Source organism: Dipodomys spectabilis, unplaced genomic scaffold, assembly GCF_019054845.1.
Source record: "Dipodomys spectabilis isolate Male_0828 unplaced genomic scaffold, ASM1905484v1 ptg000089l, whole genome shotgun sequence".
NCBI lineage: Eukaryota > Metazoa > Chordata > Mammalia > Rodentia > Heteromyidae > Dipodomys > Dipodomys spectabilis.
This window is the reverse complement of record NW_024870766.1, coordinates 15549888-15607299: the sequence shown is the minus strand read 5'-3', so window position 1 is coordinate 15607299 and position 57412 is coordinate 15549888. Positions and strand designations below refer to the sequence as shown.

General features: G+C 40.5%; 2 protein-coding genes across 3 annotated transcripts; one reads left to right on the top strand and one right to left on the bottom strand.

The window, feature by feature from the left end:
• The first annotated feature begins 23360 nt into the window (after positions 1–23360).
• Positions 23361–37221, top strand: Armc10 (armadillo repeat containing 10). 2 transcript variants are annotated; one of them, XM_042684619.1, is made up of 6 exons: positions 23361–23690; positions 25680–25828; positions 26724–26858; positions 29238–29414; positions 34756–34827; positions 36217–37221. In XM_042684619.1, exons 1-6 carry the CDS (start codon positions 23552–23554, stop codon positions 36469–36471), a joined length of 927 nt encoding a protein of 308 aa, XP_042540553.1. In that variant the 5' UTR covers positions 23361–23551; the 3' UTR covers positions 36472–37221. The 2 variants fall into 2 exon arrangements, with proteins under 2 accessions (XP_042540553.1, XP_042540555.1); XM_042684621.1 differs by lacking the exon at positions 29238–29414.
• Positions 37222–39607: 2386 nt separating this feature from the next.
• Positions 39608–55258, bottom strand: Napepld (N-acyl phosphatidylethanolamine phospholipase D). The gene is given in 5 exon segments (XM_042684622.1): positions 39608–41746; positions 45270–45384; positions 48019–48665; positions 54958–55188; positions 55190–55258. Coding segments are annotated over 5 exon segments (1188 nt in total). The 5' UTR covers positions 55253–55258; the 3' UTR covers positions 39608–41614.
• Between the last annotated feature and the right edge of the window lie 2154 nt (positions 55259–57412).

Here is a 57412-nt window from a genome sequence, read left to right as displayed (position 1 = left end):
ATTTTCCCTCATTTACATAGGTCCTCTAATTAAGGTAGACCTTAGGGAGTGTGGGAGTGGAGTCCTTGAGCATGACCACCTCACAGGTGCCCACAAGCCACTGGCTCTGGCTGTCCTTGCCTGTCCTTGTGAGTCTGTCCCTTAGGTGCACATTTTACCTGCCCAGCTGTGCACACCTCTGATCCTGGCAGGCTACTGCCTGTAGCAGTTGGGGTCTTTGTTTTGTTTTGTTTTGTTTGTAAACCTCCTGTTAGCATCCCTTTGTTATCTACCCCAACACGGTGCTTCTTACATTATTCTCATACTTGTTCTCATGCACCCTGAGCTTGCTCTCAAACTAGTCTCAAAGAGTCCCTGGAGGCCTTCTAGCCTGCCTGGATCCAAATCGCATACAAAACAGAATCCTCTCAGTTGTTTCTCCAGCCTCTATCTGTCGGCCACTGCTGCCTCCAGTTAAATCAGGGTTGGTACCCCTTTCCACAAGGGAGCCTTGGCTGAGACACTGAGCCCCTCCGCCCAACACCCCCACCCCTTGAAGCCCCAGTTTCCACTTCTCATTAACAAAGTGGCTAAGAGCCTTTCTGTCCTAAAATGGGCTCTGGTCTCCTGCCCACAAATCCTCTGTCCTGATAATGGCGTGCACACCTCGCAGATCTGCCTGAGTAGTAAAGGCATGCTGGCTTATGGAGGCGATGGGGACATGGATGAGGACCAGTTTGTTTGGACTGCCTGCTTCCCTGCCTGCGAGAATCTATTCCCTGCCCATGGTGGATGAGGTGCTATCAGCTTGGTATTTAGAGCCTAAAACAGACATTAATGGAGAGTCTCTCTGACAGCAAATATACATTTACAACTTTGCAGATGTAAGATTCACCCCTATCCAAAAACCATGATCCAACCAAGGAACTAGGACTACAGGGCATTATTAAGCAAGATTAAGTTTTCTCTTAAACATTGTCAGTCTTTCTCATTTTTCTATTTCTCTGACTCTTCTCATGAAAAGTGTTTCTGAGGTGTTCCCAGTACTGATGCTGCATTTGGGAGAAGTTTCTCGCTCAGTTTTGTTTCCATGGGTTGCTAAGAAAGCAGTAAAGTTCAAACTGGAACTCACTCTGCCTCCCACACATCCTAGCAGGCCACCCTTAGGAAAAGTTATGTTCTTTTTTTATTATTGTGAAAATTCCATAAAGAGGGGTTACAATTACATGGGCAAGATAGTGAGTACATTTCTTATCAAGCATTGTTGCCTCCTCCTTTGTTTCCCCTACCATCCCTACCCATCTCCCACTCCCCCAACCCCTCCACCCTACTCCCACCCCTCTCCCCCCCCAGCCAAAGTTGTAAAGTTCATTTTTCGACATAACATCTTGTACATATCATTGTTGCAATGGGTCCACCTGTATCCCTAAAATAAACGATTTGTTTTTTCCCTTCCCCTCCACAAATTATACCAACATCAAATACAGTGAAAGAAGGAATTATACCATAGGGGAGGGACATACGAAGCAACAAATGAAATCATCTTATAAATATGTTAGAAACAATCACATGAAAGAAAAAACATTTGAATACATATCTTGGGGTTCATTTCACCTAACATCAACTTATCTGGCCTTTTCTGCTTGTCTCAGATATATACTAGTTATTGCAAATAAGGGAAACCATGGGACCTATGTTTCTTTGGGCCTGGCTTACTTCACTTAATATAATTTTTTCCAAGTCTTTCCATTTCCTAACAAATGGGGCAATGTCATTCTTTCTGATGGAGGCATAGAATTCCATTGTGTATATATACCACATTTTTTTGATCCATTCATCTACTGAGGGGCATCTGGGTTGCTTCCATATCTTAGCTATGGTAAATAATGCTGCAATAAACATAGTTTTTTATGTTATGTGAGTGCCATATCCCTTGGAAACCAACAGGATAGTAGATGTATCTTAAAAGGGCAAAGGTTGCACTAGGAATGATTAGGCAGCATAAGGAACCATTTTGGACTAGACATCAGAGCCTCATGCCCATAATCATAGCTACTCAAAAGGCTGAGATCTGAGGACTGGGGTTCAAAGTCAGCCTGGGAATATAAACTAAGAAGCTCATGTCCAGTTAGACAGCAAATATCACAAGTAATGGTAAGACAACTCGAGTGTTAGAATTCTGGCCTTGAGTGAAAAAGTTCAAGGATAGTACCCAGGACCAAGGTTCAAACCCCAGTACCAAAATAGAAAAAAAGGTGGGGAGGGGAGGTGATAAAATAAAATTTGGCAAACCTGTGGTGCTGGATTAACTGTGCTGTCTCCTTGTTCAGCCAGGGGATGGTGCTGTGCACTCCCTTCTCCAGCTCTCAGCCCCGCTGCTCAAGATTGCACTGAACTGTCCTGGAGCTCTTATCTGGGGTCTTGTCCCCTGCCCCTTGTTCTACTCAGTGGATCTGGGGGTAAGTAAAATCCCTCCTGGACTAGATAAAATGGAAAAGTGGCCCAAAGGTCATGATGGATTTTACTGGGATGAAAGAAGTTCATTTCTCCAGATGCCTGACCCATACATTATTAATTGGAAGGTATGAATAAGAGGGGAGGCCAGAAGCAGCGCTCCTTAGTCTGGCCTTTCAACTTGGATCAGGGCCAGCCTAACTGATCCTTTGAGATGCACCAGCTTTGACTTTTCCTGTCCTTGAGTGGCAACTTGGAAGTTGGCTGTCAAGTCTGGAATATCATTGATAAATGTTCATTCGACAGGGAAATCCATGGAGATCATGGTTGTCATCAAGCTCTGTTACTAACCAGGCATGTGATCTTGAGCAAGTCACAATCAAACTAAATTGTTTGACCCTTACTCTGTCTGTGAATCCTTGTAAGGTGAGGAATATGAATCCCATGGTTCTATAGCATAGAAATACTGAAACAATATATATCCACCAAACCAGCCCTACAAAAGATACTTAAAGATGTCCTATACATGGAAAACAAACAAGACGACAGTAAAGGCCAAGGAACCACACCCAAACTGAGAATCTAAGAACCGTAGAAATCTAAAAACCAATTGTCACAGCCGCAAGAAGGTGAATAACATGGCAGGAACTACCAAACACCTCTCAGTCCTAATTCTCAATATTAATGGACTTAAATCTCCAATTAAGCAACATAGACTGTCTAGTTAGATTAAAAAGCAAGATCCTTCTATCTGCTGCCTTCAAGAGTCATACCTTGCCCATAAAAACAAATATTCTGAAAGTGAAAGGCTGGAATAAAATCTACCAAGAAAACGGCCCCCATAAACAGACAGGAGTTGTAATTCTAATATCAGATAAAATAGACTACAAATTAAAATTAGTGAGAAGAGATAAAGAAGGTCACTACATACTAATTAAGGGATATCTCCTTCTGGAGGATATTACAATTCTAAATACCTATTCACCAAACAACAGAACACACAAATTTATCCAAGAAACACTACTTTCCTTAAATCTCACATAGATCCAAAGACATTAATTGTTGGGGATTTTAACACACCATTATCCCCACTAAATAGATCAACCGGGCAAAAACTCCACAGAGATACCACAACAACTAAACAACTGCATAGATCAACTAGATTTAACAGACATCTACTGAATATTTCACCCAGCAACATCACAATACACGTTCTTGTCAGCAGCACATGAAAGACTTTCCAAAATAGACCATATTTTAGGTCACAAAGCAAACTTGTCCAAATTCAAAAACATGGAAGTCATTCCATGCATTCTCTCAGATCACAAGGGAATAAAATTAGAACTCAACACCAAAGAAAGTCCTGTAACACATGGAGGCTGAACAACACACTGTTGAATCACCAGTGGGTCATGGAAGAGATTAGAAAGGAAATTCAAATGCTCATGAGGATGTGAGGGCGATCTGGCTGCGACATCTGTCACCCCATTGATCGCCAGGGTTGATTCGGCTGATCTGGCTGGCTAGGCGGGTGTCCCCTTCCTCCCTCACCGCTCCATGTGCGTCCCTCCCGAAGCTGCGCACTCGGTCGAAGAGGACGACCATCCCCGATAGAGGAGGACCAGTCTTCGGTCAAGGGTATATGAGTAGCTGCGCTCCCCTGCTAGAACCTCCAAACAAGCTCTCAAATGCTCATGATACACAACAAAAATGAACGCACAAATTACCAGCTCCTCTGGGACACAGCAAAGGGAGTACTCAGAGGCAAGTCTATAGCTCCAAGTTCTTACATCAACAAATTGGAGAGATCTGAAACCAACAATTTAATGAGATATTTGAACCTCCTTGTAAAAGAGCAGCAAGATAAACCCCAATCCAGTAGGTGGAAAGAAATAATTAAAATTAAATCAGAATTAAATGAATTAGAATTAAAAAAAAAACCATAGAACAAAACAAAAGGTTGGTTCTTTGAAAAAATTAACAAAATTGACAGACCCTTGGCAAATCTTATCAAAAAAAGAAGAGAACACACCCAAATAAACTCAGAGCTGAGAGCCGGGCACTGGTGGCTCACGCCTGTAATCCTAGCTACTCAGGAGGCTGAGATCTGAGGATCGCGGTTCAAAGCCAGCCCTGGCAGGAAAGACCGTGAGACTCCTATCTCCAATAAACCACCAGAAAACCAGAAGTGGCGCTGTAGCTCAAGTGGTAGAGCGCGCGCCTTGAGCTGAAGAGCTGAGGGACAGCGCCCAGGCCCAGAGTTCAAGCCCCACGACCGACCAAAAAAATAAATAAATAAACTCAGAGCTGAGAATGGAAACATCAGCACATAAACAACCAGATTAAGAACATTATAAGGGAATACTTCACAAACCTTTATGTTAATAAGCTTGAGAATCTGGGAGAAATGGACAATTTCCTAGCAAATATAGATATGCCAAAACTAAACCAGAATGAGTTAAAGCAACTTAACAGACCCATAACAAGCATCGAAATAGAAACAGCAATAAGAGACCTCCCATCTAAGAAAAACCGAGGATTGGATGGATTTACAGCGAAATTCTACAAGGCCTTCAAAGCAGAACTCACACCAACACTCCTCCAACTCTTCAATAAAATTGAAAGAGAAAGTTCACTACCAAACACTTTCTATGAAGCCATCATAACCCTCATCCCAAAACCAGGCAGGGACTCATCAAAGAAAGAGAACTATAGACCCATTTCTTTGATGAACATCAATACAAAACTTCTCGACAAAATTTTGGCCAATCAAATTCAACAATTCATCCAAAAAAATCATACACCATGATCAAACAGGATTCATTTCAGGGATGCAAAGTTGGTTCAACATATGCAAATCAATTAATATAATTCATCACATCAACAAGAGCAAGGATAAGAACCACATGATTATCTCAATAGATGCAGAAAAAGCATTTGACAAGATCTAACACCCCTTTACGATGAAGGCTCTGGAAAAACTAGGAATCCATGGAACATTCCTCAATAAAGGCAATGACAAACCTACAGCCAGCATTATATTTAATGGTGAAAAACTAAAGCCATTTCCTCTAAACTCGGGAAGGACATAAGGATGTCCACTCTCTCCACTTCTCTTCAATTTAGTATTAGAATGTCTAGCTACAGCAATAAGACAAGATGCAAACATAAAGGGGATCCAAATAGAGAAAGTTGAAGTAAAACTCTCCCTCTTTGCAGATGACATCTTTTTTTAAAGAATCCCACGGACTCCATTCCCAAATTACTCAAGCTGATTTGAAACTTTGGCAAAGTAGCAGGATATAAAATTAACCCTCAAAAATCAATGGCTTTTATGTATGCCAACAATGAGAAGAGCATGGCTGAAGTCAGGAAAGCAACTCCATTCATAATAGCCCCACAAAAAATAAAATACCTAGGAATTAACTAAAGAAGTGAAGGACCTCTATGATGAAAACTTTAAAAACCTGAAAAGGAAATCAAAGCAGAACTTAGGAAGTGGAAAAACCTCCTATGCTCCTGGATCAGAAGTGTCAACATCATGAAAATGACAGTATTTCCCAAGGCTATCTACAAATTCAATGAGATACCTATCAATATTCCAACCTCATTCTTCAAGGAAATACAAGAAGCAATCCAAAAATTGGAACAATAAAAGATCCTGAATAGCAAAAACGATCCTTAATAGAAAGAACAGTGCAGGAGGAATATCAATACCAAATTTCAAACTCTACTACAAAGCCATAGTAATCAAAACAGCTTGGTACTGGCACAAGAACAGACCTCAGGACCAATGGAATTGAAAACCCAGAAACGAACCCACAAACCTACAGCCACCTAATCTTCGATAAGGAAGCTGAAAAAATAGAATGGAAGAAAGACAGCCTCTTCAGTAAATGGTGCTGGAAAAATTGGTTAATCACTTGTAGAAAACTAAAGCTAGATCCTTATATATCATTCTGCACCAGAATCAACTCCAAATGGATCAAAGACCTCAGAGTCAAAGCAGACACCCTAAAAATATTACAGGAAGGAATAGGAGAAACCCTAAGTCTCCTAGGCACAGTCTGAAATTTTCTCAATAGAGACCCAGAAACACAACAAATCAAAGAAAGGTTGGACAAATGGGACAGGGTGAAGCTGCAGAGCTTCTGCATGGCAAAGGACATAGCTAGAAAGATAAATAGAAAGCTCATGGATTGGGAGAAGATCTTCACTAGCCATACAACAGACAAGGGTCTCATATCTACAATATACCTGGAACTCAAAAAATTAAATCCCCAACAACAAATCCTCAAAGAAACAACTGCCTAATTGATAAGTGGGCTAAAGACTTAAAGAGAAACTCTTCTGAAGAAGAAAAAAGTATGGCCAATATACACATAAGGAAATGCTCAACCTCCCTAGCCATAAAAGAAATGCAAATCAAAATAACATTGAGATACCACCTCACCCCGGTTAGAATGGCTATAATAATGGACTATAATAGCAAGAGATGCTGGAAGGGATGTGGACAGAAGGGAACCCTACTGCATTGTTGGTGGGAGTGTAAACTTGTTCAACCACTTTGGAAAGTAGTATGGAGATTCCCCCAAAAGACTGCACATAGAGCTCCCCTATGACCCAGCAATCCAACTTTTGGGCATTTACCCAAATGATCACAAACAAGACCATAATAAAGCTACCAGCACAACAATGTTTATTGCAGCATTATTTACCATAGCTAAGATATGGAACCAACCCAGATACCCCTCAGTAGATGAATGGATCAAGAAAATGTGGTATATATACAAAATGGAATTCTATGACTCCATCTTTAGAAAGAATGACATTGCCCCCATTTGTTAGGAAATGGAAAGACTTGGAAAAAAAATTACATTAAGTGAATTAAGCCAGATGCAAAGAAAAATAGGTCCCAGGGTTTCCCTTATTTGCAATAAATAGTACATATCTGAGACAAGGACAAAAGGTCAGATAAGATGATGTTAAGCGAAATGAACCCCAAGATAGGGACACATGTGTTTTTTTCTTTCTTGCTATCGTTTCTAATGTCTTTATAAGGTACCACATGATTTTTTTGTAGTTTGTATGTCCCTCCCCTATGGTATAACTGTATTTGATGTTGATATAATTTGGGGAGAAGAAGGGAAAAAAACAAATCATTTAAAATAGGGATACAGGTGGACACATTACAACAGTGATAGTACAAGATGCTATGTCGAAAAATGAACTTTACAATTTAGGTGGGGGGATGAATGTAGTTGTGGAGATGGGAAGGAAGGGATGGTAGGGGAAAAACAAAGGAGGAAGAGGAGGCAACAATGCTTGATAAGAAATGAACTCATTACCTCGCTCATGTGATTGTAACACCTCTGTACTGTATTTTCACAATAAAAACTTACTTGAAAAATAAATAAATAAATAAATGAAAGCATTCCTCTTGAGTCTCTTCCAGATTGTGCCTCTTCCATTTGCTGCAGGACTGGGGGCAGGAGGGGCACTGCCTTCAGCTCTGCCTCCATGGCCCTGGTGGACATTTCTGCTGGTGGTGATCCTGAGGGAAGCTTGTTGCTCTGGCCTGTTTCCCCTGGGCCCTTGCAGTTTGCATCAGATGCTTCTGGACCTGGCAGCCGAGCTGAGGTCCCTCTCCCCCTGTGTGACCCCTGTCCACATATTACATAGGATGGGGGGAGAGAATCAGCCCTGCTGCCCACCTGCCTCTCCTGCTCAGGGGCTGGGCAGGTCAGTTCCCTGGGGTGGCCTATGGGGAGGGGAGGTGTTATTGCTACTGCTGCTGTTGCTGCTGCTGCTGCTGCTGGAGCAGGTGGAGGCTTGCTGCCCTCAGTCTCTCCCTCTGTGCTGGTTATGTAGGGGCTGCAGAGGAGGCAGGGGAGGCACACAGATACAGTGCCTTTCCTGCCACCCTCCTCCTGCTGCTGCTCAGCAGGGTGGCATACAGGAGCACTGGCTCTCTTTTTTTTTTTTTTTTTTTAATTTAATTTTATTTTATTTGAGAACATACTGTACAGAGGGGTTACAATTACATGGGCAGGATAATGCATACATTTCTTACCAAGCATTGCATCCTCCTCCTTTGTTTACCCTTCACCTCCCTTCCCAGCCTCCCCCCTCCCTCCCACCCAATCATACCCCCCCTCCCCCCCCCCCCACCGACATTGTAAAGCTGGTTTTGACATGACATTTTGTACTTCTCATTGTTGCAACAGGTCCACCTGAATCCTTAAACGACTTGTTTGTCCCCGTCTCCTCCACATGTTATACTGACATCAAATATAGTGAAAGCAGGGGTTACACTGTGGGGGAGGGACACACAAAGCAACAAAGAAATAATCTTATAAATGCATTAGAAACACATGCATGAAAGAAACAAAAACATTAAAATACATATTTGAGGTTTTGTTTTCCTAACATCACATTATCTGACTTTTTCCGCTTGACTCATACCTATACTAGATATTGCAAATAAGGGAAACCATGGGACCTATGTTTCTTTGGGCCTGGCTTACTTCACTTAATATAATTTTTTCCAAGCCTTTCCATTTCCTAACAAATGGGGCAATGTCATTCTTTCTGATGGAGGCATAGAATTCCATTGTGTATATATGCCACATCTTCTTGATCCATTCATCTACTGAGGGGCATCTGGGTTGGTTCCATGTCTTAGCTATGGTAAATAATGCTGCAATAAACATAGTTGTGCTGGTAGCTTTAGTGTGGCCTTGTTTGTGATCATTTGGGTAAATGCCCAAAAGTGGGATTGCTGGGTCGTTGGGGAGCTCTATGTGGAGTCTTTTGAGGAACCTCCATACTGCTTTCCAAAGTGGTTGAACAAGTTTACATTCCCACCAACAATGAAGTAAGGTTCCTTTCTGTCCACATCCCCTCCAGCATCTGTTGTTGTTAGAGTTCTTGATTTTTGCTGTTCTAACTGGAGTGAGGTGATATCTCAATGTTGTTTTGATTTGCATTTCTTTTATGGCTAGGGATGTTGAACATTTCTTCATGTGTCTATTGGCCATCCTTCTTTCTTCTTCAGAGAAGCTTCTCTTTAAGTCTTTCGCCCACTTACTTATTGGGCAGTTGTTTCTTTGAGGATTTGTTGTTGGGTGGTTTAATTTTTTGAGTTCCAAGTATATTTTAGATATGAGACCCTTGTCCGTTGTATGGCTAGTAAAGATCTTCTCCCAGTCCGTGGGCTTTCTATTGATCTTGCTAGCTATGTGGCTCTCTTGACTTGCACATTTAGGCAGGAGGGGTGTGTAGGCCAGGGGCAAGGCGGACACCCAGGAAGCAGGTGCTTCAGCAGGCAGCTCAGGTCAAGCCCCTGGTCTTGCTGCTCCTGTAGAATCCAGTAGGTTCTCATTGCAGCATTAAACATCCTGCCAGACAGGGCTGCCCACACCTCTCCTGGGTTAAATCCCATATAAGTGCCCAGGAGGTGCAGGGTGGCAGGGTCCGGCTGGTTCACAGCAGTCTGGCTGGGGCTGGGTGAGGCTACGCTAGTTGTCTTGAGCCAGGGATGGCGCATCGCTTTCCTCACCGAGGGCCTCTTCTTGGGGTCCTCCGTCATTAGGTAGGCTAACGTTCCTCGGAGTTCAGGGGAAAAACATTCTCGTATGTCAAACTTGCCATCTAAAACCTATTTTTTGAGTACAACCCATGACCTGCCTTTATAGGGCATGTCGCCCATGACCATAAAGTACAGCAGCACCCCAGGCTCCAAATGTCCACCTTGGGGCCCTGGTAACTCTGCTGCTTGATCATCTCAGGAGCTCAGTAGGCCAGAGTCCCAGCTGCTCGTCCAGCTGCTGCCCGGGCAGAAACCGCGAGCTCATGCCAAAGTCACATAACTTGGCTGTGCCCCTGCGGCCCAGCAGGATGTTCTCTGCCTTGATGTCCCTGTGCGCAATGCCATTGTCGTGGCAGTATTTGACCGCCCTCTATACCTGCCTGACCACAGGCCTGGCCTCCTCCTCCCCCAGCCTGTCCACCTTTTGCAGGTGGTCCAGGAGGAGTACTCCATCACCAAGTACAATGGCTCCTCTGTTTCTACCACCTCGTAGAGCTTCACGATGTTTGGGTGTTCCACAGCCTTCAAAATGTCCAATTCGGTGGTAAAAAAGAGGCTGTCATACCTGTCAAAGACTTTAACAGCCACCAGGGTGTCTATGGGCAGGTGCTTGGCCAACTTGATGGGGGTAAAGCCCCCCGCTCACCGATGGTCCTCAGCACCAAGTAGTGAGCACTGAAGAGCTCCTTGTCTGAGGAACTGGCCTCAAAGCCCTGCCGGGACCTCGCCTCTCTACTCTGGCTAGTCATCCTACACAGCACCCTAGCGATGCTGACCAGGGAGAAAATTAATGAACAAAGAAAGAAAACAAAACCAAAGATTATCAAATATAACCAAGTAGAACAAAATACAATGAAACAAAATAGAAAAAAATAGAATGAAATGTTACAAAATATAAAATACAATGAATGGAATAAAATATATAATATATAATAAAGCAATAAGATGTCAATGATCTACAATAATAGCTATAATGAACTAAATAAATAAATATAAAATGTGACTACTATCTAACGAATATATATAAGAAAACAAAATCTAATACATAAATATAAAAGGAATAAATTTAGAATAATAATAATGATAAACACCTAAATACTAATTTAAAACAAGGAAAATGAAAATAGAAGCCAAAATGTTAAGTTAAAGAAAAAATAAACTGAAAATAGAAACAAAAAACAAAATAACAGTAAAAAGGTAAAAAAAGTAAACAATAAAATTAAAGGAAATTATATATAAAGAAAATAATTACAACTAAAACAACAAACAGGAAAATAAAAAAGGCAAAACAACAAACCCAAAGTCCAAATGCCAAAGCCAAATAACAATCCAAATGCACAAACCCAAAAATCAAAGCCAAATCAACACACAAAACCCAGAAACCCAACAAATCACCACACAACCAACCAACTGAACTCCAACCTTCCAACTACTTACAAGAGTCCACCAGGGGTAGGGGTGGAGAGGGGAAGGGATGGTATGGAGAAACAAAGGAGGAGGCAACAATGCTTGATAAGAAATGCACTCACTCTCTTGGCCATGAAATTGTAACCCCTCTATATGGTATTTTCACAATAATAATAAAAAAGAAATAATAGACATTTAAGGAGATTGAAACACTTACCTTGATGCGATTAAACAGATGTCATCAACCTTCAGTTTAAAAATAAAAATTTGAAATGAAAGAAAACAAAAAACAAAAAAAGAGTCCACCAGTCACCACCCTCTATATATACCAAGTAAGAGTTACCTCACAATGGCACCTATGATGTCACAGCAGCTGAGGGCCCCGCCCATCTTGGCATAGCCCCCTGTGACCATCCCAGTTCCTGGCCTTCAGGATGCTTCTTAGATGTGTGTGCCTGCACTGGCTTTGCCCTGAGGACCTGGGCACTGTCTCTTGGCTTTTACACTCAAAGCTGGTGCCCTTCTAGTTGGGCCACAGCCCACATTCTATCTTCTTGGTGGTTCGTGGGAGATTATGGACTCAGGGATGTCCAGTCCAGGTTGCCTTTGAATTGGCGTCCTCGCATGCCAGCCTCCTGCTTAGCTAAAATGACAGGCATTATTAATCTTAGGCTTGCAAGACACTTTGAGTTAATCATAATATAAGTACAGCACAAGTTTTCTTAGATGGTTATTTAGATTGATAATATTTCTCTCAATTGCAATCTAGTCAGAGTATGGTTGCTCATATCTTTAACCCTGGCTCCCTAACGGTAGAATTGGGAAGACTGCAGTTTGAAGCCAGCCTGGCAAAATAGTCCATGAGAGTTCATGGCAAGGGAAGAAGCCGGCATCCCGGTGCATGCCTCATCCCAGCTAAGATGGCAAATGGACAATGAGATGGGATTCAGGCTCTGTGTGCAAGAAAAGCAAGTCCCTTTCTCAAAACTCACAGGCACAGATTTAAATGTCTGGAAGCTGGATTCAGTGTCAGAAGGTCAGTCTAAGGTCAACCACTTCACCAAAACACAAACCTGTCCTATTCTTCATCACCTTTTTTGTTTCTGCTTTAATATTACCATTACCTTTATTTAGAATGACCACAGGAAGGCTACTCTGAATACATTATTTTTTCACTCAATTCAGATAGAGGTCAAACACTAGTTTCATATGACATTTAGAACATACAAGTTCATTATGAACATTTATCTACCTAGCTGACCCAAAGATGACCCTCAGAATTTATAAAAAGCCTATTAATTTTCTCATCAAAAACAAAGGAGGCCAGAGATATGTAGCTGAATATATTCAGCCTTGAACAAACTAATTACCAAACCCCAAATCTTGTCAACAATAGCATATGGGTCCCACATATGGGTCTTTCAGAAATGAATAAATAATAACAAAATTTTCAGACACAAAGTTTGAGGAATTTATTTTCACAGATCTTCCCTGAAAAAGTGTTTTTTTTCATGGTCAAGTTCAACTTCCTTAGAATTATTCCTTAGAAGGATAAAGAGAAACTCTTAAAAGATATGGTTATGGATGTTTGTACAAACTAGACCTCTTCTTTTTACATACCAAAAACAACTCATGCATTCCAAGTCCCTAAACAGTAGTGTATTAAGATACTCATTGCCTGTAAGTGGCAGCCTGAGACTTCAGACATAAGGATGAAAAGTAGCGTCTTCACCATGTGAAACAGACCTTGAACAAGCCCCTGCAAGACCTCACCTAAAATGCTTTTTCATCCTGATTTCTATATTCCCTATGAAAGAGGCAGAAGGGAGAGCTGACACTAAAAGATGAAAACACTGAGTCCAAAAACACAGGACAACAGCCCTCTGTGGTTCTTCCCTGTCTCTCCAAGTCACACAAAACCAAGGCATCTCAGAATGTCAGGTAACTGAAAGGAACCCCTCCTGCTAGTCACATCAAGCCCAGCTGAGGTTACCTGACAACCACTTTCATGTGGAGATCATCTCCACTGTGATTAGGATGCAGTGTCTGGACTGAGAGGAGAGAGAGCCCAGGCAGAGAAAGGGCTCTGGAGAGAGGATGTGGCTTAGTCTTTGTGGGTGCTGGTAGTCTCTAGCTCTCCTACGTGGAACAGGGTTCTTAGGTAGAGAGAATAGGCTGCAGGGAATGGCTTGGTCCTGTGTGGGTTCTGACTATAGCTCACAAGTCCTAAGTAGAGGCTTTCCTGAAAATAGACACTAGACTCTAGTTTGGGGGTGGTGATTTGGTCTTTGGTGGGACCTAAGGGACTATAATTTCCCTAGTTGAGGTAGGATCTTGACTTAGAATTGACCTTAGAGGATGGTGGTGAGTTTGAGAAATGAGGCTTGGTCCTGTGACCTTCCCAGAGACTGAGGAAAGGAAGAATGCTTGTTCCTGTGGCTTCCTATCAGGAGCTAGACTACTGCTCAGGATGTCTTTGTCCCTGAGATTCATTCACCTGTGGAAACCCCATCATGATTGTCAAAGCATCAGGAGTGAGGTCTTTGCTGTACTTTACACCACCAGAGTGGGTACTCTGGGATGAAATTAGAGCACTTTTGGAGACCCAGGCAACTCCCTGGCCATGCAAGGACACTAAAGAGTTGCTGTCGCTGGTACAGAAAGCATGGCTCAGGCCTTGGCCTTGGACCTACTGCTTCTATTCTGTGAGCCATCAGTATCTGTTGGTGAAAACAACAACAAACTCACTACTTAAGGGGTTTTGTTATAGTTTCTGCAAGGTGACCTTTTTCACTTACAACACAGGCCTACCCTATATTACAGGCATGATACCTGGCATGAAATGGCTTAGAGAAAGTTTTTGATTAACATAGTATGATACATTTTGTACAGCTGCCTCCAGATTTAAACCTGCCTTTAACTCTACCCCATGCACAGGCTTTTAAATCGGCTTTGTAACCAGGGCTACACAGTAGGAAGGGACAAGGGAGCACACAGGGTCTCATAGCAGTGGCGCTCCTAGCCATGACACCGCAATCCCGAAGACAGGTGTCCCCAGGTGCGCCCAGGCGGACTTTCCAGCTTTAAGCTGGTCCCCAATCGCTAGTTCACCCCCCGCGTGACCTGTGACCTCCGTGTCCCCTGGCAGAGCAGAAGTTCGCGGCGAATCTGGTAGCCCTCCCCACGCCAAAACCAGAGGGCAGCGCGGACACGGACCCTGGCACCGCACCGCAGCCCGCGCGGCTCCCTGGACCATGGCCTTGACACCCGAGGGCATCTTAGAAAGTTCTCGGTGCTCTGCGGGAGCCCTGGTCTGGCAGATCCGGGCGGCCCGCGGCCCCGGGCCCCCCGCGGGGCGGGGCGGGCGGACTCGGGTTACGGGAGCAGCGAGCCGCCCGCACTGACCGCCCCGCACTGACCGCCCGCCCGCCCGCCCGCCCGGACCGCGGCACGGGACGCAGCGGAGCTCAGCGCAGCGGCAGCGGCGGCTCCGCCCAGGGCAGCCCCGGGCACGCCGGCCGGTGAGTGCGGGGTTGACCGGGGTCCCGAGCGCGGACGGGAGGCGGGTGCCCTCCCCCCCCCCCCCCATCGAGCCTCGGCTGGGATGCGAGGCCCCTCTGCCCAACACCCCACGTCTTGAAGCCCGGGTTTCCACTTCTCAGGAACGAGGTGGCTGAGAGCCTTTCCGTCCAACAATGGGCTCTGGTCTCCTGCCACAAATCCTCTGTGCTGCTTATGCCGTGCACGCCTCGCAGATCTGCCTGAGTAGTAAAGGCATGCTGGCTATGGAGGCGACGGGGGACATGGATGAGGACCAGTTTGTTTGGACTGCCTGCCTCCCTGCCTGCGAGAATCTATTCCCTGCCCTTGGTGGATGAGGTGCTATCAGCTTGGTTTCACAGCTAAGGAAGGAAGGGAGGGAGGGAGGGAGGGAGGGAGGGAGGGAGGGAGGGAGGAAAGAAGGAAGGAAGGAAGGAAGGAAGGAAGGAAGGAAGGAAGGAAGGAAGGAAGGAAGGAAGGAAGGGAGGGAGGGAGGGAGGGAGGGAGGGAGGGACAGACGGACGGAGGGAGGGAGGGAGGGAGGGAGGGAGGGCAGATGATGAGTACAGTGCCTCTTGATCAATGTCACTCTCGAACATTCTCACCCAGCGCTCCCAGCCCACCCTTTTCTTTAAATTTTAGTTTAGGTATTGATTTTTTGCCATATAACAAAGCAATTTATGTCTAGCATGCAGGAAGAATGTACTTTAGATGTGAGTGTATGATGTAGGAAGTTGAATTACAATAGCAAAGTGTAAGCCTTTTTGAACTTGAAATCTGAATGTGGAGGCAATGCTGGCAAACCCAAAGCCCGACAAATGCAAGTCCTCTACCACAGAGCTGCAGCCCAAGCTGAGACTCATTTCTGCCTGTCCCTCCTTCAGATTGCTAGCTCATGTATACTATTGTTTGAATCTGGAAGACCTAAGGCCAGGGACTCCAGTGGAGATAGTGCTCAGGACCAAGGTTCAAGCCCTAGTATGAGAAAGAAAAAAAAATGATGAAAGAAAATGAATATTTGGCAAACCTGTGGTGCTGGGTTAACTGTGCTGTCTCCTCTCACCCAGGGGATGGTGCTGTGCTCTTCCTTCTCCAGCTCTCAGTCCTGCTGCTCAAATTGCACTGAACTGCCCTGGAGCTCTTATCTGGGGGTCTTGTCCCCTGCCCCTTGTTCTACTCAGTGGATCTGGGTAAGTCAAGTCCCTCCAGAAACTAGACAAATGGAAAACTTACCCAAAGATCATGATGGATTTTACTGGGATGAAAGAAATCATTCACATTTCCAGATGCCTGACCCAAACAGCATTATTTGGAAGGAAGTTATATGGGGAGACCAGAACCAGTGCTCCTTTCAACTTGGATCAGGGCCAGCTTAACTGATCCTTTGAGAGCAAACAGCTTTAACTTCTCCTGTCCTTGAGTGGCAACTTGGTAGTCAAGTCTAGAATATCATTGATAAATGTTCATTTGACAGGGAAATCCACGGAGATCATGGTTGTCATCCAAGTTCTGCTACTAACCAGGTATGTGATCTTGAGCAAGTCACAAACCAGTTTAAATTGTTTGGCTTTACTCTATGAATCCTTATAGGATGGAATATGAGTCCTAAGGTTCTCAACAGCTAGTGAGTGGGTCCGTTGTATTTGCATTGCCTGAGAATTTTCCTGTAAAAAAAAAAAATAGCAGTTTCCAGACAGGATGGCTCATGCCATCAGATCAGAAGGATCATGACTCAAACCCAGTCTGGCCAAAAAGCTAGTAGGACTCCCTCCCAGCTTGTAGCTGGGCATGGCAGCATTCTCTCTCACCTCAGCTACCTGGGAAGTTGTTAATAGGATGATCATGAGCCAGATCATCCCAGAAAAAAAAAAAGTGTGATCCCGTCCCCAAAATGACTAAAGCAAAACTAACATGGGGGCATGGTTTAAGTGGAATCATGGCTCATGAGTCCCTGGGCACAGCTTGGTTACTGTTAACTTTTTTTAAGATTTTGATTTAATTGGACTGGGTGTGCCTAGGCATCTCTACTTTTTAAAAGTCCCGTCCCCAGGAAATGTTAATATCCAACCTTGATAGAGAATCACTGGGTTAAAATGATCAATAAGAACTGATTCTGAGATTGTGTCATCTTGTCCACAAAATTCCCATTATCTACAAGCTGCTCCAGCTTTGCAGCACTCCTACACTGCACCAAGTGCTACTAGGCATCAGATGTCCTTGTCACAGGTAGTGCTCTCCAAGTCATTCAGTGCTCAGGGATGGGCTCTGCCTTCTTGCCACCTTCTATTCCCACAATGCTTTGCCAAGTTCTGAGCTCCCTGTACATTTTGATGGACTGAATTCATTGTAACACTGCCTCCCCCAGATCATCAGCTCCCCTGAAAGGTCCCCAGGGACGATTTCATCTCCTCTGTGGATATCCATGCCAGTGTTTCATTGCCTCTTGAAATTGTCTCCTTGAGGTGATCTTTGACTTGTTGAAGTGGCCAAGAATGGTGTCAGCAAGGGATAAGGACAATCACCTTGATCGTGTCTGAAATAGGAGCTTCCCTGTCCAAATCAAGATAAAAAGTGAACCTCACATCTTCTCAAGTAGTCAGGGACTATTGAGTTACCAAAACTGGGAGAGGAAAGAGAGTTTAAAACCTTATTCACTTCTTGGGACCTAACCATGACATTGTAAATTCTATAGATGTTTACACTTGTTATTCTTAGATTTAACAATATAACTTGTGAAAGCATAATCCATGGTCCTTATTTTGGTTATCCTAGCCTGTTTACCCACACCCTTTATATCAACAATACCTAGAAAACAATAATCAGTGCTATCAGATCATACAAGAGACAAATACTAGTTTATATAAAGGGAGAAAACATTAAAGAGGAACCAGAACCAGGGAAAGAGCCAGCTGAGAAGTAAGGAACTGAGTCTAATTCCTTTCTTCATCCTCTCTGGTGGTCTTGAGTCTGCTCTCAGTTTGTTCTTCAGATTTCTACAATGCAGGCAACACATCGCATCCTACCTGCTCTGTGCTGGTACAGGAGGGCTTGTGGCTAGTGTTTCCTGTGTGCTCTCTCCTGTTTTCCATGCACAGTGTGTGCAGCAGTGGTGGCTGCATGGGCCACAGCTGGACATACTTACTCTAATCCAGTTTGACTGATCCCAGGCCCTGGTTTTATCCAAAGTAACATCTGTGATTTGAGAATGTTTTTCTGGAGTGGAAAGTTCCTGGTAGTGGTTCTTTATCTCAGTGTCTGAAAGCAGCTGTTCTTGCCTGATGTCCAAACCTGATACTGACCCCCAGAATCAGTTCCACTCCTGCCTCTCTAGCTACCATTTAAGGAAAGAAAGTCCTGAGAGTTGATTTCTTTGATGTTTATTGCTGATCATTATTCTCAGTGGTTTTGTACTGTGGAGTACATACGTTTTTATTATTTCATAAGTTATTCTTTCTGACTTCTTCTTACTTTCTTCAAGGTAGAAATAAAGGCACTTGGAAAAAGACAGAGTTACCATCGGACCTTTAGCTCAAAGGAAAATTTTAACAATTACTAAATTCAAAAGCTCATTTATAAACAATTACATATGAACATTTGTCCTCCCACACTTGTAATTTTTTAAGAATATACAAATTGTATTGATTTTTCTTTGTTTTTATGTCTTTTTTTTTACTGTGAAAATACCATGTAGAGGGGTTACAATTTTGTATTGATTCTTAAGGCTCTCTCTATTTTGCTTTTGAAATTTTTGCTTTGTTAATATAATGAAATGCCACAAGATTATTAGAAATGATAGCATGTTTCAATACGTCCATCTTTTCTTGAGCACTTCTAACAATGATCTCCAAAGTAGCAGGGATTTTTTTCTCTTTTTTCCTTTCTTTCTTCTTTGCTTCCTTCTTGATTCATTTATTCACTCAACGAATGTCTATCATTAGACATTCCTACACCATGCCTGACCTGTGTTAGCCCATATTCTCGTGAAAGGAGGAAGGAAGGCTAGATGGTAGGAAGAGAGGAAGGAAGGAAAGAAGGAAGGAAGGAATTTGGCTGGGGTAGAGTAACCATGAGTGATGGTCAGCAAAGGAAGCAGCAGTCATGAGCAGGGCCTCGGAGGCATGGAAGCCCTGCATGGGCATTTCAGGGGGTTCTTCTAAAATGAAGATGGGTTACTGCAAGTTAGTGAGAATAACAGCCCTGTGTGCCCTGTATCTTCATCATTGTTCCCATGGCCTTTTTTCCCCACCAAGTCAGCCTCTCTTAATCCTCTACTTTTGATAGAATTTAAAGCTGTAGTTGGGGAAGAAAGCTGAACAGTTAAGCTCAAAAACCTGTGAAGGGTGGACATTACCTTTTTTTTTTTTTTTTTTTTGGTCCGGTCATGGGGCCTGAACTCTGGGCCTGAGCGCTGTCCCTCAGCTCTTCAGCTCAAGGCTAGTGCCCTACCACTTGAGCCACAGCACCACTTTTTCTTTTTTTGCTTATGTGGTGCTGAGGAATTGAACCTAGGGCCTCAGGCATGCAGGGCAAGCGCTCTACCACTGAGCCAACTTCCCAGCCCTGGACATTACCTTTATAATAACAATTTTTAAAATTAGAGAAAAAACACCTGTATCACTTGCAGTCTTTCAGAGTAAGGAGACTTGAAGACCTGATACCATCTCAATCTTAAGCCCAGAGGAGCTTTGCCCAAGAAATGGGACAAGCCAGACATGGACTGAGTCTAAATGCCTGAAATGCAGGGACAGCGCAGTTCAGCTCAGCCTGTATAGAGATCACTGCCTCTTTAGAAAGGAAATCTACTTGCCAATGTTTCACCTCTGTAATCCTAGCTTACTCAGAAGTCTGAGATCTGAAAGTTTGAAGCTAGTTGAGGCATAAAAGTCCTTGAGACTCTATCTCCAGAATAATGAGCAAAAAGCTGGAAGTATGTGGATACAGGCACAAGTAGATAGAGGACAAACCAAGTAAGCAAGCCAAGCAAGTTCAAGATACTGAGTCAGACTCAGTAGTAGGGGAGTAAAGAAAAGAAAGGGGAAGAGAGGGAGAAAGGAGGGAGGAGGAGGAAAGAAAGGGAGGAGGAAGAAAGGGAAGGAAGGAATACATCATGTGAAGTGTCTATTTCTATACAATATGCAATAAAATCACTCTTACTTGATATGTTCAGAGTCAAGAAATTGATCAATAATCAATTATAAAAATAAACAATAGCCGGGCACTGGTGGCTCATGTCTATAATCCTAACTACTCAGGAGGCTGAGATCTGAGGATTGAGGTTCAGAGCCAGCCCAGACAAGAAAATCCATCAGACTCTTATCTCCAGTAAACCACTGGGAAACCTGAAGTGGAGCTGTGGCTCAAGTGGTAGAGCACTCACTTTGAGCTGAAGAGCTCAAGGACAGCACCAAGGCCCAGAGTTCAAGAATCATGATCAACAAAAAACAAATAAATAAATAAAGTAGACCCACAGATAATCTAGATATTTCGAGTATGGGGTAATGACTTTAAAATAACAATAATAAACATGTTAAGAAAAAAAAGGTTACAAAATGGATGGAACGATGGATTCTTTTACTTGCCCAAATGCATTTAAAAGAATCAATGATCTGGGTGCCAGTGGCTCTCACCTGAAGTGGCACTGTGGCTCTAGCAGTAGAGCACTCGCCTTGAGCTGAAGAGTGCAGAGAGAGCGCCCAAGCCCAGAGTTCAAGCCAGCCCCATGACCGACGGGGGCGGGGGGGGGGGGGGGGGGATCAATTAGCACTCTAAGATATATTGTCTGAAATTAATTTACAGAACAGATCATAGCATAAAACAGAATTAGTAAAATTGAGAGCAGTGAATGAAAAAAAATGGGAACAGAACAAAAGAGGTATGCAAAATGAAGTTTGCTTTTTTTATTTAAAAAAGGCATATTCATGATTCCCAGGAGTGAAAGAATTGGGGGAGGGGGGAGAGTATTTGAAAATGATTGGTTCTAAATCAATCAACATATTGTTAGCTTAGTGGGCCATGCAAAACTAGTATTTTTAAAGTCAGACTTCACTAAATAAAGAACTTTGCATGGAAATGATACTGTAAGTGAAAAACAGGTTTTACTGATGACACATATGTGAAGTTCAGAAGAGGTTAAATATACAAGAAAATCTCATGAAGACTTTATTTATCAAAACTTCCAGTAGATGGATTTCAAACTAGTTTATCTTTTTATAAAAATTTTTTGGTGGTACTAGAGTTTGAATTCAAGGCCCATTAGGCAAGCACTCTATCATTTGAGTCACACTCTCAGCCCTAGGAGGTGGATTTTAGGAGAGATTAATTCCTGAGAAATTGAGTCATATAAATAAAAGAGATACTGGGAAGAATGGAATTCACTTTAATAGTATCAGGAGGACTGAGTAATGAGTTTAAGATGGTTTGTGGGTTGCTGGAAAAACTGTTCTTTTACACCTTCTGGTAATGTGGCAATGAAAGTGAGTGAAGGACCCCTCAGGATAAAATCTTAGGCAAGGAACACTAGTATTTCACATTTTGATAAATACTTCTAAATTACCATCAAAAGAATAGAAGCTAAACTAAATCATTCTTCCAATTGAATAGGAAAGTTCATACCCTCATCTACACTCTTCTCTTTCTGTGCACAGATCTATGAGCTCTCTCTCCCTCATTCTTTTTATACCCAGCCCACCACACATACCTCGTGGTGATGTGTCAGAAATATAGAAAGACAGAAACACTGATTTCTTTCCAAAGTGCCAGAATTTATTGCATTACAACATATCCATAAGCTGCATAAATTTCATTGGAATGCACTCACCAACTCTTACTAACGTTATTTGACACTGCAACACAGATTTTTTTTCTTTTTGTCGGTCATGGGGCTTGAACTCTGGGCCTCGGTGCTGTCCACTCAGCTCTTTACCTCAAAGTTAGCACTCTACCACTTGAGCCACAGCACCACTTCCAGTTTTCTGAGTAAGAGTAAGAGTCTCATGGACTTTCCTTCCCTGGGCTGGCTTTGAACCAAGATCCTCAGATCTCAGCCTCCTGAGTAGCTAGGATTATAGACGCCCAGCCACATATCCTTTTTGTTCCAATTTTAAGTACACATATTACTCTCATTACTTTATAAACATATTATTCATATTTATATTATATTTATAAACACAAATTAACACATTACCTTTTATAAAATAAGCTAAGGTAATCCTTAGAATTAAAGAGGGTGTATTCTTCAGAAAAGCTGTCCTGGAGGCCCAGAGAGCTAATAGAGATGAAAGAGGAAAAAAAATCTCTGTAGGAGCTAAGAACTTGCACAAACTCCAAGTGGTTATTCAAGGCACAGAGCTGTCAAAAGCATGTCTGGGTATCAGGCTATTTCCAGTGTCATTTTGAAGTGGGCAGTGTCAAACCCATTGCTTTATAAAATGAAGGTGGTCAAGGCTATGAATGACCTAAACGTGCGGTTCTGTACATGAAGTAACCCAGAGCAAGTTCTTCTCAACTATTTTCCACAAACTTCTCTGCTTTCTACACCTAAAACAACAAAGCCTACAATTCACCTGTATATTGTCTGCCTGCCTGGGAGATTCCTCTTACCCCAAAACAATGCTGATTGTGAGATTTCTTTTCCACAGAACCACTTCAGGTCCTTATGTCAGGGCTGGGAGAGGGGAAAGGAGAGAGAGAGAGAGAGAGAGAGAGAGAGAGAGAGAGAGAGAGAGAGAGAGCGCTGACACTCTTCACCATACTACACTCTCATTCTCCTGTCACTCGGGCACTTCCTCCGCTTGTCCAAACCTTCCAGGTTGGCCTACATGTACTCTTAACATTTTTAATTGTAAGGAGGGGTTACAGTTACATGAGCAAGGTAATAAGCACAGTTCATAGCAGCTCTGCCCCTGGGTCTATCACCCTCGACCTTCCGCTTCAGCCACCTTCACTCCTGGGTCTGTGATGCTCTGTATCCGCGGTACCCAAATCTGAATCCGCCTTTCCTTGTGCTCTTCCCTCCTTCCTCTCCTTCTCGATCTCCCGTCCCTTCCACTCCCCACTCTCGACCCACGAGACTCCAGTACCTCGCAGACCTGAGGAATGTAGTTGTCCTTAAAGTAGTTCCTGAGCCTGGGGGTGGCAGTGCGTAGCGAAGCCATGGCCAGAGGCCGGACTGAGCATCTGCACTTTGCCTCTGGACAGCAGTCGCGCGGCTTCGAGAAGACCGCCCGCTTCCGGGCGTTGCCTGGCAACCGTGTGTGTTTGGGGACGGGGGAAGAGACTACCTGCACTGCATTCCGCGGTGAGGGGCGGGGCCGTGGGCGGGGCGAGCCTCCTGCGACGGCGCAGTCTGAGCTTCCCGCCGAACCAGCGCCCCTGGAGGAAGCTGCTGGGACTGGGCGGGAAGAGTGAGAGGGCTCAGGATCTGAGCCGGGCGGCTTCCGTGGACTGGAGTTCTGCCCCTCCTTTCCTTTCTCTAGGTGAGGTCTTCATTCTGCCTCCGCGGGTCCTTCGCGTGCGGGAGACTTCAGCGTCGATCCCTCCAGCCTCCCGCGGCGTCTCCGCCGCGCCCTGCCTGGCAGCAGCATGGGTGGCGCCCGCGACGCGGGCTGGGTGGCGGCGGGCCTGGTCCTCGGCGCCGGCGCCTGCTACTGCATCTACAGGCTGACGCGGGGCCCGCGGCGAGGCGGCCGGGGCCGTGGGCTGCGCCCCTCGCGGTCTGCAGGTGAGGCGGGGCGGGGTGGCGGCCGCCCGGCAGGTGGACGGGGCAGGTGGACGGGGCAGGTGGACGGGGACGGGCACCGAGGCCAGCCCGGGCCAGGGAGGGGCTCGGTGGCTCCTCGGTGCTCGCAGTGAAATAAGCGGCGGAGCGGGCGGGGTGGAGAGAGCGATCGACCCCGGACCTGTGCGAATGTGGGGTCCAGAGCCCCCGACCGGCACCACTCCTGGGATGAAAAAGATCGCCCCAAACTCTTCTGCCTGCGCTGGACGTCAAAGCGGTGGATGAGGTTTCTTCTCAAAGGCTTGCTGATGACCTCTCCCTTGAAAGCTTGCTCTGGGCCTTTGTGTTGGCAAAGGGATGTCCGAGATTGTGGGAGGGTTGTGGGCTTGGTCGAGGGAGGGGAGAGGCTGGAGCCAATGATGAAATTATTCGTGCGCCTGAGTGATTGAAAGGTTGCCACAGGGGCAGTTCTGCCTGCAGTTTACCCAGCCTCAACAGGGGGAGACACCTTGAACCTCGTGGCCCAGCATCTCTTATATCTCTCGTGTGTGTGTGTGTGTGTGTGTGTGTGTGTGTGTGTGTGTGGTGCTGGAAACTGGAACCATTGTCTACAGGAGACACACCCCTCACGGCAGACAAGTCCAATAGATCTGACCAAATGATTGGCACATTCACAATTCTGACGTTTTGCTGAATGTTCTGAAAGATGTTTCAGGTCATGGAAGCTTAGAAAAACAAGTAAAAATGAAATCAGCCAACCAGAAACCTGCCCTCCGCAAAGGTAGAGAATCAAACAGTTTTATTACGGAACAGGCATTAAGCCATTTTGCCTACAGCATCACAGGCAATGGGTGTCCAAAACAAAATTCTCACCTCTCTGTGTAGGCCTGGCAGATGCAAATCAAGTAAATAGCAAAGTGGCTTTAATAAGAGGACTTGACAATACATTGTTATAGATTGCTGGCCTCTAATTCACTGGCAATTGGGGCATTTATGTTATCTAGAGGAAAGATAAGACAGCTCTATGATAAGTAAAGTACATAGTTAAACCAGGGAAGCAGATTCCTAGGCTAAGATCCCACAGATATGAGCCTGGGTCTTTATCTTTACACTGAGAGATGGCTTCCAAGCACTTGAGAAAGACACTCATTTTTGGATTATAAAACTGACTTTTACTTAAAAACAACATTTATATCAAAGGATAAAAGAATGTATAATGACAAGCTTGCTTAAAGAAAAAAATTTTTTTTTTTTTTTTTTTGGGTCTGGTTGTGGGGTCTGAACTCTGGGCCTGGGCACTGTCCCTCAGCTCTTGAGCTTAAGGCTAGCACTCTACCACTTGAGCCACAACGCCACTTCCGGCTTTTTTTTTTTCTGCTTATGTGGTGCTGAGGAATTGAACTCAGGGCCTCAAGCATGTAAGGCAAGCGCTCTACCACTGAGCCACTTTCCCAGCCCCTAAAGAAATGTTTTAAGAAAAAGAAGAAAGGTTCTTCCCTTTCTGTCACATGGGAAAAATATATAAATATGTATCTAGCTCTGCTCATGCCTTTACCCTTAGCTACTGGGGAGGCTGAGGTCTCAGGATTGCTTTTAGAAGTCAACCCAGACAGGCAAAGTTTAGGAAACTCTTATCTCCAGTTAACCAGCACAAGCTGGAAATGGAGCTGTGGCTCAAGTGGCAGCTTTAGTGAAAAGCAGAGGGACAGGGCACAGGCCCTGGGTACAAGCCCCAGCATTGGCTGGCATGTTGTGCACGCACGCATGCACGCACCTGCGTGTACATACACATATACAGTCTATCCTTGCAAAACTTAATGTTTTGCATTTCTCTGGGTCAGAGATTTCTGTACAAGTAATTGGGAAGATGGCCCAGACCTAGATGTCTTCGAATGCTTACTTGGGTTAAATTAAAGGTAATAAAAACAAAAGTAAAAATAGAAAAAATTAACTAACTGATTTCCAATGAATTTTAATTATTCTTTTATGCAGAAGACTTAACGAATGCTTCCTATGATGATGTCCTAAATGCTGAACAACTTAAAAAACTCCTTTACCTTCTTGAGTCAACTGAGGATCCTGTACTCATTGAAAAAGCCTTAGTCACTCTGGGTAACAGTGCAGCCTTTTCAGCTAACCAAGTAAGTACCCTCATTCAGCAAACAAGCTCCTTATAATAATTTTTACACACTAGGAGCGATTATTACTCTGTGTAAGTTAACCTTGCAGAACCCCACTTTCCTCATCTATACAGATATGGCTAACTTATGCTTACATGTTTCAGTTACTAACTGTAGTTATTACTGTAATTACTTAGGCAAATCACAGCCTCACAGGAACATTATCTATATGTTTCCAGATTCCTTATGAAGCTGGTCATCAGCAACATCTTATTCATAACTGTATCTATTCAGCAATTAGCAGTATATTGCCTTTTATTTAAATCTATTAATGCTACAACTTTAAATTGTGTAACAGATCTTATCAGTGTGATTCTGATGCAGGTGGTCCCTAGACCACACTAACAACCACCAAGTGAATGTGAATGGCTTCCCCAAGTAGAGATAACATGAAGACTAAAAAGGCTAATTTGAATAGTTCCTTCTCACCACTTCCTTTCCTGTGGAGAACAAGTAAAGCCATTTTTGTAATGTTTTTCTAGCTAGTGTCCTTTGTTAACATTGTCCTAAATGCAAATTTTGAATTTATGATGGAGTGCTTTTTATAGTGACAAAGTTTATTGTAAATTTTAGCCATTTTTAAGAAGATATTGAAAATGTTTAATTATTATTCAACTCTTTCAGTTACTAATTGTAATTATTTTAAGCCAAAAAGAGGAAAATGTTGAGATAGCTAACCTGGGCATCTAAGAATGGCATTGATTTAGACATACCTGAATCCATTCAGGTTGTCTAGCTTGTCAGCTCTCACTCTGACCTTTAATTTTGCTTGTGCTTGCTTCTTTTGTATGCCTTTGGCCACAAGATGGAGCTGCATATTGAAGTTATACTCCTGGCTTTTTTGTTTCCCTCTTAGGCTATTATTCGTGAATTGGGAGGTATTCCAATTGTTGGAGACAAAATCAACAATCCAAACCACAGCATTAAAGAGAAAGCTTTAAATGCACTAAATAACCTTAGTGTAAATGTTGAAAATCAAATCAAAATAAAGGTAAGTAGTTTGAAATATTAAAAATACATCGGATTTCCTGTATATTGGAAGATGACAAAAAGATGGTTACTGAAACGTTAACAAACTCCTAGACAATAATTACTATTTTAAAAAATGCTAAACAAGGCAGAGATAGAAGGGACTAAATTAGTCAATAAGAAGTACAGTATATAACTGAGGTTTCGTTTAAGAGTGTTAAACAAACCAAGGCAGATTAGATAACATCTGAAAGCCTCAATATATTTTTTAAAAGTATATCAATTCAATTCTATGTTTATTGAACTCCTGCTCTGTGGTACAGAGAATAGACATAATAGGGTACTATTCATTCTCTAAGAAAGGTGAGGAGGGATAAAACTAATCACAAATACTAGTGGTTCAAGGCAGAACATGATGAAGCAATTTAAAGAAAGATAGGTAAAACACTGTTGAGTGCATAGAAAAATCCTACCCAAAGTTTCTGTAAAAGGGAGGGGGAGGAGTCCAATCTGGCTCTTCAGAATGTCTGTTTCTATAAGTGTAGTTGAAGAAGAGAATTCCAAAAGAAAGGAATAATATGAGGTCGAATAACTGTGTTAGCTCTGTGGTAATCTTATTACTAGAAGTGAAACAGTGAAAAGATTCATATAAAAAGGATGTTCAGAACACTTTGAAAGTAAATGCTTTGAAAGACATTAGTATCAGTCTGTGAATATGGCTTAGTGGTAGAGTGTTTGCCTAGCATGCATGAAGCTCTGGGTTCAATTCCTCAGTACCACATAAAAAGGAAAAGTGGACTAGGAAGGTGGCTCAGTGGTAGAGCGCTTGCCTTGCATGGATGAGGCCCTGGGTTCCATTCCTCAGCACCACATAAGCAGAAAAAAAAAAAAAAAAAGCCAGAAGTGGCGCTGTGGCTCAAGTGGTAGAGTGCTAGCCTTGAGCCTTGAGCTGAGGAACAGCGCCCAGGCCCAGAGTTCAGGCCCCAAAAGAATTCAGGACCAAAAAAATAAATATAAATAAATAAATAAATAAATGGAAAAGCCAGATGAGGTGCTGTGGCTCAAGTAGTAAGTAAGAGTGGTAGCCTTGAGCAAAAGGGGCTCAGAGACAGTGCCCAGGTCCTGAGTTCATGCCCCAGGACTGACAAAACAAAGAGACATTAGATCTTACAAAAGATATGACTTATAAAGAACTAAAGAAATGCTATTTTTTAAGGGATAGATATATAATCGAAGAGAGCCAGTTGGCTTCTAAATGTAATTTAGATCTTAAACCTATACTAAAGTTTTATCATTTTTTGCTTATTGCTATTGCATTACTATGTTGATAACATGGATATATTTTTTTCTGTTTTTTTTAAATAATGGTTTATTGGACAGTTAATCATTCTTAGCACTTTAAATTAGGAAAATTTTTCTTAACAGTGAGAACTTTTGGTGACATTTAAGAGTTTTCTTTTTCTAATCAGGAAAGTACCAATATCTGTGAAACAACTCATCCAAGCTAGAAAGATCATAACCAGATATAGAAAATATGATGTCAAGAAACTTTTCATCATACTGATTGAGTTTTCTCCTATTTGAAATAGGAGTACTGCAGGCAGTTCATTATTTTTTGCCAGTGGTCAGTAATAATAGGGAGTAGATCTGCACAAGATTAATGGAAGTGGTGACACTGATCAAGATTATAATGTACTCATAAACTGACATCTTGAATTGAAACCCTTTTCACAACTACTTAAAGATAATTAAAAAATAAAAAGAATAATGAGTAGATCATATGTAGGTAAATAAGAATCACCTTGGGCAAATATTTTTTCCTTTACTTACTTTTGATAGAAGTCCAAAGAATTCTATTTTACATTGTCCCTTATTATTTGTGACATGATGTAGCACCCCAGACTCTGTAGTTGAGATTCTTATGTGATACAAAATGGTCTCCTACATCTTCCCCCTGATGCTGATGTGCCTAGAAAAGTAGAAGCAGAAAGGTGGATTGAGTTTGAAAACTCCTACAAAAGGGAGGCCACTGGTGTTGAGAGCATGATTCCTAGAACTTGGATATTACATCTCACCTGCTAGCTGACATTGCACAGGGAACTCAAGCTCCTAAAAAACTTCAAAGTCTTTAGTTGTGAGATGGACATCATAACACCTACCTCTTTTAGAGTTGTCTTCTGGATTGAGTGGAGTATATTTCTAAAATGCCCAGCCTAATGGCAGGTATTAACAAAAGGCAGGTTTTAAAAGATCACCAAATTTGAGGGTCGAATGCCATTATATTTTAGAGGAGCTAATCAATCCTGAACAATTGCCCTAGTCTACTGTGCAGAGAAGTGACTGTTTAATAAAAGTTTGAGAAGACTCTAAGATGATTAATTTTCTCTTCTTTGTCCTTCAGATATATATCAATCAAGTCTGTGAGGATATCTTCTCTGGTCCCCTGAACTCTGCTGTGCAGCTGGCTGGGCTAAGGTTGTTAACAAATATGACTGTTACCAATGACCACCAGCACATGCTGAGCCGCTCCATTGCTGACCTTTTCCATGTGTTACTTACTGGAGATGGAAGCACAAAGGTAGGAAGGAGGTAAAGCAGTTATGAATTAAAAGTCAAAGAGCTATTGTATCAAGCTTATTACAATTGAAATTGAATTTCCATGCTATCTATCTTTAAATTTATGGCCTTCAGAAAGGATTAAATGTAGTCAGTATTTATTAATTAAAAACCCTCACATGGACCCAAGAAAATACATTATTTTTTCTTTCTTTCTTTTGTCCGTTCTGGGGCCTGGGTGCTGTCCCTGAGCTCTTCAGCTCAAGGATAGCACTCTACCACTTGAGCCACTGCGCCACTTCTGGCTTTTTCTACTTATGTGGTGCTAAGGAATCGAACCCAGGACCTCATGCATGCAAGGCAAGCACTCTACCACTGAGCTACTTTCCCAGCCCCTGTTGCAAATCTTTAAAAACCACTTTTACACACTAGTAAGTGAACAGAATAAGGCATATGAAGGATGGCTCTTTGTTCATGCAGTCATTACACAGATGAAGGAGGCAACAGAGTGGATTAAGTAGGATTTCTGAAGATACCTCTGAAAGAAAGTTCCTTGAGTAAATCCTATTAATGTGCATTCTTAGTGCATTTATAAAGTAGCACAAAATTGAATAAAGACTAATTAAAGGTTCTGATAATTTTTATTGTTTTCAGATTTTAACATAATAGTCTGTGTTCATTGGGACAGTTACAGAAAAATTCATGAGCCTTTTAGAAGGAACAAATATTAAGCCATAATAATTGAGTTGCTGCAATGATTTCTGAGGTTATCAGGATGGGATTATCAGGAGACCCTCCCCATAATCTTGCTTCTGTTTCTGAAGTATATCTGGTTGGCTATTTCTATAGCCAAATTCATTAGATCTGGTCCAAGACATCACAGAAGCATTCAAAAGTAAATGTAAGAGTCTTTTTTTTGGATTGGGATTAGGGGGGGAGGGGGGAGGCTGGGAAGGGATGTGAAGGGTAAACAAAGGAGGAGGCTGCAATGCTTGGTAAGAAATGTACACATTATCCTGCCCATGTAACTGTAACTCCTCTGTACAGTATGTTCACAAATAAAATTTAAAAAAAAAAGAGTCTTTTTTTTAAAACAATTCATGCCTTCTTAACTTTGTAATTTTTAATTATTTTATGCATTTTTAAATTGATATTTTAAAGGTGATATACACAGAGGTTACAGTTACATAAGTCAGATAAAGAATACCTTTCTTTTTGAACAGTGTCACCCCTTTCCCTTGCTTTCTCCAAGTTTTTCCTTCCCATCCCCACCCACAAGTTGTATAGTAAGTACCATACTGCCTTTGTTCACCCTTTGTCCCACTATTTCAGAGCCCCCTTTTTACTCTCCCAAAGACAGATAAAAGAACAAAAGGAAAAGAAAACAAAAACAGCAACAACGTAAAAACCTCATTTTTATTTCCTGAAGTCCATTTCGTTAAATACTATTTTATATGAGCAGATGCATATAGGTATTGCACCTTTATGTTCTCAGATTGCATGGTTTCCCCCATTGGTGGTAGCTAGAATGTGCCTATAAATCTACAAGTTAAGACACCGGATGATTTAAAAAAAGAAAAATGAAAAAACCACTGGGACATAGTAAATTATACAGATCTCTAGGCATTCACACACAGTGAGACAAAAGGAGAATATTCTTAAGAGTATCTTTTCTAAAAAAGGAGGCAGCAACAATGCTCAATAGGAAATGTACTCATTTACCTTGCTCATGTAACTGTAACCCCTCAGTACAGCATTTCTACAATAAAAAATGTACACACACAAAAGAAAAGAAAAAAAAAAAAGAGTGCCTTTTACCAGTCTTGCCTCCTCTCCAGTCATTTCCCAGTAGGCAAGTTCCCATCAACATTTTCTCTCTCTCTAGTGGAGCAAAATGACTTCCAGACTCTCAAGCCCCATGGAAACTTCTGTATTTATCCTGTGGTATGACTGCTATAGGAAAAATCCCTTGCTGATGTTTTACTTAGAACCCCAGACCCTGGGAGGAATTCTGACTAAGGTCATAGCCAGGCCATCTAGCCTTGAGTCTGTATCTGTCTCAGTCATGAGCTGTTTTACTGCAATTTATGACTTTAGACAATATGTTCTAATTTTGTTTTGTTTTCTCCATACATTCTTTCTGGGATGGTATACAAATTTTTTTGTTTTTGTTTTTTGTTCTGCTGGAAAATTAGCCACCAATTCTAGTATTTTTTTTTTTTTTATAAAAATTTAGCTTAAGCTGGGTACTGATGACTCACACCTGTAATCCTAGCTCCTCAGGAGGCTGAGATCTGGGGATTGAGGTTGGAAGCTAGCCCAGACAGGAAAGTCAGTGAATCTCTTTTCTCCAATAAACTTATCAGAAAAGCCAGAAGTGGTGCTGTGGCTCAAGTAGTAGAGTGCTAACCTTGAGCACAAAGAGGCTCAGGAATAGCACCCAGGCCCAGAGTTCCAGCCCAGGACTGGCAAAACACACACACACACACCCCACCCCACCCCCCCACCCCGACACACACACACCCCACCCCACCCCCCACCCCGACACACACACACCCCACCCCACCCCCCACCCCGACACACACACACACACACACACACACACCCCACCCCACCCCCACCCCGACACACACACACCCCACCCCACCCCCCACCCCGACACACACACACACACACACACCCCACCCCACCCCACCCTCCACCCCGACACACACACCCCCCACCCCACCCCCCACCCCGACACACACACACCCCACCCCACCCCCCACCCCGACACACACACACACACACACCCCACCCCACCCCCACCCCGACACACACACACCCCACCCCACCCCCCACCCCGACACACACACACACACACACACCCCACCCCACCCCCACCCCGACACACACACACCCCACCCCACCCCCCACCCCGACACACACACACACACACACACACCCCACCCCACCCCCCACCCCGACACACACACACACACACACCCCACCCCACCCCCCACCCCGACACACACACACCCCACCCCACCCCCCACCCCGACACACACACACTCCACCCCCCCACCCCGACACACACACACCCCACCCCCCACCCCAACACACACACACACACACCCCACCCCACCCCCCACCCCGAGTTTAAAGTTTGAGTTTGCAGGTAAACTTTTAGATAGTCATCCATCATCTGTTTTTGAAAGAATATGTGTTTTAGATATTTTTTAGTAAATAACACCCAAAGTGACTTTAAAAATTTTTTTTTGCTTACAGCAGTGATACCACTATACTATAGTGATTTGGGTGGGGGTGGGGGGGTGGAGGGGATCGGTAACAACAAATATAGAACTAAGTACACATAGTGGAAACTAACAATTTCGATTAAATGTCCTCCAGTCTCCACCAGGTAGCACATGTGACAAAAGGGAAAAAATAATAAGACTTTTGAGGGCTCAAGCCAGAATACAGTATGTATGTTTAATGATAGTTGTCCTCTTATTTTTTTTTCTTCATGTTTTTCAGAAGATAGCAATATATTTTAGTACAGGAGACTAAGTAGCAATTGCTCTTCCTATTGTTATATACTTGCTCTCACTACTAGTGAGCCTTTATGGATTTTATGACTTATTCAGGTTATCTGATAGGTTCAGGTTCATTTGTTTCATACCTTTTGCTGTTGTTTTCTTTTTTTTTTTTTTTTTTTGTCGGTTGTGGGGCCTGAACTCTGTGCCTGGCCTGTCCGTCAGCTCTTCAGCTCAAGGCTAGCACTCTACCACTTGATCCACAGCACCACTTCCAGGTTTTTCTGTTTATGTGATGCTGAGGAATTGAACCCAGGGCCTCATGCATGCAAGGCAAGCGCTCTATTACTGAGCCACCTTCCCAGCCCCTGCTGTTGTTTTCTTAATCCAACATTTCATTGATGGTAAGCCGGGTGTTTTTTCCTAAGATTTATTGTTGGTGTGGAGGCCAGATGGGGTCTGACAGTAGCTCCCAAAGAGTGAGAAATCTCTTGACTTTTTAATTTTTTTTTAACCTTAACAACTTATATGTTAAGTCTCTGTTTGAAAAACATGATCTCTGAATATAGCTTAGGAGAATGACTAGGCCTCCAGCTTTTGTTCTCACTTTACCCTTCTGCACTATTTAGAATTCTTTTATGACCATGTATTAATTTTATAAAAGTTTAACTTATGGGTGGGGATGGGAGGAAGAAACTGGGAGAGAGGGAGGAAATAACATTGTCCAAAAAGAAATGTACTCATTACCTGACTTACATAACTAGAAATGTACTCATTACCTGACTTATATAACTATAACCTCTCTGTACATTATCTTTATAACAGTAAAGTTTTGTAAAAGTTGGTAAAAATAAGATTAAGCAAAACCTTATATCTTTCTCCTTAATAATTAGAATGTTCATTATCAAAGGAATTATAGAGTATAAGATACATACCAAAAAAAATCACCAAAACTTTGTAAGAGAAGTATGTGCGAACTTCCTTTGTCCTTCTGCTTTTCTGGAGTAAAAAGCATTCTAGGGGTGCTTGCCTAGCCCTAGTTTCAATCCCTAGTGCTGAGAGGGAAAGAAAAAACATTCTAAAATAAACATTTATTACCTTTTTTAAAAAAGTTTTTTATAAAAGACATACGTTCCTTTGTAGGTCTGGTGAGTCACACAGTTGTTAGTATTACTGACTTGAGTACCCTTTGTTCCTCATTTCCAGTGTCTTTGTAAAAAAAAAAAAATGTGACTTTAAAGGTAAATTCTATTAGTATATTTCTATTATTGATTTTTAGGAATGACAAGAATGCTGGTGTTTTATGTATTCACTTATTAAAAATCATTTATTTGCTAATTATTTAGATCCTATAACAATTTAAATGCTGTAAAATATTTTTCACACACAAAAAAGATAACCTTAAAGACTTATCACAGCCTATCATGGCCCTAAAAAGGGCCACATTATCTAGTTTGTTTTGGTAACCAAACTTTAAAATTTTTCATATTTTCATTAAAAGTGAGCTAAGCTTTAGGAGATTTTTGTTGTTGTTGTTCCAGGGGTCATTTTTTCACGTATCAATAATATGTCAGGCTATTTACCCTGGGTTAAGTCTGTGCGTGGAGACTGAAGTGTAATTGGAAAAGGTATAAGGAACACTATCATGTGATAACTTCTCTGAGACTAGTGCCCTGTATTAGAAAAGTTCAGAGAGCGAGCGAGACTTTATTGGTAGAGTTTGAGCCAGGTCTTGATGCGAAGCACAGGCAAAATTTTGGAAGGGGAACACCATGAGAAGACAGCATGATAGGAGAAAAAGAAAATCCATGCTTGCTAGTCTGAAATAAACCAACATTCCTTTTTCAGGTTCAGGTTTTGAAGCTGCTTGTGAATTTGTCTGAAAACCCAGCCATGACAGAAGGACTACTCAGTGCCCAAGTAAATAGATCACATTATTTGTTTTGATACACACACACACACACACACACACACACACACACACACACACACACACACACACACACACACACACACACACACACACACACCTCAAAATGCTCACTGGAAGCTGGGCACCAGTGACTCATGCCTGTAACCCTAGCTACTCAGCAGGCTGAGGTCTGAGGATCACGGTTCAAAGCCAGCCCAAGCAGGAAAGTCTGTAAGATACTTATATCCAATAAACCACTAGAAAAATCGAATGTGGCGCTGTGGCTCAAGTGGTAGAGCACTCGCCTTGAGCTAAAGAACTGAGGGACAGTGCCCGGGCCAAGTTCAAGCCCCACAACTGACACACACACCTCCCTCAAAAAAAATGCTCACAGGGATTATCTCTGAAAACTAGTACTGCTATTATTCTTTGCATATATATGTGTGTGTATATATATGTATATATATATATATATATATATATTTAAAGCTTGTAACAAGCATATTTTAAAAGTCATTAAAAAAAATTCTCCATACCAGTGCTGGTGGCTCATGCCTGTAATCCTAGCTATCTAGGAGGATGAGATCTGAAGATCACAGTTCAAAGCCAGTCAGGGCAGGAAAAGCCAAGAAACTCTTTATCTCCAATAAATCACCAGAAAACCAGGAGTGGTGCTGTGGCTCAAGTGGTAGAGCACTAACCTAGAGCTGAATCGCTGAGGGACAGCGCTCAGGCCCAGAGTTCAAGCCCCATTACTGACCACAAACAAAAAATTCTCCATAACAAGAATACATTTTTTTTCTCTGCACAATTTGGGTATACTTAGGTCATCATATCTTTATTCTTGGCTTTTGTGCATATGTATCTTGATATCCATAGCAGTATTGATTAGGTATGCTAGAGGCCGGGCTGAGTGCCAAGACACTAGTGTGTACAAGGTGCTGCTTGTTCTTCCAAAACTTAGTTTAATGAACAGAAATATATGACACATAAACAAGGTAATTAAAAGCCACTGTAAGTATTCTAAAGGAAGCAAAAAGTGGTGTTGATAGAATGGAGCTCAGCTCCAGTAATAAAGGACCTCTGTCTGCCATTCTGTCTACCAGTCCTGTGCCTGGGCAGTAAATATTTAATGAAGTAATGAATTCTCATGAAAACTGCAGTAGATTCTATAAAGGAAAGGAATTTTTTTTTATAAATGACTGTGCTCTAGGTTCCAAAGAATATTATTTTTAACACCAAATCTCTTATTTCTCGTACTGTATAATGTAGGGTGTACTCACTGTATACGATTAAGGTATGCACTCAGGGTTTTCTGTGGTGGGATTTTTTTTAATGTAAAGTATCAAATGCAGTTTTAAGATGTAAAAATGATAATTTACTATTTCCTCTTTCAGGTGGATTCATCATTCCTTTCTCTTTATGACAGCCATGTAGCAAAGGAAATTCTACTTCGAGTACTTACATTATTTCACAACATAAATAACTGCCTCAAAATGGAAGGCCATTTAGCTATTCAGCCTCCTTTTCCTAAAGGTTCATTGTTTTTCCTATTATATGGAGAAGAATGCGCCCAGAAAATGAGAGCTTTAGTTTATCATCATGATGTGGATGTGAAAGAAAAAGTTGTGACAGTAATTCCAAAATTTTGATTCGTTAGTCATATTTTTCTCAAGTAATGCAGTCCAAAAATTAATACACAGAAACTTTATCTCCCTTAGAAAAGGTTTCTTTCATCTGCTGAATTTAAACAGGAAACACCACGTTCCATCTTTTATACAGTACAGGCTGAACATCCCTAATCTGACATGATGCTCAGTTTTTCAGACTTTGGAACATTTCAGATAAGGAGGTTTTAGATTAGGATTGCTCAACTGGTAATCTGTACAAACTCCAAAATCTTTGAACGCTTCTGATCCAAATGATTTGAGATAAGATAGTCAACCTGTTTTAACTTCAGGTTTTCAGGTTTATTTTGGACCATTCATTTTATTGATGTCAAATGAAAATTGAGCATTTACTGAAAGCAGTTACTTCCTACCTATTCACTGAGATACTTTAGTGATTTCCATAATATGAAATGGCAGTGACCTTTTTATGTCTGATATCCTTCCTCTGTTTGGAATGACTTGAAGTTGTTCCTCTGCAGTAACAGTAGATTAAACAATAAGATTAACTTATTGTTTTCAAACTGCCACAGGAATGGCCTTGTTCTCTCAGTAGCTATGAGAACTTAAGCTCTCAAGTCCACCCCAGCTACACTGTTTTCAAGAGTCTATTTCAGTCTCTAGAACATATTCTCATCATTGTTTTGTTTCTGGAGTGTTGGTTTTGGTGGTTTTTTTCTCCCTGTGTGCCAGTTCTGCGGCTTGAATTCAGGGTCCCATGTTCTCACTTGGCTTTTCAATCAGGGCTACGGCTCTCCCACTTGAGCTGCACTTTCTGGCTTTTGATTGTTAACTGGAGATAAGAGTCTCATGGATAGCCGGGCGCTGGTGGCTCACGCCTGTAATCTTAGCTACTCAGGAGGCTGAGATCTGAGGATCGCGGTTCAAAGCCAGCCCAGGCAGGAGAGACCGTGAGACTCCTATCTCCAATAAACCACAGAAAACCGGAAGTGGCACTGTGGCTCAAGTGGTAGAGCGCTCGCCTTGAGCTGAAGAGCTGAGGGACAGTGCCCAGGCCCAGAGTTCAAGCCCCACGACCAACCCAAAAAAAAAAAAGTCTCATGGACTTTTCTGCTCAGACAAGTTTCAAACAGAGATCCTCAGATCTCAACCTCCTGAATTACAGGCATGAGCCAACAGCACCTGACATATTCTCATTTATAATCAATGAAAAATAGAAAATTTTCAGGAAAAATGTTTCTTAGTACTCACACCATCCCATTAGTTGTGCCAATATTTAAAGATGTTACATATTGATCCTGGTACAGAATACTGGGATGTCCCATGTACTTAGTCAACTAGTTAAATAACAAGCTATTCTTTAGAAAGAATGAAGTCTAACAGTACTGAGGTAGAAAGACATCTATGGAATAAAGTTGCTTTTAAAAGCATATGTAAAAGAATCATGCCTAGTATGATTTCACATGTGTTTTTAAAATGAAAAATGTTTATACCTATCTGGATGAAACATTTCTAGGTTGATATGTAAACTCCTGGGAATACAATGAGGGAATAGAGGACACTTTTCTATGTATATCCCTTTTTCTTTTTTTTAAACTATGAACATAAATTGGTAACTTTTTAATAAAAATATTGACAAGATGGTATATGTTTCTCTTCATTGGCATTACTTTATTAAATTTCATCCATATTTTGACTAAAGTTACAACATAAAAATGTCTTTGTTATTATCTTTTTTATCCCATAAGCTATGACAGTTTGATGTACTTTGAATTCAGTTAGGGTCTGTAATACACACGTTCATAATCCCTATCATGCTTAGCATTTAGTCAATCAGTGTGCAAGCAGAAGCTTTGCTATTTACATATTTAAGGAAAAAACCTTAAGAAAAAGTAGTTTAGATTTCCACTGTAAATACATGGATATGGATACACAACTTTGCATAGGAAGCCACAGTCTTTGAACCAAAAAAAAAGTGTGTTCTCAGAGTTATTCTGATACAGAAATCAACTTTGAAGAACATCTTTATGGTAGACAAAGCTTTTAATGTAAGATGATAAATGAAAATCCCCAGTGGGCTTCAGTAGCACTGCATCATGGTTAAAATACTTTATATATGGGTTGGTAACACAACATTTGGGATATTCCTCAAAAGGCACATTCAATAAAAATATATGTTCAATATGTCACACTAAAAACCAGGATTTGTCTTCATGTATTATAGAAATATTGGAATCTGAAACTTGTATCTTTTCCTCTACCATTAGTTTGAAAAATAATCACACTTGCTAGAGAAAAAGGGAGTATTCACAGTGAAAAGGGGAAGAATTCATAGAAAAAGTACATAATACTTTTGTTCTATGTATGTTATTGCACATTGTCACTATTATTTGGTGTGATTTAATTGACTTCCTCTTTAGATAGTAAGGCAGATCGAAATGTTCCTCATGGTGTTCACTAATCAAAAAGGAACATAGAATTGAATAATAGATATTACAGTGTAGGTCTAGGGGTGTGGCTCCAGTGGTAGAGCACTTGCCTCATAAGCACAAAGACCTGAGTTAAAAATCCCAGTTCCAACAATATATATATTTATATATCTGCATATATATATAAATATCTTTTGTATGTAGTATTACAATGTACTAGACTGCATTGAGGGAAAAGAAATTTTTCAAACTTTGTTTTCATTTTGCTCATAAACCCTTCAGAATGTAGATAAAATGGAAATCACCATAGGGTAGTTATGATAAGCAATATAAAGTTTTATATATTTCTTAATGAAAAGATCATGAAGTTTCAAAGTCCCTCAGCTAAACAGTAGATATAAATATAAAACTAATGGTAAGGTCATCAAGCAAAGTAAGAATTGGCTTCACAAAGATAAGAGATGAATTTTCAATCTGATACAAAAATGCTGCCTAGTATTAGGGCAATAAAATCCTAACATCTTGATTCACATTTGTTTGGAGTATAAAAGTTGGGGCTTGGAAGGTAGCTCAGTGGTAGAGTGCTTGCCTTGCATGCATGAAGCCCTGGGTTCAATTCCTCAGCACCACATAAGCAGAAAAATCCCGAAGTGGTGTTGTGGCTCAAGTGGTAGAGTGCTAGCTTTGAGCTGAAGAGCTGAGGGACAGCGCCCAGGCCCAAAGTTCAGCCCACGACCGACAAGAAAAAAGAAAAGAAAAAAGTTAGTGCTTGTTCAGTGTTTTTCTGTTTATTTTACTTTATGGGGAAAATTGTGCTTTTAGTGCCCCCAAAGCACACACATTCACCTACATTACATATGCATATCTATTAACAACTCTGTTCCCTTAAGTGATTTGAACTTTTTTAAATAAAAAATGCTAAATTGTGATAAAGATCTCGACTACTACTATCCAAATTCTACAAAATGAGTGGAATGGGACTATTAGTGTTTGATGTTTTTGTATACTATTGTGTATTCGTAAATCTGCAACAGGAGCAAAACTATCAAAAAGTATTAAGCCTGCTTCTAGATTTGTAAATGTACTTACCTATTTTAGGCAGTGGTATCTTAAGAAATCATTTTTATCCCTTAAATTTCTAACGTGCTTTTAAAACATCCCTTTATTATTTACACATATTCTGGAGGTAGGTCAAAATTATCCTCTTGTTGCACATGAGGAAACTGAGGCACAGTGAGCACAGGTGACTTTGTTTCGAGTTAAACAGAAAATGCAGGATGAAATAATGGAAGGATTAAAATTCATATTTAATAGCTAACATGTGGCATGCATACATAGGTGTAAATTGAGCACTGCCTGGATGGCATTTGGTATAGAAAAACTATCTTGACTGTGATAGATTAGATATATGGAGTTGATTTCACTGGTGTATAAGCACCAGAAACATAGAAGGGCCTCCAAAACTATCATATGCATTTTGCTCCTTAAGCAGCTTCAGAGCAAACAACTGAATGCAGAACCGAAGACCAAAGCTCAGTTGGGGTCAGGTGCTCTCCTTGCTACTAGCATTTCGTATGGGCTTTAATACAAGGTACAATCGTATTTAAAGGTCATTTAATACAAAAATATGACATCTGAATCATGTAAAACAAAATATAATTCTAACTGTCATAGTGAATTATACCTTAAACACCAAAAAAAGAGTATATACCGAGAAGAGAAAAACAATTCAAAACGTATGATTCCATTCATATTTAGGATCTATAGCTCCTCTGAAAAATATTTCGTTTTAGCTATACTTGTGTTTAACACAAAGTCTGATTTTCAGACTAAAATTAGAGAATGTCATCAATTACGCTCTTTCCTTTCCTTGCCCATATCAGTGAATTTTAATTTGGGCACTATGGATGGGTAGTAGAATATTCTTTCTTAAAACTTTAAGTTTATGGTGTTCATGTTTGTACAAGTTGTAAATACAATATCACCAAAAAGCTGTACACATTTTCTACTTTGCTAAAATTTTACGTAATACATTTTACCACAATAAAAAATTGTCCTTAAATATAACTTAGCCCAAATGCATATTTTTAGTGCTTAACAATAAGTCACTTAATATTTAACATACAGTCTTTTTTTCTTTTTTTAGATAAAATTGCTCCATGTAGCTCAGATTGCTCTTGAATTCTTCTGCCTAGGCCTCCCTAGTGCTGAGATTATACTTGTGTGTCACTATAAAGCCTACAAGGTCATCTTCAGTAAGCAAGAACTGCCAGGTTTATAAGCACATAAGAGTTAATTTTATCATTTGCTATAACATAAATGTAAGAAAGAGGTAGGGATGAAGACCTCTGAAAAAAATCTAGGAAGATAGACAACCTGACATCTTCTATAAGACCCTAAAGAAAGGAAAACAAACATTTAATACTTTATAACCTGGAAAAATTCTACCACTAAAGTATAATGTTTTAGTAAAAAGTGAATATCTATTATAATACTTATATCATTGATATAAGATTTCTCAAATCTACATTGCCAAAATAATAATTCCACCCCTAAAATCTTTCATAGTTTATATAAAGCTGTTCATCATATTTGTAAGCAACTTATATACAAAACATACACCATACATGAAGAGGTTGTTTCCAAACATAAAAAGTCATAATATTCATGAATTTCTTAGTCATTTTGTTTTCAAAATTATCCAACTGATACCTTTCCAATAAAATTCATCTATTTTCCTATTTATTCAAAGTTTTATCATCTGTATTTAAGTATCTTGATTCTCCATGCTTCAGGACAAAAAAATCTTCAGTCTGAAGTCCATATCTTTCTAGAGCTTCACGCAGTTTCACAGGAGGCTCTAAGTAATGCTGGCAAAGGACAAAAAGAAAACAAAAATTTTACATAACAATACATATTGTTGATGGAATGTTTCAAATGAGTTCAAACTAATATAAGCAACAAGTGTCTATGCTATATTTTATACATATAGAAAATATTGTATATTTTGTAAAATAGAAAAGAGTAATAGATGATTAGTATGTAAATTATATATAAGAATAGAAATTGACAGCCTAAACCCAAAAAATGTTTTAAGTTTTTTTTTTTTTGGGGGGGGTGTCCGGTCATGGGCACTGTCCCTCAGCTCTTCAGCTCAAGGCTAGCACTCTACCACTTGAGCCACAACACCACTTCCGGCTTTTTTTCTTTTTGCTTATGTGGTGCCGAGCAATGGAACCCAGGGCCTCATGCATGCAAGGCAAGCGCTCTACCACTGAGCTACCTTCCCAGCCCTTAAATTTGTTGTTTTTTTTTTTTTAAAGATTTCACCAGGTGCTGGTGGCTCACACCTGTAATCCTAGCTACTCAGGAGGCTGAGATCTGAGAATCCTGGATTGAAGCCAGCCCAGGCAGGAAAAGTCCGTAAGACTTACCCCTTATCTCCAATTAACCACAAAAAAAGCTGCAAATGGAGCTATGGCTCAAGTGATAGAGGAACTATGCCCCGGCCATAGTATCAGGAGAAAAAAAATGATGAAATTCTTTCCCATTGAAAAATAACTTTTGTTCAATTTGTTTAACCAAATTTCACCATTGTTTCGCCAACAAAACAAACTCACAATCATGATACACTGATCATTTCTTTGCTGAGCTTTAACTTTATTATGGTGCATGATTTGTGTGGATCTAGAATGGCTTTTGATGTTCTAGCTGGGAGTAGACCCTGTGTGTGTGTGTGTGTGTGTGTGTGTGTGTGTGTGTGTGTGTGTGTGTGTGTGTGTGTGTGTGTGTGTGCCCATGCATGCGTGTGCATGCAAGCATGCACACATCTGCATGCACATCAGTACATGGACTTAAATTCAGAATCTGGGCATTGTCTCTTAGCTTTTTTGCTCAAAGCTGGCCTTGAGCCATAACTCCACTTCCAGTTTCATTGTTGGTTCATTGTTGCATGGACTTTCCTGACTAAACTGGCTTTGAACCCCAGTCCTCAAATCTCAGCTTCCTAAATAGCTATCATGAACCACCAGCATTTGGCTTGACTCCAGTCCAGGGTTCTTTATCTTTAATCTGCTGAAACAGACTAAAGACGTAATATCCTTCTGATTAAAAAGGCAATATCCTTCTGAATTTTTTTGTTTTGTCTTGTTTTGATTTGATTTTGTCAGTCATGGGGCTTAAACTCTGGGTCTGGCAGTTGTCCCTCAACTCTTCAGCTCAAGGCTAGCGCTCTATCATTTGAACTATAGTGCCATTTCCAGCTTTTTCCACTTATGTGGTACTGAGGAATCAAACTCAGGGCATTGTACATGCAAAGCAAGGACTCTACCACTGAGCCACCTTCCTAGCCCGAGTTTTTTTTAAATAGCTTAAATTTTTGGCAAATTATGACCATCTAGAAGATAACATTGGAATTAGGTGAGAAAGGCTTTTGACTGAGCAGAATATACATATATACATATACACATACTCATGTATATACATACATAATTTTAGAGTTGTTATGTACTTTATTCTGATTATACTGTAGTGAACAATTTGCTTATGTGCAAATTGTTTAGAAATAATAGACAAAACATTTCTGAAAATCTCACCAACTTTATAATTGAGCAAACTCATAGGTATTGTATCATATACCCATAATCCCAGCACTTAGGAGGCTAAGGCAGGAGAGTTCCAAGTTCAAGGCCAGATTGAGCTTCAGGGAAAGACTGTCTCAAAAATAAGTTAATGAATTAAGCAAGTGGAGTTTAAAAAAAAAATTTTTTTTTTGTCAGTCGTGGGCTTGAACTCTGGGCTTGGGCGCAGTCCCTGCACTCTTCAGCTCAAGGCTAGTGCTCTACAGCGACACTACTGGTTTTCTAGTGGTTTATTGGATATAGGAGTCTGAGGACTTTCCCGCCAGGGCTGGCTTTGAACCATGATCCTCAGATCTCAGCCTCCTGAGTAGTTAGGATTACAGGCGTGAGCCACTGGCACCCAGCAGAGTTTAGATTTATAACAAGAATAATTCCTTTTTGTTATTTTATTTTTGAGATACGTTCTTGCTATGTTCTCCAGACTGGCTTTGAACTCTCAATCTCCATGTCTCAGCCTCCCTTAGTGCTGGGATTGTATTACGTGCTTATACTCCCAGTTAAGAGTAATTTTTTGAATTATATTAAGAGCTTAAACTTCAGACCTTTTTTGCATTGATTATTTCAAGATAGAGTCTCACTTTATACCTAAGCCACACTGGACCATGATCCTTTTTGTTCGTCCCATGTCCTTTGGTTCATCACTGTGCCTGGCCATTGGTGAAGATAGAGTCTTGAAAAATATTTTTTTGACTAGTCTGTAATCTCAGGCCCTGACCTCTGTCTCCCAAATTGCTAGGATTATAGAATTGAGTAGTTCTCCCAAAGTAATTCACAATAATTCTCAATGATTCTCCATATCAGTAAAGAACACAACTCACTTAAGGTAAAAATCTTCATTTCTTTCTTTGCACAGGATTAGCAAAATACTATTACTTCATCTAAGCCACTGATAACATGTATGAAATACATACAGAACATTCACACATACATATACAGACACACACATACACAGAGTAAGAAATTGTTACCAAATATAGCAGATTACAACTGAGAGACCACTCTCAATCTTGCTCTAACCCAAACTCTCATACTCATTCTCTCCCTCTATCTTTCTCTCATTCACCTGTTCCTTCTCTCATGCATTCTTTCTAACTCCCATTTATTCATTTATTCACCCCATCATCCCATTCTCTGGCAATATGGCTAAGAGTTGATACATCAGGACCTCCCGGTTATAATGTTACAGAATGGCAATCTCATTAGGAAATGGCAGGGAATATATTAGGTAATTTTGAAACAAACTGCATTTAGGAAGAGATGGACAGAGAAGGCTAAAATACAAAAACACTGGCACAGAGGCCCTGTAATATGGAGGATGCCACAGAAATCAATGTAAAAGCCAAGATCCAACATCTCTTTACAAATTTTGGTTATGGCAGCATTTGGATCCAAAAAAAGAAGAGACAGCTTTACTATCCTATCCTTGATCTGAGCACTCAAGTTAGCAGCAGAGTTCTAAGGTTCAACTCTTTCAAGGAAAAATCAGCTCTTCTGCTTTAGTCTAGCAATCAACCCAATACCTAGTACAAAGCAAACAAAATCAAGATTTACTGTACACCTATAATCCCAACTACTTAGAAGGTAGAGGAAGAAGCATCCTAATTCAAGGCCAGCACCAGTCAAGTTAAGATCCAAAATCTACCTGAAAACAAATTACAGAAAGCAAAAGGGCTGGGGGGCATGGTAGGAAGCTTGCTCAAAATCCTTCCATTGATCAAATATATAATTAAGTCTATTTTTATTATAAACTTACCTCGTTTGCTAAGGCAAAAGTTCCCCAATGAATTGCCACAGATTTCTTTGCTTGAACATCAATGTGAATCCTTACAGCATCTTCTGGGTTGACATGTTGGTATTTCATAAACCACCTGATGAAACACAGCAATTTTGTTAATTCTGACCTTTGAGTATACTCCAAATTCTACTTACTGCTTTATCTAACCCACTTTTAAGATTCTGCACCAGAACTATGGACATCTGAGAAACAAGCACCATCTCAGTGTGGTTATTTTTTGTTGTTGTTTTGTTATTGTACTGGTACTGGGGCTTGAATACTGGGCCTAAGCCACTGTTTCTGAGCTTTTTTTTTTGCTCACGGTTAGCACTCTACCACTTGAACCACAGCTCAACTTCTGGGTTTGCCGATTAACTGGAAATAAGAGTCCCAGACTTTCTTGCCCAGGCTGGATTTGAACCACAATCCTCAATCTCAGTATCCTGAGTAGTTATCAATACAGGCATGAGCCTCCAGAACCTGGTAGAGTAGTTGTTTTCTACTTCTCTCCCTATCCCTTTATTTGCAACTCACTTATTTTAGCAACACACTTAAGAATAAAGTTGAATTGCCTACAGAAACAGCAACATGTTAACTATTTTTCAGCCACTGAATTCACTTCAGACTCATCTGGAGAACTTTTAGTAAATACTGCTGCCCAGCCCGTGCCTTTAATGAATCTGATTATTCTGGGTTGAGACATGGCATTAAGGTCTTTCTAAGCCCCCCATATAAGCTCAATGTATACCTACTATTGAAAATTTCTGGGACAGAGCACAATCGATTATGAGAAATAGCTAGAAACCAGGTTTGGAGGCCCAAATCAAGACTTAACTGAAAAAATAAAAAGATTCTGAACATAAAGCAAAACCTGGTTAGCAAAAGCACATTCACAGTAGGCAAAAACATCTCCCTTTAGTTCACTTTTCCACTGAAGGGGATAAAAGCAAAAATTTTGTATGTAAATAACTGAGTCTCAAACAAAACTCATCTTTGTAAAAAATTGGTGTACATTTTGGTTTTTACTAATGATGCATTCTTATTTTGAAAGGCAAATATTTTACAATCTTAGGAATGAATCAAACAAACTGATTAGAAACTCAAACTCCAATTCTATCTGCAGAAATAGTTTCTTCTTGAACTTGCTAAAGTAGTAAGGAAACCAACCTTAGTGTGTAATGCCAAGCATAGTGGTACATGCCTATGATCCTAGCACTCTAAAGAAGTTCCTAAGTGTGAAACAAGTAGGGGCTACATAGCAACCCTTCTCAGAAAAGAAAAAAAAAGCCTAGTGTACAAACTTTAAAGATTGGGAGCAAAATGTCCTATTACTATCCCTAGAATTTTAAAAATCATAAAACTGAACAGAGAGGTGTTTGGTCAGGCAGAAGAGTGAGCTACTGAGTGAATGATTAAAGACAATGAAGTCCTGAGACTGCAAAGCCTTGAAAACAACAAGGGCTCTGTGAGGCACAGGGCCTCATGTAACTCCCAGCTCCTGCAGTCTGGGAATGCCTCCAGAAAGTTTCTATAAATTCTCTGAGCTTCCATTTCCAGTCTATAGGTATAAATTTAGACCCACCCTATAAGGATGCTATGATGATTAAACAACACAAAGTTTATGAAGTCATCAAATACAGCACCTATTTGAATCCTCCCAAATAAATAGTTGACACCTTCCAAAGCAAATATATATATATATATATATATATATATATATATATATATATATTTCTAATACTAAGGCAAAAAAGTGTACTGTACTAATATTGACTTATGTTAATTGTAGTAAATAATCAGGAACCAAACAAAGGTAAATATCTACCCCTGCCTTAAGGAAACTAGCAAAATGCTGAAAATGATAAAGTTAGTAAAGACAAGAAAAATGGTTTTAGTGAACTTAAAAGGTTAACAACTATAGCATCAGATGGAAATAGAAGATCAGATTTATCTGATTTCTCTATGCATTAAGAAAAAACCCACTGGCTCTTTTGCTTATAGGCTTACCTGAAATGTCCTGTAATTATCTGTAAAAGCATTGTCCAATGATGGTGTGGCTCTAAAAATATGTGAAGTATATACCACACTGGAGAGTGAATTGGGCGTAAAACAATCTCACCACGGGATACATTTTATACTGAAATAAGACCATCAAAGAGACTCATGCTATAAGCCAACTCCTCATTTTCTCACTCAAGACAAATGGAATTAATGCATCCCAATTATGGAGAGAAAAGTAATTACATAGGAAAAAAATCCTCCCTGTGAAAGGAAGGAAAGTTAGGTCTGGAGGGCTGGGCCTGTGAGGGAGGGACAGGGTGATAAAAAGAGTGACACTGACCCAATGCATAGCATTCATAAACTGCTTTGCTGAATGACAACTGCTTTGTACAACTACTTGATTTTTTTTAAAGAGTTAGGCCTGATTACTGGCTGTTAAGTTTACTTTTAGTTTAAATGAAATATGAACTTCTGGTGATGTGTGATGCTTCTCTTTATCTTGGTCTCTTTTCCTTTGTAATGTCATTTCTGAGTTTGAGTAACTATCTGGTGGGAAGGACTATGATCAAAATGTTTAAAAATTTTAAAGAATCAATTTGAATCTGACCCATCAAACCACATCAACGTATAAAACTGAGCCCAGAACTAAAATCATAAATGACATAGTATCATAGCTTTGAAGTTAACTTAGCATGTGGTGGAAATGTTTCTTTGCCAGTTTACAAACCTTGGTTCATAAGCACCAATAGGAATAGCTGCAAGGTCAAAAGGTCCAAATCTCTTCCCTATCTCTTCAAAAGCAGGGCAATAGCCAGTATCTCCTGCAAAGAAAAATCGATTCCAAGGCCCCAAGACAGACCAGCTGCCCCACAGAACCTTGTTATCATCTATTAGGGTCCTTTTACACCAGTGCTGGGAAGGTGTAAAGACAAAAGTGACTTTATCATGACCAGGGACACAATTCTCCTCCCACCAGTCCAGCTCAATCACGTTCTCACAGCCACATTTTTGCATCCAGTCAAGGAGACCCAATGGCACAAACCACCTCAACTCGTTACCAAATCGTTCATTCAAGGTGATGACAGTACTGTAGTCCAGGTGGTCATAGTGGTTGTGACTGATAAGGACTGCATCTATTGAGGGGAGTTCGCTTATCGTGCACGGAGGACGACGAAATCGCTTTGGACCCATGTACTGTGATGGAGAAGCACGAGAACTAAAGATAGGATCTGTAAGAAATATGAGCTCATCCATTTCCACCATCAGTGTTGCATGTCCCAGCCATGTGACTCTTAAGCCAGCCTCCCTCATTCCTGCTTCTTCAGGGTCATTCACAAAATATGGTTTAAGCACTGGGAGCTCTTTGTCAAGTTCCTGTATATATAAAGAAAAAGGAAAAGAGTCAGTTAGAATTTTTTTAGAAGAGGTATTATATCATCACAGACCAATTTTGACCTCAATTATAGTGAGAAAAGCTATTTTGGGAAAACTGAAGTCATTTGATAAACTCGTTAAGTCTTTTCTTTTTGCTTTTCTCTTGAAAATGCATCCTTAACTACTTTCTAGATCTGACTTAATTATAGTATAGTAATCCTAATCCCAAATACAGTAAACACAAGGGAAATGAAATTTAAAAAGTCTGAACACTGCTACATTTAATTTCTTCAAAGGCCCTCTTCTGAAATACCATAAGTAGATTGGCCTAAATGTGGCCATTTGGCTATTTTCACTTCACTGGACTGATGTATTTCCCTAGAAGCATGTCAGTCCTTAGAAACAGTACAGAAAGTCAACAACAATAGATTTTATAGCTCTTGGATCTCAGATGTCAATCTAATTTTTTTTAGTATATATAACCTGAAGTGGAGCATCATGATAACTTTAGAAAATCAAATTCATAAATGGTTCTTCTCATTCCTTACCCTTTAAGAGGTAGGTTCTTCTCATTCCTTACCTTTCAGATGCTTAAGAGGTGATTCTTCCTAATCAGAGTTTGAAAAAGCATGACAAAAAAGGAGGGAAGTGGGAAGGGATTCTTATTTATTTGAGGAAACCAAGCACTTACTTGGCATTTACTTGGCTAGATCAAACAAACTTAGTGGTCTTCCTTTCTGAAAACTGCAAAGGGGAAAATCCCAAGACTCAAAATTAAGTACACTAGTTAATGTTTTACTTTTCTTGGGAAAAGTGGAAAATCCTAATGTCCATTCAGCCACTACTCTTTGCCAGGTATTTAAGGGCATTGGTACTATTGCTGTCTTACCTAACCAGACCAACACAGAGAAGAATCACTAAGAAATGGCCAAGTTCATATAAACATCTAATCGAGTGGAAGCTAGATTTTCTCAAGTCAAAACATCTCTCTTTGCACTAAATCATGACTTTTGTAGCATAAATTATCAACTTATACTATTTCCTTAAAAATAAAGAAAGAAAAACACTGAAAGGGCACCTATAGATCAGTTTAGCAATGTCCTGTCTTTCACATACAAAGATGGTAATGCAGTTGTCTTTGGGAATATAAACCACTTTGATCCTAGATAGGAGGCAATTAAGGTATAGGTTGTGGTTGTTCTGCAAGGACTCCAAATTACTAAGTGCTTTGGTGGTTAACTGCTGATAGTAAATACTGTTTTAGCCATCTAAAACAACCTTCTGAAGCAAAAGGCTTTCTGGAAAACCTTTTACAGTCTAAACCACTATTAGAATAGTATGGTATTTTGAAATTCCAAGCCAAAGCCTATTACAACCATATCTCTCAGGATCTATTCTTCAGGAATGCTAAGTTTGCTTTTAGCCAACAGTCATTATATAAGTGGACCACTACAAAGATTCAAAGTCATGGTTACATAGATTGAAACATTATTATCTAGGTGTTCATGTATTAAAATTTTTATTACAAGTAACATAAATAAACCCATATTTTTGTTAATGTATTTTTTATTTTGATATACTTTAGACTTTGTGGGTATCCATGAGACAGATAAAAAGGATTTGGTTCAAAACTGTTAGATCATACTTTTTTTTTTTTTTGGTCATGGGGCTTGAACTCTGGGCCTGGGCTCTGTCCCTCAGTTCTTCAGCTCAAGGCTAGCGCTCTACCACTTGAGCCACAGCAGCACTTCTGGTTTTCTGGTGGTTTATTGGAGATAAGAGTGTCATGGACTTTCCTCTCCGGGCTGGCCTTGATCCTCGATCCTCAGATCTCAGCCTCCTGAATAGCTAGGATTATAGGCGTGAGCCACCGGCAAGCAGCAGATCATACTTTTTAAAAGATCAATTTAAACACTTTAGTAAATCCTCTTCTTCCAACTGAGTTACATTTTTACTATCTAAGGAAATGTAAAGCCCTATAGTCAGATTTCTTTATTTTTATTTTTGGCAGTGCTGGGGGGAATGAACCCAGGGACTCCTGCTAGTGAAGCGGGAGCTCTACTAGGCCACAGTCTAGCCTAAAGACAGATTTCTTTAATTAAAAATAAATAACATTTAAATTTGACACACTCATTCTTAAGTCATATGTGAACACTGGATAGTTTTGTTACCAAAATACCTCCAATTAAATTAATTGTTGATGGGGCTGGGAATGTGGCTTGGTAGTAAGAGTGCTTGCCTAGCATGCATGAAGACCTGGGTTTGACTCCTCAGTGCCACATACACAGAAAAAGCCAGAAGTGGTGCTGTGGCTCAAGTAGTAGAGTGCTAGCCTTGAGCAAAAGAAGCTCAGGGACAGTACCCAGACCCTGAGTTCAAGCCCGAGGACAGTTAATAATAATAATAATAATTATAGTTGATGGTAATAACATTTTTGCCATACAGTGTATACTCAGAGCATTAAGATCCATCAAATGGTTTTGTACTTTTAAATTCCTACTTGGAAGAAAACAGAAAGTCTTAATATATCTATTTTAGCAGAATAGGAAAAGCCAAGGAGCAGCATTAGAGTTGAGAGAGGGGTTATAGAATTGAGTTAAAATATAAACCAATGTAGAAGTCTGTTAGATAATGTCAAGAAACAGCATACATTCCTTTGCTTTAGATAAAAGTCTGGGAAGCAATTTAAAGCCCTGGAAGATGTTGCCTCTGGTAAGAGAACCTGGGTAGCAGCCCTAGAAGACTAATAATTTTCCTTGTAAGCCTTTCAGCTCTACATTAAGACTATCCACATGCATTTTTTCTTGTTAAAAGCTCATTTTCAAAAAACATCTTATTCTTAATGTCATACATCTAAGAAGGCATTTTACATTTTTAAATATTTTGATGTGTCATGTAAACAATCTCAGTGACCCAGATTAGTCTGTCATACTTTTATATTCCAAAGTGTAAATAAAAATAAAAATGGAGTTGGTGTTAGCTTTCCATTAGTATAATGAATACATGAGCTAAATCAACTTACAAAATAAAAAAGGTTCATTTTGGCTCACAGTTTGGGAGGTTTCAGTCCATGATTATGTAAGCCCTGCTGTTCTGGGACTGTGGCAAAGCACCATATCATGGTGGACAGCACGTGGTAGGGCAATGTCCCACTAACCTTTTCAAGGAACATCCCCAAAGACCAGCAGACTTCCCACTGTATCTCAACTCTTAAAGTTTCACCACTAGCAAGTTGAGCACCAGTAACTCATACCAATAATTCTACCTACTCAGGCAGCTGAGATCTGAGGATCAAGTTGGAAATCACCTGAGGCAGGAAAGTCCATGAGGCTTTTATCTCCAATTAGCCACCAAAAAGCTAGAAGTAGAGCTGGGGCTCAGTAGAGAATTAGTTCAGCCCTAAGTATAACAGTTCAAGGACAGCATATAGACCCCAAGTTTAAGCCCCAGGCCTGAATAAAAAAAAAAGTTTCACCACTAACATCAAGCAAGGAACTAACATGTGGGCTTTGGGAGACACAGAAGAGTCCAACTATAGCAGAATTTTCTGGTGGCTTGTGATGATAATAAGGCCATACAGTTTAGAATCTAAAACTTGAACCTTGTTTCTAAAGTCCTGCTGTCCTACTTGTCTACTTGGCCATCCAAGTATGGCAGTTTGTTTTGTGTGTCTCTCACACTCCAAGTAAACTGTTCTGTGAGCACTTGTATAGTAGTCAACAATTAAGACAGCCTCCTCCAACTAATGAAACTCAGGAAGTGTATGCCTCCCCTTCCTTGAAATTCTCCAATTGTCTCTTTTCCTCTATGCGTGATTACGACTCACAGTAACAATCAGACAATGACACGGAGCCAACAACAGCACAAAGCAATGACAGCATCTGAACAATGTGCAGCCTGTGAACTGGCAATCTGCACTCATGACCCAGAACAGGCAAACATTAGGAATGGCCCAAGGAAACAAACATTGTTTTCTGACCAGGCAACTAAATTATACAGCTTGTTATGACCTTTTTTCATTATTTAGAGTAATAATTAATGTGTAATTTAATGATGTTTATTCCAAAACACTTTCATATTTATATACCTAACAATAGCATAATGTGATAAAGTATGTCAAACCATAATGTCGCATAATATATAATTATCATCTATATATTATTTCCAAAATAATCATTTGATATTGTGATTGACTTAATAAATTCTAGCTTCCCAAGATCTAACCAAAGCAACTTCTAGAACCTGAATTGCTAAATTCTGAGTTGCCCTAATCATCTAAAGTAGATGTTGGGGGGGGGGGGGGAAGGAGAAACAAAGGAGGAGGCTACAATGCTTGATAAGAAATGTACTCATTATCTTGCCCATGTTATTGTAACCCCTCTGCACAGTATTTTCACAATTAAAAAAAAAAAGATTTTTCTTCCATGAAAAATAATAAAATAAAATAAAGTAGATGTTCACATAATTCTCCATGTTGTTGTTTTTATTTTCAATGTATAGCACAATAACATTTTAGAATCAGTGACAGTTTATCATTTCAGTAATTTAAAAGGCTTAAGTAGGGGGTTATAGTTATCCCTGAATAACATAAGTCAGCCTTCATTTTATCTAATTGTAAGCTTTTATTAAAAACAGAGGAAACAAGACATGAGTAGGAGATCTGTAATAAAAACTGTTGGGGGGTAGTGAAATAAAAACGGTTGGGGGGGAGGTAATGATAAAGGGAATGAATTTGATTGAAATACATTATATTCATACATGAACACATCACCTTTGTACAACTAATATAGCCTAATGGTGAAGCTATTTCCAATCCTACCAGTCACAATTCATCACTTCCTTCCTGTAGCTTTGAAGCATTCTGTCTATACAGACCACAAGTGATAATTCATACATATGCTCAGGCTGAACTAGGAACCTGGGGATATGAGTTACACTATTCACTTTATCTCCCCTAATCCCTGGGTCTTAATTCATATTCATAAAAGCATAGTTCCAGATGCTGGTGACTCATGCCTATAATTCTAGCTACTCAAGAGACTGAGATATAAGTATCACAGTTTGAACCCAGCCTGGGCAGGGAAATCTATGGGATTCTTATCTACAATTAATGACTAAAAAGCCAAAAGCAGAGTCATGGCTCAAGTAGTAGAGATCTAGCACTGAGGGAAAAAAAAACTTACAGACATGGCCCGGGCTCGGTGTTTAAGCTCTAAGACTGGCGCGCGCGCGCGCACGCACACACACACGCGCGCACACACACACACACACACACACAGCATAGTTAATTTATCCAAAAGAATGTAAGTCAGGATAAAATAATGGTCCTGCACAGCCCATGTTCACAATAGCCAAGCTATTTTAAAAAAACTTCTAGAAGTCCTACAACCAATAAATGGATTTTAAAAAGTGTAGGGCTTAGTGCTTGCCTAGCATGCATGAAGCCCTGGGTTTGATTCCTCAGTACCACATAAACAGAAAAAGCCAGAAGTGGTGCTGTGGCTCAAGTGGTAGAGTGCTAGCCTTGAGCAAAAGAAGCTCAAGGACAGTGCCCAGGCCCTGAGTTCAAGCCCCAGGACTGGCAAAAAATAAAATAGAATAAAATGTGTTATGTAAGCATGAATATATATGTATACATATGTACACACACAGAACAGAACTTTATTCACCATCAGGAAGTTAAAATTAGGTCATTGGCAGGGAAATGGACAGATCTGAAAGAAATATCATATGAGAGAAGAAAGGCTCAGAAAGACAAAGGACACATATTTTCTCTCATATATGGATGTTAGGTCTAAAATATAAACATACAAGTCATACGCATATATATAACATGAATTGACTAAAGTAGAAATACACAGGAGTGAGATTCTATGATGTAACCCTTTGAAAAATGAACAGTTAACTAAATAAACATCTGGAAACAAAAATATCTTCACGGGGGCATGAAGGCTAATGGGAGGGGAAGCAGATGAACAGCAAAAGGAATGATGGGCGAACATAGTGTTAATATTCAACGTACACATATAAGTGGCACTAGGAAACAAGCCTGGTAGAAGAGATAGGTAGGAGAAGGGGAAATAAGGAAGGAATGACTTATCAAGATGTTAAACTAAAACCCTCTTGTACAAGTATTTGAAAATAATTTTAAAAAATAAGATAAAATGATGATTCAATAGGGAAAAACAGTTAACTAACTGGTAATATAGCCTGGTAATATAGTTTACAGCAAAGCTAAGAAGTATCTGTATTAAGAGTATATATAACACACTCAACAAAAGCCAAGTACTACCTCTTTGGAACCTGGAACACCACTGTGATCTTTCTCCATTATCACCCATCTGAGAATATTCGGAATAGAGATATTTTTCCATGTTGGCCATGGGTTAACAAATCTCCCATCTTTTCCTTTCTTCGATTTAGTTACATCTTCCTCTAGTCTGTAATCTAATTTGAAGCTTTTTCTGGAAAACCTAGATGAATCACTTCCTCCTGAATTCCGTGCTGAATTTTGGCGTTTTTTTTACTGCTTCTTTGGGATATTGGCTGCTTGTCATTGAGGATTGGTTAATTTCATTTTCATCCATGTCTTTTGGAGAACTAAAAAAAAAAAAAGGTGAAAAGTTCTGAATTTAAGATAATGGCAGGAAAACATATTTTCTTAGCCAATAAAAATGTCCACCAACTTATAAAAACATAATGCCTATTAACTTCAAACCTTTTTCTTGCAGAATACAATTTTACAATCTAGTATCACTGCTCACTAAACAAAAAAGATGTTTGCCTTGCCTATCAGCATACCAGTCAAACTTTCCAAAACTCCTCTTGCTACTGCAGTATTTCCCTAGACAACATTTTTTTTTGGGGGGGGGGTCCGGTCGTGGGGCCTGAACTCTGGGCCTGGGCACTGTCCCTCAGCTCTTCAGCTCAAGGCTAGCGCTCTACCACTTGAGCCACAGCACCACTTCCGGCTTTTTTCTTTTTGCTTATGTGGTGCTGAGGAATGGAACCTAGGGCCTCATGCATGCAAGGCAAGCGCTCTACCACTGAGCCCACCTTTCCAGCCCCCCCCCTAGACAACATTTAAGCATATGAAATTTATGGTGGCACTCTGTAGAAGTTAAATCACAGTTATGGTTTGGATATAAAGTATCCCCCCCAAAAGGTTCATGTATTGAAGGCCTGGTCCCCAGTGCAAGCAGTGTTCAGAGGCAGAGCTTTGGGGAAGTGATTGAAGTATGAGGGATCTACCTTTAGTGAGTTACTACACTGCACAGACTATTGGGAAGGGTGGAACTGTGGAAGGTGGAGAGGATCTGAGACACTGGGGAGGAATGTGCTCCCAAAAGATATCTTCTTACTATCCTCTTACTAGCCTTCTCTGCTTCCCATGTTGAGCAGTTCTGGTCTACCATGTCTTCCTTCTACCATGGTACTGCTCACTGAAGTCCAGAAACATGGAACCAGTAGCCATGGACTGTAATCTATAAACCATGAGTCAACTAATACAAGCACCTTCATCAATTTTTGTGCTTGAATTTTAAAAATATTGCTGTTAACAACACATAATAAGAATTGCTTTAGTGGGCTGGGAAGGTGGCTCAGTAGAGCACTTGCCTTGCATGCATGAGGCCCTGGGTTCAATTCCTCAGAACCACATAAGCAAAAAGAAAAAAGCCAGAAGTGGCACTGTGGCTCAAAGTGGTAGAGCGCTAGCCTTAAGCTGAAGAGCTGAGGGACAGCGCCCAGGCCCAGAGTTCAGGCCCCATGACCGGACCCAAAAAAAAAAAAAAAAAAAAAAAGAATTGCTTTAGTTCCTTTAAGATACGTATTTCAAGTTGACTTACCTATAATCCCAGTAGGTCTACCCATTTTTACACTGAAGATTATTTATTACCCATGCTCCTTCAAATCTAAATCCCAAAAATTAAAAATAATGCGTTGTTTATTTGAGAGACATTTCAATAGTCTAATAATATAAAATTTAATCAATTCAGAAGTAATCGATTAGAACTGCAAAATCAATACAGTATGTATTCTAGCTACATGGCTTTGAATACATTTCCTGCCTTCTCTGTGCCTTGATTTTTTTCTTAACTATAAAATGGTGATGAAAACATTATCTGCTCCTAGGGTTATGGAGAGGGATGAAATGACTAAGACAACTAATTGGAACATCTTGGAATTCTAGTAACAACAACTTGGAATTCTAGTAAAGAATACACACACACATTACACATGACAATGGCTCAAACACCTGCTGATGCTGATTGTATTATTACTACTGAACTTCTATAACCCACACTGATTAACTCAAGACCGTAAAATTCTTTTTTGGGGGGGGGAGGGAAGGGTCCAGTCGTGGGGCTTGAACTCTGGGCCTGGGCGCTGTCCCTCAGCTCTTCAGCTCAAGGCTAGCACTCTACCACTTGAGCCACAGCGCCACTTCCAGCTTTTTTCTTTTTGCTTATGTGGTGCTGAGGAATCGAACCCAGGGCCTCATGCATGCAAGGCAAGCACTCTACCACTGAGCCACCTTCCCAGCCCCAAGACCTTAAAATTCTTGACTGTGAACTATACCAAGCTGCAGATATATAATGAATTGAGAGTATCACTTTATCTGCCATGAATTTCATGTCTCTATTACATTTAACAAATTTTACTATCAATTTAATTATTTAAATAGAATTAAGGCATACTTTGTATCCTTCAGAAAATAAGCACAACAGAAAGCCAAATGTGTTTAT

What these genes read in the sequence shown, in the direction of transcription:
- Armc10 (XM_042684619.1), top strand. Translation starts at nt 23,552, where the DNA reads ATGGGTGGCGCCCGCGACGCGGGCTGGGTGGCGGCGGGCCTGGTCCTC. An exon ending in CAGCCTTTTCAGCTAACCAA is followed by an intron (nt 25,829 to 26,723) that starts GTAAGTACCCTC and finishes TTTCCCTCTTAG; the next exon opens with GCTATTATTCGTGAATTGGG. An exon ending in CTGGAGATGGAAGCACAAAG is followed by an intron (nt 29,415 to 34,755) that starts GTAGGAAGGAGG and finishes TTCCTTTTTCAG; the next exon opens with GTTCAGGTTTTGAAGCTGCT.